Source organism: Hirundo rustica, chromosome 1, assembly GCF_015227805.2.
Source record: "Hirundo rustica isolate bHirRus1 chromosome 1, bHirRus1.pri.v3, whole genome shotgun sequence".
NCBI lineage: Eukaryota > Metazoa > Chordata > Aves > Passeriformes > Hirundinidae > Hirundo > Hirundo rustica.
This window is the reverse complement of record NC_053450.1, coordinates 35,403,032-35,463,979: the sequence shown is the minus strand read 5'-3', so window position 1 is coordinate 35,463,979 and position 60,948 is coordinate 35,403,032. Positions and strand designations below refer to the sequence as shown.

General features: G+C 42.3%; 1 protein-coding gene and 10 non-coding genes across 11 annotated transcripts; 1 reads left to right on the top strand and 10 right to left on the bottom strand.

Annotated features, from left to right (window-relative positions):
- Positions 1 to 13,975: 13,975 nt before the first annotated feature.
- DNAJC5B (DnaJ heat shock protein family (Hsp40) member C5 beta) lies at positions 13,976 to 46,348 on the top strand. Its single transcript, XM_040075753.1, has 4 exons — positions 13,976 to 14,082; positions 36,203 to 36,416; positions 40,577 to 40,751; positions 46,254 to 46,348. Exons 1-4 carry the CDS (start codon positions 13,976 to 13,978, stop codon positions 46,346 to 46,348), a joined length of 591 nt encoding a protein of 196 aa, XP_039931687.1.
- TRNAA-AGC (transfer RNA alanine (anticodon AGC)) lies at positions 16,637 to 16,709 on the bottom strand. The gene has a single exon. It is a non-coding gene; the product is annotated as a tRNA-Ala (tRNA).
- Positions 17,044 to 17,132, bottom strand: TRNAY-GUA (transfer RNA tyrosine (anticodon GUA)). The gene is given in 2 exon segments: positions 17,044 to 17,079; positions 17,096 to 17,132. It is a non-coding gene; the product is annotated as a tRNA-Tyr (tRNA).
- On the bottom strand, positions 18,691 to 18,779 carry TRNAY-GUA (transfer RNA tyrosine (anticodon GUA)). Its single transcript is given in 2 exon segments — positions 18,691 to 18,726; positions 18,743 to 18,779. It is a non-coding gene; the product is annotated as a tRNA-Tyr (tRNA).
- TRNAY-GUA (transfer RNA tyrosine (anticodon GUA)) lies at positions 20,850 to 20,938 on the bottom strand. Its single transcript is given in 2 exon segments — positions 20,850 to 20,885; positions 20,902 to 20,938. It is a non-coding gene; the product is annotated as a tRNA-Tyr (tRNA).
- TRNAY-GUA (transfer RNA tyrosine (anticodon GUA)) lies at positions 27,635 to 27,723 on the bottom strand. The gene is given in 2 exon segments: positions 27,635 to 27,670; positions 27,687 to 27,723. It is a non-coding gene; the product is annotated as a tRNA-Tyr (tRNA).
- On the bottom strand, positions 28,394 to 28,466 carry TRNAA-AGC (transfer RNA alanine (anticodon AGC)). Its single transcript has one exon. It is a non-coding gene; the product is annotated as a tRNA-Ala (tRNA).
- On the bottom strand, positions 28,799 to 28,887 carry TRNAY-GUA (transfer RNA tyrosine (anticodon GUA)). The gene is given in 2 exon segments: positions 28,799 to 28,834; positions 28,851 to 28,887. It is a non-coding gene; the product is annotated as a tRNA-Tyr (tRNA).
- TRNAY-GUA (transfer RNA tyrosine (anticodon GUA)) lies at positions 31,286 to 31,374 on the bottom strand. Its single transcript is given in 2 exon segments — positions 31,286 to 31,321; positions 31,338 to 31,374. It is a non-coding gene; the product is annotated as a tRNA-Tyr (tRNA).
- Positions 32,041 to 32,113, bottom strand: TRNAA-AGC (transfer RNA alanine (anticodon AGC)). The gene has a single exon. It is a non-coding gene; the product is annotated as a tRNA-Ala (tRNA).
- On the bottom strand, positions 32,448 to 32,536 carry TRNAY-GUA (transfer RNA tyrosine (anticodon GUA)). The gene is given in 2 exon segments: positions 32,448 to 32,483; positions 32,500 to 32,536. It is a non-coding gene; the product is annotated as a tRNA-Tyr (tRNA).
- Positions 46,349 to 60,948: the final 14,600 nt, after the last annotated feature.

Genomic DNA, 60,948 nt, shown 5'->3' with positions numbered 1-60,948 from the left:
TGGGAGGGTTAGTTTACAGAAATTCCTTTGTCTTGACCAAAAGAAAGAAAATTGTTCTTGTAAGACAAGGGCATACTAAAAGGATTAGCTCTGATAAACTTTTATGTTCAGATAAAAGACAGTCTGAGTATTAGGAGAACATTTTTTGATCAATTTCTTAAAAGCAGCTTTGCAGTTAATTAGAGACAAGTCTTGTGTTTTAAAAGCTGAATGGGAGAGGGAATCGTGGAGTAGTGCAGTAAAACACAGAGGCAGAGCGCCATTATGGTGTGGAGCACACTGGAAATGTGCTTTTAAAATATATGTTTAATACACGTTGTGCTAAACTAGATCCTGCTCTGCAAAGAGGCCATGCCCCTCCATCTCAGTCCTCCTGGCTGTTTGCTCCTACCAGTACTGATGCTCACCTCTAGGGTAAGCCAAGAGAGTTTTAGAGTTAAAGTGGCAAAAAATTACTCTTAGCCCCACCCCTCTTCCTCTCCCCCAGAAAACGTGGGACCAGCCAAACAGCACAGTTGGTTCAAGGTGCAGGTATGCAACTAGCAATGGGTACAAACAAGCAACTAGCAACTAGTGTCCCTTTTGGAGTCAGTCCACATTAGACCACATCATGTGTATCATAAAAACTCACCTACGTGGTGTAGATCAGCATTGTGTAAGGAATCACTCAGGTAATATATAATTCAAAAAGTGGTTCATTTTAGAAAATCTGGTTTTAAAATCTCATAGAAATATATTCATTGGAATATATGAGTAACATATTGAAAGATATAACAGATAAGAGTAATATGGATGGATGGAATATATGACATATAATTGATATTTATGTAATATATTTATGATACAAGATAGACATAGCAGAAATTGTGGTGAAAATATGGGTTAATTGGCATAAAGTGTTAGTGGTACAAAGCATATACTTAATTTTATGCGTGTTCTTACTTGCTTTGCTGAGCTGGGATTATGGAGAGCACCCTCTAGTCGTGTCAGAACATCAGTTAAATCTACATAAATCAATACCATGTCAGCACTTTCTAGATTAAATTACATGACTAGGAATTTGTAGACTACTTTTATACAAGTATAGGCCTAAGAAAATAAGTAGCTTTTATAATGTTTTATCTTACCTTGGACTTTGAGTGTTTGTTAATATAATTCCTTAGTAAGAAATTTCATACTAAAATGTGTAAAATCTGAACAAATGTACTAGTCTGAAAATTGCTCAAAACCTGCAAGGCAGTGTGTTTTGTAGAATACCTAAAACCAGGAAAAACCATGACGTCTGCTTAGTTCTATGCAGGAGGTTTTACTTACACACCCAACTTCGGACTACACAAAATAAGTAGAAAGCCCTGTCTTAAGATTCAGAATGAGTGCAAAACCCCAATAGAAATGCTGACATTTCTGCAGACTACAAAGAATTGAGAACAGGCCCAAAAAGCTTAACTTGGCAGAAGGTTGCTTATATTGCTGTGATCTTTAAAAAGATGATCTGTGGGCAAATGACATGTCATTGCATCTGTAGCCAAAATAATCAATTCCCAGATAATAGGAGAATTTACTTTAATTTGTTATAAGTCAGAATTAATACTAATACACTGCAAGTCAATACCATTTGCATTACAAGTGCCTGGTTTATTGCAAGATGCAGGAAAAATATACAGTGTGAAGCTATGCTCCCAAACAGCAAATAAATTCAAAGCTTAGATTGCTTTATAATTCAATTTTCAGTTATATTTTTGTTTTCTTGTCACTTTATCATGTCTGTATGCATGAATGTCCATTTGTGGAAACAGTTGATGAAACAGATCTTTCTAAACACTGCTTGGAAAAAAATAAACAAATACTCGTCTTGCAAACTTATTCATAATTGCTGCTTATGAAATGTAGGAAAAAAACATTGTTTTGTGTGCAATTTGTGACAATACACTAATTTAAATTTCATGTGACTTTCAAATAAAATAGGAAAAGGAAAATCAGTGAAATCTGCTATTTCCTGGCACCAGCAAAAGAGACTGTGATGTGAACCAACAGTAGCAGCATACACTGAATGTTACCGAGTAATACCTAATGTGGATCCTGTTCTGCTCGGATTTGACACGCATTCAGCAGCAATCCATTTCTCCTTTCTATGGCACAGACTCTATGCATACCATGTAAGTCTTTATAATTCCTGCTACATTCCAACCAGAGGGTTCTGGTGGACAATTTCTACTTGCTCTAAGAAGGGCTTTTGCCCTGCTTCCCAGGAAAAGCTTCACATCTTCATATTTGTGATTTTGGAATAAAACTAACAGTGGAAATCTGCAGAGTTAACTGTTATTTGATAGTCTGATTTTCAGTTGCTAGAATTGTACAGAGCTTCATGCAGAAGCTGATGCAGGTTTGACCTTGGCTGGAGGCTGATGGTGCAGCAGGGCAGCAGTAGTTCCCATGCCTTCTTAAGAAGCTTAGGTAGCCTGCTGCTAGGATACCAGAGTTTGGGAATCCCTGGCTAATATTTGCAAATTGTTTTGAAATAATATTTTGAAATAACATGTAAGAGTTTGAAGACCTGTTTTTTAAGGAAAGCAAGAAAATGGAGTAACTCACTTCCTCTGAAGTGAATCATCCTCCCCCCTCCACTTTCGGAAAAAAACCAAAATAAAACAAAAACCACACTGTAAAGTTTATTGTGAGTAAAACCCATAAGGTTCCCCAGTCATGTACATTAATGTATGGAAAATTTTATAAATTAGATTTGCAATTATTGGGTTTTCATTTTCTGTCAATCTCAATTGCAAGTTCTGTCACTGATTTATAGAGGATTGAGATCTCACCTTCAGAATCAAAAGGACGTTAAAATTATTTTATAGAGTTTATAGCAATCATAAAAATCTTTATTGAATTCTGGATCATTTCCACAAAGTCCATAGGACTCCCTGATATAATAAATGCCTTGTAATCCACTTGTCTGAACTAAGAAATATGAGTTATGTTAAGACATGTGAATATTTCCCTCTGAAAATTGTTTTCAGGTAAAGCATAATTTCTCATTTTTTGATAGCAATTACCACTTCATTTTGTGGCCTGAATTTTCTATTGCAATCAATAGATAAATCATAAAGTTGAAAGGTTCAAGATGTTCTTCAGCAGAGAATAAATGCCAGCAGTTTCTCCCTTTATGGTTATATTGACCTTATTATGGGCAAATCAGCCGACTTGAAAACAAGCAAGTACTAAGCAGTGGCCATAATTTTAATACTGTTTTCTTGCTCGGAAGGACAGCCCGTGCTCTGTTGTCACAGCTGCCTAATTGAAATTTGATCACACAGCTGGATCGCTGGTCACGCAGCAGTGACCGCTCCACGGCTTTGGCAGCTCTTTGCTGCTACACTAACTTTTTGTTTCCCAATCATAAGCAAATTAAAGCAGGCAGCTGCAAAATCATCAATAGGTTAAATTCATTAGCCATTCTCTCTACAAAATAAACAGGAAAATGAAGCTCTTCTTGGTCTTAATTAGTTCTTATAAAAGTTGGCAGGGAAACAAAGGCATTTGTACACTCCTTTATTTTTATAAGAGACTTGCCCGAAAGAAAAACCTCAGACATGTAATTTCCTTTTTTTTTTTCTTTTCCCCCTCCCGTGCTTAATGTGCTCAGTCAGAAACTAACCCAGCACCCTGCCTCTGAGGGTAGAAAGAAAGGTGGTTTGGCAAGGGGTTACGCTATGTCTCCTTTGTGCGGATCAGGGCATGTTCGGGGGAGCCTGCACAAGCTGTTGCCACAGTGATAGGCCACACTCTGTGTTTGCAGTCTCCTGTACGGGTAAGTCTCCTGCAGGAGAAGCCTTAGCCGAGTGCTGTGGTTCCACAATCATTACCGCTGGCTCTGGGCCATGCCACATCACCCAGCAGTACAAATTTGATCTGGATCAGGTGTGGGCACATGATTACATTTCTGTCAAATTAGCAGAGCGCTTGGTGAGGATTTTCTGCCGCCTGTCTGCTTTTATCCTGGTTGCAGAGGAAATGCACTGTGCCGGAACCACAGAGCTAAGGTTAGGGCCGTGTGGGCAAAGGATACCTGTTGCAGCACTAATCCTGCTGGGGCAAAGGTAACCTGCCAAAGTTTTGTTGGAACATATTGAATCGCAGAGAGCATTTCAACTGGAACAGCACCTTGTGTCACGTATCCATCGCAGTGTTAAGCTGGCAGCAGAGGCCCCCAGTGTGTTTAATATATAGTTAAACATTGGCCTATTCTTTAGCCACAGACTAATCCAGAGGAGTCTTAATTCTCCTTATTCATACTACTTTCCACAGAATTTACTTGTGCTTCATGCTTGTATGGTGTTCTGGCCCCTATATCCTTCTTAAGGTGCAGTTCTGTGGTGAGCTGAAAACAATGTAAGGCTTTAACTGCTGCTGAAAAGGTGTGATGTCACCAATTCCATTGCATCAGCTCTAGTAATGACGCCAGTTATGAAGTGAGTCAGACTAGAAAGCTGATTTTGCTGAAAACTGAGGGAAAAAATAATAGTAAGAAAGAAAATCAGTGAAAGTTTGGACTGCTCCTTTGCTGGCAGCCCTAAGATTAACTTGAGCCAACTATGAGCCCACGAGTTCAGACTTTGAGTTTCAGCTCTGACTATTTTCTAGCTGAAAGGTCTTGTCATAACAAGGTGAGGGAAAATACTTTAAGAACAGCTGTGATAAATGGTTAACAATGAAGCTACTAATTTACTGAAATGTTAGTCTTCTGATCATTGCGAAATATTTTCAGTGGCTATGTGCATAATAGCATTCATGTTTATTGTTTTGCTTATTTACTTTATTGATGAAATAGTTTTGCTAATGAATTTTTCTTTTTTTTTTTTTAATTTTTACTTTCTGGCAGTAACATTCAGGAAAGAAAAAAATCTCAGACTTATGTTTTCTCATCCGTTAATTTGTAATTCCTCTACTGGGATTGCATTTTCCTTTAATTCTTTGACTTGTAACTCAACCACTGAACATGCATTCCTTTCTGGTTCTAGATAAGATAGTTACTCATCAGCACTTCAGAAAGAATTTACCTTTCTCAGCCATCAATTAAGTGAGCATTTCTAAGACAGGGCAATAAATCTGATGTGGGGATTAATGAAGCTTTAGAGAGAAATGGCTGCTGCCTGCTATCTCCCCTGCTGTGCCCCCTCCCTCCTGGGAACTATGTGGGTAAGAAGACAGCTGGCTGGAATTTTGGAGAGAATAGCTGAGTGGTAGGTGCAGGGTAGAACTGAGGACTATGTGAGGATTTCGATAAAGAGCTTGCATAGACAAAGACTACAGGAGATGTCAGAGGGTTAATTATGAAAACGGTGTGAGGGAGGAACAAGTGGAGAAAACTGTTTGGTGCTGAAGAAACTTTGTATTTGGTGAGGAGGACAAAAAGCAAGTCTTGATTCCCAAAGAGCAGGTATTGGGAAGATGTAGTACTGCTGTTTCCTAATCTGTTTCTGGTAAAACAGCCTGAGAAATAGGTCAAAGCACTTATTTATGCTGTTCAAGCTAATCTTCCTGAGTCTTAGCTGTAGCTGATTAGGCCATGCTAAAATGAATAACCTTGCTACCAGAACTGTGGATTTGTAAATTTACTATAAGAAGTAGTAGAATACTGCCTTAAAGCACTACAGCTGCTTGCAAAGTAAATTACCAAGACACTGCCAAAATAAAAAATCAGGGAACTCTCTTACTTCACTTTTTCTCCAAGACCTAGAAAACTCAATTCTGAGTTGTCAAAGCTGAATAAACTTCCTAGCCTGTGCTTTTCCGAAAGTAATTTAATTTAAAGATAGGCAGGTTATTGTGATTTAAATCTTTGTTAAGGCTATCTCCATAACCCACTTTAAATTAGGGAGGATAAACAGAACTTTATCATAAACCACAGATGAAAACAAAATTCCTGATTTTTCCTGAGTAATGTGTTGAAAAAGTTAAGTCTATTACTATTGCTTAAAACATCCTGTTAGGGGTCTCTAGTTTGAATTGCCAGGAAAAAAAAAAAAACAAAACCAACAACTGTTTATATCATGTCACTTAAGTAGTATGCCAAGGCTTTGAATTGAATTTACTGGCATGAATTAGGAAGTTATAGGTCTGGACTGCTTCTTTGTGTCAAACTGACCACATAAAGGCATGAGAAATTTAGATATGAAGCTGACTGTTCATTTAAGGCTCCTGCTTCTTGCATTTGCTACTTTTTTTTCCAGTACTTCAGTTAAAGATATTTAAAGCCCAAGTTATATTTAAATTGAGATATTCTATGTGAATAGTAACAGAAGGTCACAATATGTTCAGAGAATTCAAATATATGAATGTTCTCTTATGAATACTTACTTCTTGTGTAGATAGAGTTGCAGATGGGTTACCAGATGGAATACCTTCCTTCAAATATAGTTCCACGTATTTAAAAACAGATGCAATGCAGTCATATTATTTAAATCAATTCTGTTATTGCTTTTGAAGCCAAAATGACAGTAACTATTCTGTAACAGGGAAATGTGGCAAGAGGAATGTAACTTCTTGCTGTAGAATTGTTGGGCTTGACTGACATCTAAAAAGTCTCTCTCTGAAGAAGGGACCTTAATCCAATGCTCTTTTCTTTGGGAGATTGACTATCTGACAGGATGCAGTAAAGTTCATACAGGGCACTAGATGTCCAGGAGCATGAAAGAGAACTGCATAAAAAGAAATTACAAGAAGAGCATTTGGGGACATAGCAATTCAGAAGTACTCTTCATTCTTAACAAAAATCAATCCCCATGCCTTAGCCAGAGGCCCAGCACATCTTGGCAGAAGCATTGGTTTTTTTTCCCTCTCAGTCTTTTGCCCTTTGACTATCTTGTTTAGCTGGATGTTACAAATATTAGTATCACCACAGCATAATATTAAAATATAAAACAAAAGATAAATCCTGCCGAGAGAGTGAAAAACTAGAACACACTACCCCTGTATACACCCTTTCTGAATTCACATATTATCTCATCAGCCTACCATACCTTACGTATATCCTCATGCTCTACTTGTGCTGGTTCTTCTTTTTCCAGACTGCCACTCATTCATCAGTGAAAAGTCAGCAGCTAACAAGAGCTCTTGTTCCAGTATCCTCACCTGCCTTCTTTCTCTTGACGTCTGGTCAGCCACCAATATAAATTCCAACATCCTTGTGGACCACGTTTTTGTAGAACAAGGCACAGAAACTAGTGATAATAGTAATCACAGCAGGGAGGTTTTGGGGAAAGCAATCAGGGACACCTAGAGCCAGTTGCCTAGAACCATATCCAGATGGCTTGTAAGTAACTCCAAGGATGGACACTCCAAACCTCTCTGGGCAACTTGTGGCAGTGCTCAGTCATCTTCACAGTGAAGAAGTGTGTTCTGATGTTCAGAGGGAACCTCCTGTGTTTGGGAGTTTGGAGTCTGGGCCTATTGCCTCTAGTAGTGGCACTGGCACCACTGAAAAGAGCCTGGCTCTATCCTCATTGTACTCTCCCTTCAGACATTTGTACACATTGATGAGATCCCCCCATGGAGTCTTCTCCATTCTGGACAGTCCCAGCTCTCCCAGCCTTTTCTCACAGGCCAGATGCTCCAGCCTCTTCATCATCCTTGTGGCCTTTTTTGGACTCTCTTCAGTATGTCCATGTCTCTTTTGTACTTGGAGGCCCTTATCTGGACCCAACACTCCAAATGAGACCTTACCAGTGTTGAGTAGATGGTAAGGATTATCTCCCTTAACCTACTGGCTTTACCGAAGCATATCAGCAAGACAATTTATTTCAATCACCAAGTTCCTCCAAGTAAAATCTGAGATTTTCTTTTCCTGTCACAAGTGGAAGAGTCAAAAGCTGTAGGTTTTCCATAAAGGCCACAAGTGCTTTATCTGATCACTTGTATCTCCTACATACTTTGATGTTGTCAGTATTAACCCTACCAGATTCAACAAACTAGGAATACAATTCAGCTTTTAAAAATTGTCTTTCATTGCACTGAAAGTTAAAATTCACACAGCTGTTAAGCAATGACGCTCGTACCTTTATGCATGCATATCTCTCAGCTCCAGGCTTTAAGTTCTTGAACTCACTATGAGCCCAGAAAAGGAGGGAGTGGTAGGAGGAAGGACTGGAGTGACTCAGAGTTTGTCAGTCCTTAGCTTTGATTATGTGTAACTGAGACTTCTGAAGCAACCCCAGACCTCCTGTTCTGTCTGTGCCATGTTTAAAATTTTTTATGTCTGACATTCAGCTTTGAATTTCCAGGCATGTTCTGATTTGCCTGTTTTGAAGTACATGCAATATATACATGAAATATAAAGTATAAGCCAGACTTTTTAGATAGAAGAGCCTTTGGAACTATGACTGTGTTTTAGTTTTGCATTGCCTGCCATAGTGGTCTTGTGGTGCACTACCGGGTGTTACAATACAAAAAGAAAAACAAAAACAAAAACAAAAAAGTTAATGGGAAGAGTGAACAGGTGTTAAGTTATCTGGATGCTTGTCTAAATTAGATGGCTGATCTGACAAAAGAGTTATGGCAATTCATAAATTTTGAGTCTTTTAAAGATTCTTTAGAATGTGTTAAGGATACAGAACCCCAAAAGGGAAAAACTCCCTAGATTTGCTGGGACTGTGTTCTTTTCCTCCAAAGAAGTAAGGAGTGCTTGTAGGAAAAGCAAGGCAGGTTGCAGAGCGGTCCCAGCTCTGCGCGCCAGAGGGAGCTGTGTCCACACAGAATTGCAAGTCCCGGTGGGTGCCAGCAATGCGGAGCAGAGATCTTGTAGTGGGATGAATATAAACACAAGGGATTTGGATAACCTGGAAGTAATTTTATTTTCTGCCTGTTTCTAATTTTTCCCCTAAATTTCTTCTTACCATTAGAAAGAGTACATTTTGTTTTGGTTTGTATAGCAAGAATGATAAAGTCACTTCAAAGACAGAGATCAAGTATGCTGATTGAATAGCCTGGTTTATTATATTCATGCAATGTAATAGAATTAGCTATACCTACTCTGTTGTCATTGTTCTGGGAAAGATACTTTGACTATGCCATTTTGAGTTCTCATAACTATGAAAAACACTCACATTTTAAGATTGAAATGTGCCTTGCCTTGTCCCCATAAAAGCTGAAATTTGAGGGAATGTTTGAAATAAAGAATATACCTAAGAACAAAAATGTTAAAATCATATGCTTCACATTAAAAAGCATCCACTTAACAATTTTTTATCAGCTCTCATGTTGTAATATGATCATAATTATATAATCATAAATATACTTTATATACTTGTGATCATAACATATTTTATTATGTATTTGACCATAACTGTACCATATATGTGATCATAATATCACATATATGTGATCATAAATATAATTATAGATATATACTTCATATGATCATAACTATTCAACTCGCAATTCCTGTCCTCCTGGCTGTACTCTTGGATGGGGTGAGGTAGATGTGAATGAAGGAGAAAATTTGAGCCTGGAAACAGGGTAGTGAGGGGAAGGTGTTTCAAATTTTTTCTTGGTTTCTTACCATCCAAATATCTTTTAATTGGTTATAAATTAAATTCATTTTGCCCAACTTACATCTGTTTTGCCCATGACAGTAATGGGTAAGGGATCACCCCATCTTTATCTTGATCTATGAGCTTTTCAGTTTATTCTCTCTTCCCATTCTGTTGGAGGGGGAATGGTAGACGGTGTGAGGTGGGTAAAGGTCTGGCAAACAGTACATAGTACACAGGATATGGTTTGGAATTGGGTGATCTAGGAAATTTTTGAGTACAAAGGATGAACTGTTTGGTTCCAAGGATGATATATAGTAAGAAAAATTGCATTTTTAAAGTCTCTAGCATTTATAGTCTTCTCTATTTCAAATGGAAAGGAATGGTTCTCTTAGGTTTTCATAGTATAAGAGGATAAACTCCATCAGAATAAAAGACAACATCCTACATGTTCTGTTTTAACAAAAAAAGTTACGAGAACTCAGGACTAAGTCCTAAAGGGACTTCTTCAATTAATTCTGTTTTGGAAGATATTATGTAGTAAACCTAAGCCATGGCTGGTCTTAAAGAAGTGAAATTTAGAGAAAGAGACTGTTTTATATTTAAAACAATTTAATATATTTACACGGAGAAAAAAAAAAAAAAGACAAACTCAATACCCCACCAAGAATAAAGCACAGAAGAACAACTAACTAAATACACAGTTGTCCCAATTTTTTTGGTGCCATTAACTCTTGGATATATCAGCTTTTAGACTCATGAATGTTTTATTTGCTCTTTCATAGATCTTTCTAAGAGATAACCAATTGGATACTGGACAACAAAAGAAGTAATCAGACTCCACTGACCTGTTTAACCCTGATCATGAAGGATGAAAAGCAGCAGCTGCTTTCTGTGGAACAGGGCTTCTGGTGGCACTTGCATCTTTCCTTTGGGATGATACTGGCAAAAAGACATCAAGGTATTGAACTCATAATGTTGTGAGTTTATACATGCCAGACTGTGTTCCATCACTTTTTGAAGCAGGTATGTTCTTTGAATAACTTTGTCTTATTTTTCAGCACTAATCCAAATGTACTATGTGTATTGTAAGAAAAAAAGGCATATTATTACAACCTCTGTATAAGATACTTAATGCTAGGTAGTATAAAATTGGCACAGAAAGAGCTGAAGTTAACTGGGGTACCATCTTCTTAGAAGATGTGGAATTGTTTCCAGAATTTGGATTGTGTTTTAATAATGTTATTGTCATTCAAGGAAGAAAACAATATCTTCTTTTCTTTGTCCTACTGAAACGAAAATGCATAGCTCAAAAATAGGATTCTATTGTAATTTCAGCCATCAGGAATGTATCTAGTACTAAAATTGTGATTGTTACCTCTTCCTTAATAAGGACTGTTTAACATTTTCTGGAACACTATTGTCTCACTGCACTTTTAGTATTTTATGGGACTGCTTTAAATAATTAAGAAATAATTTTAAATAGCTAAAGTTAAAGCTTCAATTTGATATAATCACTAAAAGACTGAATAGGCTATTGAGTCTAAATTTCCATTGCTGACTAGGTTATTAAAATTATTTTATGAGATAGTACAAACTACATGACTTTGTAGTTCTTCAAAATTAAATCCATCGTAACTTTAATTTTGGTTTATGCTTCAGGGCTGCCGTGTAGCTGATCAGCATTATGTCACAGATTTTTTAACTAATGCTGTATATCTGTGACTTCACATGGTTACCATCATTATCTTGTGCATTAACAGGCTTCATGTGCCTTGCATGATTCCAGTGCCAGGATAAATCCCAGGATTATGCTAAATATGCTCTAGGCATGCCATCATGAACAAAAAGCATGGTGACTACTGCAAGTGGTAAAGTAATATCTAGGTACTCACATGCAATTTCATTTTCTAATTGTTAACTTAAAACCAAAAGTTCAGTACATTTAATTGAGCTATTGTTTACAACACTTAAAAGTGTTGTAAAGGTATTTTTTTTTTCAGCAGGTCCAAGGACCCTTAATTGTGAGTTCGTTGATCAGAAAAAGAAAACATCAAAGTAAATACTATGTGCCAGAATTACTACGTGGATTAGGTTTCTCTGTGCGCTTACATGGTATCTGATTTTCTTTTTCATACTGAATAACACTAAAGAACTTTAAAGTGTTACATTGTTACATTGAACCAAAATGTGGCTTAGTAAATAATATATGAATAATGTCATGATAGTGTTTCTAGCTCAGCAATGAGAAGGGTGTAATAAAAGCGAGGGTAGTCTTACCTAACAACGCAGGTTTACAGAAATTTTTCTTATGACTGGCATTACAGCTCACTTTTAGGCTTTTTCTGTTATCGCTTTTCAACATTTGGAGAGGGGTTGAACATTCAAAGAAAGTTGTGGTGAGAGTTTTGTTGCAGCAAGTCTGCCATCAATGAGCTGTAGCTTTCTCTTATGAATCATAGATATCTATATCTTGTGGTTTAAATTATGGTTTATGTTGTATCCTAGGATGGTTTGAGTTGGAAGGGACCTTAAAGGTCACCTAGTTCCAACCCCTTACCCTGGGCAGGGACACCTTTCACTAGATCAGGTTGCTCAGAGCCTCATCCAGCCTGGCCTTGAAAACCTCCAGGAATGGGGCAGCCACAGCTTCTCTGGACAGCCTGTTCCAGTGCTTCACCACCCTCACTGTGAAGAATTTCTTGCTTATATCTAATCTAAATTTAGCCTCTTTCAGCTTAAAGCCATTCCCACTTGTACTATTACTACATGTACTTGTAAAAAGTCCTTCTCCAGGTCTCTTACAGGCCTTCTCAAAGTACTGGAAAGCTGCTAGAAGGAGTTTCTTTGCTGTTTGAGTTTCTTTTTAAACCAGCTAGGTCTGGTTTAAAAATGTTTCATTCTTCAAATACAAAAGGGTGAATGAACTGCACACTGTAAGGAGGTAGTCAAGCCACTCAATGAAGAATCACTGGTTTGTCTAATTCTCTTCTGTGGTAAAGGAAGGAACAAATGTTAGATCTGAAGTGGACTAAATCTGTCAGTCGGTCTTGTACTACACTGTAAGGGTACCATGTTAAATTTATCATTTATTTGGTCCTAAGTCTTGTATCTCAAATAAGATAGGACCCTGATAGATGTTAGTATTTCCCATGAAGAATTTTTTTATTAAGTTAATTTTATAATACGAGGGTCAATTCTTGGTATCTGCTCTCATCACATAGGTCCAGATTCACTCCACTGGTTCTCAGGGTCATGGGTTGGGAGTCATAGAATCATTCAGGTTGGAAAAGTTCTCTGGGCTCATCAGGTCCAATCTATGACTGAACACCACCATGTCAACTCAACCATGGCACACAGTGCCACATCCAGTCTTTCCTTAAACACCTCCAGGGACGGTGACTCCGCCACCTCCCTGGCAGCCCATTGCAATATCTAATCACTCTTTCTGTGAATAAATTTTTCTTATGTCTGACTTAGACCTCCCCTAGTGCATCTTAAGACTGTGTCCTCTTGTCCCATCGCTGGTTGTCCAGGAGATGATACCAACCCCCACCTGGCTACAATCACCTTTCAGGGAGTTGTAGGCAGTGGTAAGGTCACTCTTGAGCCTCCTTTTCTCCAGGCTAGACACCCCCAGCTCCCTCAGCTGCTCCTCATCAGACTTATGCTCCAGACCCTTCACCAGCCCTGTTGTTCTCTTCTGAACTTGCTTCAGCACTTCAATGTTCTTCCTGAATTGAGTGGGCCAGAATTGTACACAATACTCGAGTTGTCCTGAGCACACTGTAGAGATAATAAGGAGAAAGTGCTTGGCCAGTTGTTGTCAGAGTCGATATGCCTGTTGACAATATAAGCAGTCTGATTCAGAGTCAAATTTAATCACAATTTAAACACCTAAAATTCGTTAGGCTGAACCTGAACCCTTGTGTTGAGAAAACAAATTTCTCTACTTCATTGCATCAGGTAATACTCAGAGGTACACAGCTCTTATCCTGCTGTAAGAAATCAGTAACCTCAACAAATAGTGAAATAATTCTCCTATGACTTAGGAAAGACAAATGTAAACAAACACAAATAGATGGAAATATAATGTTTGGGTATTAATGCTATAGCAAATTTATCTATTCATTTCAGTGACATCAACATCAAGCCTTTAATATGAACAGTGCTACCCAACACAAAACCTTCCGTTCTTTGGGTTTTGCTTTTCCATTTTCTCATTTTTTTTCCTAATTGTAAAATATATTAAAGGAAAATAAAGGTAAAATATATTAGAGGATAATATAGAGTTTTTATTCCAGATTCACTTTCATATATTTTTAACCTTTTGCTGCCTGATAAAAATCTATTAAAATGAACGATAAAAAATACTATCTATATATACTTGCAGTCCCTGTATTTTAAATTATGTTCTACATTAGCAGCTTTGGTAATGCACTGCTATCATGGCTGAACAAAGGCAACGTGCCTTGTCAACATCAGGTGAAGCGTTATATGAAATCCTGGCACTAGAGAAGGGAGCAACACATGATGAGATTAAGAAGTCCTACAGGTATGTAAAATGTGCTTTGCAACAGGTCTAAAAATGCTTATTTGTCTGGCATGATTATAATGGTAAAACCTTTTGAATTACCTGCACAGAAGACATTCACTGTCACAGTCCTTTCTTTTTTTTTAATTTGTGAGCCTGAAAAGAATCAGAGATGATGCAATGTGAATCTACTGATTTTGTCCCACAGGCAGTCTGTGATTCATCTGAAATGTTTAAATCTAAGTGAATCAGAGATCAGACTTTTGGGATAAACTAACGTGGGCTATTTGAATACTGCACCCAGTCCTTGTGGTAGGATCATTCCTTAGGTATGTTGAAAAGTAAAGCAAATGCAAGTGCTGTAATGACAATTTGAGAACTAGAGTAAGAGACATAAGGAGTTCAATCAGTTTATCTTGTCAGAAAAGAAAAAGAAGATTATTTAGATGAAATGGTGGTTTCTCTATTGAAAAAGAAGAGAGAACATTAAGAATAGTTTGAGTCAAACACAAGTTATCAAAGTGGTGGCAAATATTTTATTGTTGTTAATGTTGAAATGTAACAAGAACTAGAAGTAAGACCAGAAGATTTTATGGGTAATTTTGCCCTTAAATTTGCCCAGCTGCTGTTGAAAGAGAAATAAATTTCAATGTCATGAGTGAAGTACTTGACACTGAAATATGTCAGACATGTACTTGCAGGTTTAATAAATATTGTAAAACTTTTATTACACCATCATTCTGGGTATTGTTGGTTGCATTGTATTATCAAGCAAACATAATACAGCTTACTTTTCCTATCAAATGTAAGAATATATATGAACTTTAAAAGGTTTATGAAATAGATCTACTTGCATCGTTGTTTAGCTTGAATTTTGGCAAGATTCTGTCCTCCATGTTTTTGAACAAATTTCATTTCTCCTGCTTTCTGTTCCTAAAGGCATATATTCAGGAGGCAAAAGTAGTGAATGTCCAAACTCTTCATGCAATGGAAGGAGAACTGTTGACATCCCATGGTTCTGTTGTCTTGTGTAATTATATCACTGGGAAAAAAGTATACTATGGTATCAAATTCACTTATGACTTGCACCTTCTGTGTCGCTGTAGTACAGCCTCGCTGTAGAAATCATCTTCTCTCTCAAACTTCACGTTTTCCTGTTGCTTTTGCATTTAATTTTCTGGAAATCCCCAAAGGAGAAAGTTGTCATGGAAGAATGTAGAATGCAATTCACTTTATTTAATGCTGAACATGAATATGGATGATTTACACAATGATCTATGGCAAAACTGACAGTGGTGCTTCCTCCATCTTTATTAGTAATTAGAGGGAAAAAAAGGCTGTTTCTGACTAAAGTGGAAATGTCAGAGGGATTCACTTTTAATGGAGTAGCTGTAAATATTTGCAAGATAAAATGATGAGTCAGTCTCATACATTTGCTTTAATTATAATTTAATTTATGGTAATCCGAAAATCTGCTGCTGGAATGGTATTCTTTAGTACAAGGTATAAAACCAGCCATACCTGATTCTGAGTTTCCTGCCATTATTAATTAAGTCACTGTTAATTATACTACCAGAGCCCAGGGCAAAAATTGCTTTTTCATAAACATGACAGGCATAACTCTGTGATTTTATTTCAAGTTTGGCACAATCTAGTTTATCATGGAGTAAAGCTAATGGGCTTTTAATCAGCAGAATTTCTAAGGAGATCTGTTCATCTTCAATATAATACAAAAATAATGCCAGAATCTTTTTTTGGCATAAGAAATTAAACTGTACTTTAACTTATACTTTCTTGCCTGACAGAGAAGTAATATGCAGAGATAGATAATGGATTTGTTTTCTTCAGAAGTTTCAAAAGATCCTGTTTGATAGACTACTTACAAGAAAATCATAGAATCATAGAGGGGTTTGTGTTGGAAGGACCTTAAAGATCTAGTTCCAACCCCCTGTCTGGGGTTATTCAGACCAGACCAAGTTGCTCAAAGACTCATCCAATCTGGCCTTAAATGTTTCCAGGAATAGGTCATCCACAGCTTCTCTGAGCAACCAGTTCTAGTGCATCACCAGCATCACAGTGAAAAATTTCTTTGTAATATCTAATTTAAACTTTGCCTCTTTCAATTTCGAGCCTTGCCCCTTGTCTTATCACTACACACCTATGTCAAAAGCCCTGCTCCAGCTTTCCTGTAGACCCTCCCTAAACACTGTAAGGTTCCAGTTATGTCATACTAAAGATTTTTCTTTTCCAGTCTGAAAAATCCAAGTTCTTCTGGCCTTCCCTCCTAGGAAAGAAGCTCCATCCTGCTAATCATCATGGTGAGCCTCCTCTGGACTTGCTCCAAAAGGTCAACACCTCTGTGAAAGTACATTGGTGATTAAGAATTTTATTAGAAAATGTGTACAGCGCTCTTAATGCCGCTTAATTACTACCAAGCAAAGAGGGATAATGGCTTGCTCATGCCTCTTCCAATGGCCTGTTCTACTTCTGGTAAAGCCTCTGGGTCTACCCAAGGCTCCCTACAGTGACAAGAGGACATTGCACCTGTGGTCAAGGAAAAGGGAATGAAAAGCATTGGAGAATGCGGGCATCGATCCCGCTACCTCTCACATGCTAAGCGAGCGCTCTACCACTTGAGCTAATTCCCCACCCTGCAGTCTCTGCCCGAGGTCCTCTCTTTTCTCCAGCACCCAGACCTGAACCACAATGCCCTGAAACCAAAGACTGTGCCTCCCATTCATATTACTGTCATACCACCAACTCATCCAGGCACAGTCCTGTTGGAGGTGACTGTGGCCAACTTCTGTGCTCAGAATCACCATCCCCTGCCCAAGGGTACACCCAAAAATACTGGGAGAGTAGAATTCCCAAACTCAGACAATCACTCATGACTGAGCAGCTCCTTATGGCGAGTCCCCCCAGGCAGGACCAGAAAAGGGCAGCAGTGCGAGTGCAGGATGTGTGCCAGAGCCAAAAGATGACTCCTTCGAGCCGGAGTTGAACCAGCGACCTAAGGATGGCCATGCAAGGGAGCCTACAGTCCTCCGCTCTACCAGCTGAGCTATCGAAGGAAGCATGGGACATGCCCAGGGGGACCTCGCCCAGCACTTTTCCCAAGCCACACTGCACCATCATGCCTCTATTGCCACATCCTCCTTCAAAGAGCCTCACCTCCAACATCACAGCTCCTTGCTTAACCCTTTTGCCCACCAGTCATGCAAACCACAAACAGAAATGCTCCAGAAGCTCCTTGGACATCATTTTCTACAGATGGATTTCCTCACTGCCATACAGATCTTACCCATGTCCTGTGCATTTTCCTTTGATTTTCTTTCACTGTGCTGTATTTTGCCCTGCTCAAGCATAAGACAAAACAGAATTAAAGCCATTCCTCTGTTTTGTAACTTATGCCTAAGTGCTGCAACAAGTCCTGCAAACATCTCTTTCTCGAAACTGAACACGCCCACTCTCCTCAGCCAATCCTTAAAGAAAAATCCATCAATTCCTTGAGATTCTTGACAGCCCTCCACTGAGGTGCTTTCATTTCACTGATTTCCTTTTTTCTACGGTCCTGATGTATGAGAACTATCAAGCAAAGAGGGAGAGCATAATTTCTTCTGTTAAACTACACATAGTACTTGTCAGACTATCCCTTTTTCTGACTCAGAGATGGGGCTCCTGAGAGGCATTTTAAAGACTTTTCTTCTATTTTCAGTCTCATGTGAAGGGTGAGAGGGTACAGATGTTACAATTCACACCTTCAAAATCAGAAGCTAAAGTGTTTCCTAATTACAGTAAATTGTAAGCGGTTTTGGCCTATCAGCTTTTGCCACACAATGCAGCTAATGCTTTTAAACCAATCATCTAAAAATATTTCTCATGGGGCCTACTACAATACATTTTTCATAATTCTATTTCTCCAGAATATCTAGTCGATTTCCAAAGTCATTATCTAAAACTTGGTTTTAGTTCAATTTCTCTCTCAACAATGTCTGTCTTACTCCATGGCCTTTCTAAGTCAGTATATTTTATACCAGAGTTTGCATACAGATACATACATATGTGAGCCTTCTGTCAGGCTTTGAGAATTCTCTCCAAGTCCATTTCTCACAGTACTCTTGATACAGCCCTAGATGTCTTCCTCCTCTGTAAATTCTGGGCACACCACAAGTCTCCAAAGGGGACAGATGGATGCCCACTAAAGGGTCCTGCATCCAGGCAGTGGAGATGAAAAGCACTGGAGAATGCGGGCATCGATCCCACTACCTCTCACATGCAAAGCGAGCACTCTACCACTTGAGCTAATTCCCCACCCTGCAGCCTCTGCCCAAGGTCCTCTCCTTTCTCCAGCACCCAGACCTGAACTACAATGCCTCCCATTGATATCACTCTCATGCCACCAACTCATCCACTCACATTCCTCCTGTTGGAGGTTACTGCAAACAACCCCCATGGTCAGAATCACCATCCCCTGCCCAAGGGTACACCCAAAAATGCCTTGTCTGTTTATCTCTGACAACTCAGACAATCACTCATGACTGAGCAGCTCATTCTGGGGAGTCCCCCCAGGCAGGACCAGAAAAGGGCAGCAGTGCCAGTGCAGGATGTGTGCCAGAGCCAAAAGATGACTCCTTCGAGCCGGAGTTGAACCAGCGACCTAAGGATGGCCATGCAAGGGAGCCTACAGTCCTCCGCTCTACCAGCTGAGCTATCGAAGGAAGCATGGGATGTGCTCAGGGGGACCTCGCCCAGCACTTTTCCCAAGCCACACTGCATCCTCATGCCTCTATTGCCACATCCTCCTTGAACATCATCTTCTACAGATAGATTTCCTCACTGCCATACAGATCTTACCCATGTCCTGCTGCGTTTTCCTTTGATTTCCTTTCACTGAGTTGTATTTTGCTCTCTGCTCAAGCCCCAGCCTAAACAAAATTAAGGCCATTTCTCAATTCTGTGACCTACATTTAAGTACCACAAGGTAATCCGCAAGTCCTCAGAACCTCTCTTTCTGTAATCTGAATGTGCCCACTCTCCTCAGCCCATCCTTTAAGAGAAAGCCAGAGATTCCTTGAGATTCTTGGTGGCCCACTGCTAAGGTTTTTTCATTTCATTGACATCCTTCTCTGTACTCACCTTGATATTTGAGAACTGCCAAGCTGTCTTGCTTTAAGTTAAGCTAAGGGGGTAGATACTTTAACATTAGTTATCTCCCATTTATTTTTAGGCAATCCCCTTCTACCAATAAGTAGAGATGAACACGAATATATAAAAATGAAAAAATTACCGTTTACCAAAAAAGTGAAATAGCAACAGGCAAGAAAAAAAAACCAATAATAATCACTAGTTACAAAGTTTCTAAATCTCACAGGCTCCCTGGGAACAAGGAGAAATTAAAACGGCAGAGAAAACCATCTGCCTAAGTTGGTGCCCTCCATGAAGGATTACATGTGGAGAGAAAAAGATGGTAGCAGCCCTCCCCCTCTGCATGTGGATAGAGAGAACAAAACGAGAGAAAAAAACACCCAAAACAGCACAGATAGCAAACGTCCATGATTACAAAAACTCCTCCTAAACAACAAGCAACAGAGAACAAGGGCAAAATAAAAAGAAAACCTAGAGTCCAAAACAAGATGAATGCTCTTCCTATCTCTCTGATGGTGGCAGCTCTGCCAAAAAGCAGCTGGAACTAGATCTGGCTGGAACTCATAGAGGGACTTCACCTTTTCATGAAGAGAAACATCAGGCAGCTGGCATGGGTGACTCAGACTTCTGCCTTCCCACTTCCACTGGGCACTGCTGGCAGGTTTGGGGTGACCATGTAGAATGGGGCTGTTGCGCTTTCCTTGGTGCGATGTTGTGACTGTAGACAGGTGAAATTTGCTTTGAAGCAGTCCAGGACCACAAAATGTGCCTCCTTGGAAACTTGAAGCTACCCTCTCAGAAAAGAAGACAAAAGAAAATAAAAGGAAGCCCCGACCCATGCTGCCTCAGCTCTCTCCCTACAAGAGCAAAATGGAAAGAGCAAAAACCAAGAGGCAAGAGAAAGATATGCCTGAGAGATTATGGTTTTTAAAAGACCTGGCAATACCCTAGCCCTGAAGTTCCATTTCCGGCCACAAAGTTTTCAAGAGACAGTAACAATTATGGGCACAGATGGATATGGAATAAGATAACATTTTGGATTACTCAGGATACAAGCAAAGAAGGAGAAAATCAATTAATCTATTAGACCACTCATGGTACTCCTGATGTCACCCTCCTCTGCAAATCCATGGCACACCATAAATCTCCCCACAGCCTCTCCAGAGGTCAGATGGATACCTGGCAAAGGGCCCTGCACCCAGGCAAAGGGAACGAAAAGCATTGGAGAATGCAGGCATCGATCCCACTACCTCTCACATGCTAAGCGAGCGCTCTACCATTTGAGCTAATTCCCCACCCTGCAGCCTCTGCCCAAGGTCCTCTCCCCTCCCCAGCACTCAGCCCTGAACCAGTATGCCCTGAAATCAGAGCCTGGGCCTCTCACTGGAGGAGGGAGGCCTCCCCTTCCATTCACACCACTAACTCATCCACTCACAGTCCTGTTGGAGACAACTGCAGATAACCCCAATGGTCAGAATCACCATCCCTTGCCCAAGGGTTTCACCAAAAAGTGTCTTGGCCAGATACCTTCCACAGCTTAGGCAAGAGCTCATGGCTGGGCAGCTCCTTATGGGGAGTCCCCCTGGGCAGGACCAAAAGGCAGCAGTGCCAGTGCAGGATGTGTGCCAGAGCCAAAAGATGACTCCTTCAAGCAGGAGTTGAACCAGCGACCTAAGGACGGCCATACAAGGGAGCCTACAGTCCTCCGCTCTACCAGCTGAGCTATTGAAGGAAGCATGGGACATGCCCAGGGGGACCTCACCCAGCACTTTTCCCAAGCCACACTGCATCCTCATGCCTCTATTGCCACATCCTTCTTCAAAGAGCCTCACCTCCAACATCACAGCTCCTTGCTTAACCCTTTTGCCCACCAGTCATGCAAACCACAAACAGAAATACTCCAGAAGCTCCTTGGACATCATTTTCTTATGAGAACACGGACTCTCCTTAGGGCCATAAAGATCTTACTTATCTTGCTGCATTTTCCCTTGATTCCCTTTCACTGTGCTGTCTTCAGGCCTCTTCTCAAGTATCAGATAAAGGACAGCATTTCCTCTACTCTGTAATCTCCTAAAAGCATGAAGGTCATGCCTAAGCCCTTTGATTCTCTCCTTCAACAGTCTGAACATTCTCACTTTTCTCGCTCATCCATATAGAGGAGACCCTCCACTCCATGAGGTTCTTGGTGGCCCTCCACTGAGATTCCTCTATTTCACTGATGTCCTTTCCTGTTTATGGGATCACCTGCTCCAAAGCATCCTGACAGCCTTTTTCTGAGGTCACTGCACATGGTCCACATGGGTCTTCTACACAGAGGCACAAAGTTGGGTACCATCATGGCTTTATTTTGCAGGCAGTTATACATCACACAGCTAATCACTCACACCCTTCCCCACAGTGGGAGTAAAATTCACAGGGTGAGAAAAAGATGGTTTAATAGTGCAGAAAAGAAATGGAAAGTGAAATATTAACAACAGTAATAATAATAACTCTAATATTAATAGAACTGAAATATAAAAATCACGTGATGCACAACACAGTTGCTTTACACTCAATGAATAATGCCCAGTGAGCTCTTGAGCAGCAACTCCCAGCCATCTTTTCCCCTAATTCATATACTGAGCATGACACCATATGGTATGGAATATTCCTTTGGCCAGTTGAGGTCAACTGTCCTGGCTGTCTCCTCCCAACTCCTTTTGCCTATCAGCCTCCTTGATGGTGGGGTGGTGTGAGAAGCTGAAAGGTTCTTGACTTAGGATGAGCACTGCTCAACAAGAACTAAACCATCAGAATGTTATCAATATTATTTTCCTACTCGATCTAAAACATAGCATCATAGCTCAACAAGAACTAAACCATCAGAATGTTATCAATATTATTTTCCTACTCGATCTAAAACATAGCATCATACCAGCTACTAGTAAGAAAATTAACTCAATCCCATCTGAAACTAGGTCAATATTTATGCCTTATTCTATACCATTTATGTCATGCCAAGGTCCCACACATTCCAGTCATCTTTTCTGGTCTTTTTATATACATATGCAAATATCATTCCCTTAACCATTAGACCATTCCTCTAAAATGTCAGTTGAGTTTCTTTAGTCCGTGACTTTGGGCTCCTCTTTAATAGTAGCCCTTTGGAGCAGGAGAGATGATGTGTGATGTTGGACTGTTGCATTCTGAAGACAGTTCTGGATCTATCATTGGTCCACTTAGTCTGGTCTAATCAAAATTCATTTTTCATAGATACTTAAATCTAAATATTTATTGTAATAATTTCCTTCTGCATTACTCACCAAGTGCACCCAGGTTCTTGACCAAAAGCAGTATCATGGATGGGTTTGCCTTTGCCTGAAGTAGGAATAAACCAGCCTGTCTTTCACAGCATAATTTCTATGTGTACTACAGGGACTTTTCCCTCTTTTAAAAGTACATCAAAGTTTTGATTGGGTATGGCCAGTTTGATTAGAAGATCCTCTAGTGCTGGCTAACCATGTGACTTTGTGTATTCCAATGTTAAAATGTCCCAGCACCCACTGCTCTCAGTGTAGTCTGTAACAGTTCATTTATCCAATTTTCTGGAGGCTGGTGCATGGTAGGAGGTGTGATATACCCATTCAGTGCCATGCTGTTTGAGCCAAATGTCTAAGAGGTTGCTTCCGAAATAAGTACCATTGTCTGACTCAGTTCTTTCTGGGGTTCATTTTTACCTTGTTTCTCAAGGCCCAGAACAGTATTCCAGCCAGTGGTATGAGGCACAGAATATGTTTCCAGCCATCTGGTTGTAGGTTCCACCATAGATATTAGTAGAAATTTCTTTAAGCAAAGAGTAGTCAAGCACTGGAACAGGCTGCTCAGGAAAGTGATTGAGTCACCATCTCTGGAGGTATTTATTTAAAAGATGAGTAGATATGCATTTAGGGACATGGTTTGGTGGTGGATTTGACAGGGCTGGGTTGATGCTTGAATCTGATGATCTTCAAGGTCTTTTTCAACCTAAATAGTTCTACAGTTCTGTGAGTGTAAGCACCTGGCACTTGCATTGGCACATATATGGGAATGTGATATCATCAATCTACCAGACTTCCCTGTGTTTATATTTCAGCCACCGTCCTCCATTAGAGAGAGGCTTTAACTGTCTGGCTTGCTTTCTTTCAGGTCATGTTTCACATACATGGATAATCATGGATAGTGTCCATGATTAAGCCCACCCCTCAGTCAGGAGGGGAAATATATGTTGTATTTCTTCCTTGATGGCCTGAGATATCATGGGCCCATTGAGTTATAAATAGTTCACACCTATGTTACTAGTCCAGATCCACCTTATCCACTTCAATCTTAGCATCCTGACCCATCAGCTGGAATTTTTGATGTTACTCAGTGACCTGAATCTTGGGTACATGACTACATGATGTACCTTTACAACAAAGTTCTCTACCCAAGCAGAAATATCCTGCCATAATCCAGCAGTCCAGTTTACCTCTGCTCTGCCAGTTGACCTGCTTCAATTTCAATGCTCCCGCCCCACAAAGCATTTGTCATCATCTGAGTCTGTATAGTGAAAATGTACTGGCCATTTCCCCTTTCAGCAATGTCTAAAGCCAGCTGGATAGCTTTCACCAGTGGCTTTCACCTCTGAAAACTGACTAGATTCACCTTGTCATTCATCAGTTTCTGTGGTGTGTATGGGACTCCACACAGCAGCTTTCCACCTTTGATATTTTCCCAAAATATGACAGGACTCACCAGGGCATTTTGGTTTTCATTTTCTGGTATTTCATTTACAATGGAGCTTCTTCAGCCTACATCACCTCCTTTTCAGGCAATATTCCAAAATCTTGGCCTTCTGGCCAATCAAGGATCACTTCTAAAATTCCTGGGCCACTGAGATTTCCTATTCAAGCACATTGTATCATCGCTGCATCTCACTTATTCCACGTAGCATCAGTCGCATGATGTGTGGAATGGACTGTCCCTTTGAATATCCTGTCAAACACTGGCAGTCAGGGCGCCAAGAGGAGCTGTGCTTCAATACTAATCATGTCTGAAGCAGCTCAAACTCCTCCATATGATGCCAATATTTCTTTTTCTGTGGGAGTATAGCCAGCCCTGAATCTCCGTCTCCCTGATGCCAAAACCAAAGAGTCAACTTTGAACTTTCCCTGGATGCTTTTTGCCAACGGCTTCAAGAAGGACAATTCTCCCCAGCTGCAGCACATTTTCAACATCTTGTCCTGCCCAGAGCAGCCTGAGGGCTACTGATTGTACTAGCTCCTTTTCAATTTGTTCAAAGATCTGTCATTGGTCAGGGCCCAAATGAAATAATACTTCTTCCAGGTTAGTTGATAGAATGGGCTTTGTATCAGACTATAATTTGGAATAAATATTCTCCAAAAACCTCAAATGCCTGATAAAGCTTGTGTTTCCCTTCTGCTTAATTGGTGGAGACCTAGCTGTTATTTTGTTGATCACATTCATTGGGATACAATGATATCCATCTTGCCACTTTATTCCTAATAACTGTATCTCCTGTGTAAGTTAGTTACTTTGATTTATGGCAAAACTGACTTTCAGAAGTTTTATACAATTTTCTTCCCCTTCTCAAAAACTTTGTCTGCTGTGCCTCCCCATATGATAATGTCATCAATGTATTGCAGGTGTTCCTGTTCTAGGGCAGTCTGGTTACATCATGGAAAATGGTAGGGCTGGATTTCCACCTCTAGGGCAGGTGTACTGGACATCCCTCCAAGTGAAAGCAAATTGTGACCATACTGTGCTGCCAAAGGGATTGAGAAAAAAGTGCTAGTGATTTGATTGTGGCAGGCCACTTGGCTGCCTTTGATACAAACTACCTCCAGTCTAAATTGAAGTTCTAGCCTGTCTGGCATGACAGCACGTAGCAGCAGCATGGCTTCAAGGCACTATAATCTACTGTTTGTTTCCACTCTCAATGAGATTTTCACAGTGGCCATATGAAACTGTTACAGAGTCAGTGAGTCCTGCTGATCCTTGCTGGGCTTTCCAGCTGACAAATCAGGTTATGCATGGGAATCAGGCAGTCTTGGTTGGTGTGATATAAGGATCAGGCGGTTACCACCTCATTTAGGAGTTCTTCTTCTGCCTCAGTTTGCAGCTGCCTCTCTTCCTCCTCTCGTTCTTGCTTTGGAGCAGTCTGCTTTGGAGCAGTCTGCCTTGTCCACTTACTCCTGCTGCTGACTCTTAGAAGAGGCTCCTTCATCCCTTACTAAAGGAGCTGACTTCTACTTCCACTATCTCTTCATGTGAAGATGATATTGATACAGATGGGTTCTTTGGTTCAGATGCAGTGTCTGTCACTGGCATTGGCATAGCTAAAGTGCTTGATATTTTGTCATCAGATCCAAGACCTTCTTGTCCCCTTGAAGGTACTGAACAGTGTTGAAGAGGACTTGCTAGGCTAGGCCTGGCCCCAGCATGTCGCAGTGATTTGTTTCTCTCTGGAATTACCAGGTTGACAGCATACTTCTTCCTAATATTTTACTAGTTTTTCAGGATTCTGAACTTGTTTGGGGGTGGAATTCCAAAATATTTGAGATGCCCACTGTTGTACATATTTGCCTGTACTATCCCACACATCCTGCCACTCTATATGCTCAGGCTCAGGGCAGTTATCTGGGTGGTATCCTGAAATAGTTGTTCAAGTCTAAACAAGGCCTGAAATATAATCAGGAGACATAGCAATAAGAACATACTAGTTTGAATATCATTACTATATTCAGAATTCTCAAGAGCTGTTGTAATTACCCTGGAGGGAAAGGGGAAGATGTGGGAAGTGTATGCCCCCCATAGATTGGCTCTAGGAGGAAAGATAAGGGATGTAATTAGGAACGGTTTCCAATAGATGGCTCTAGAAGTATGGAGAAGATAACAATACTTGATAACAAATAGATTAGCCTCAAAACCATCAGTTTTATCATAATGTAAGCCAGTGTTAGCATGACAACATCATAACCTTAGCCCAGCCCTCAGAGGTGAAAAACAGCACAACAAGAAACATACAGAGCAAGTAAGATGTTACATAACACAACCCTGAGAACAGAGAACAACTCTGAGAGTAAATAAATCAACATCAGGATTAGCTACTATTAAACTAATTTAATGAATGCTTACAAGAAATTTGTTTTAACATACTCTAGTCAGATTTGTCATTATCTCAACCCTTCAAGCCCCATGCTGGTCACCTAAAAGGGCTGTTGTGGTTAACCCAGCAGGCAGTTAAATTCTACACAACTGCTCACACATTACTCCCAGGAGGGTCTTTGGAGAGAACTGTGAGAAAAAAAACAAAATTTGTGGATTGAGAAAAAGACAGGTCAAAAGGACAGAAAAGGAAGGGTGAAAAATCAACAACAATAAAAATTATAATAACAATATCAGAATTAGATTATACAAAATAAGTGATGTACAACACAATTGCTCAACACCTGCAGAATAATGCCCAGACAGCAAGTTCATAAGCAGTGGCCCCCAGCCATCTTTCTCCCTAGTATATACTGAGCCTGATATCATGTGGTACGGAATATTCCTTTGGCCACCTGGGGTCACCTGTCCCGGCTGTGTCTCCTCTCAGTTTCTTGTGCACCCCGGTCTCCTTGCTGATGGGAATGGTGCAAGAAGCTGAAAAGTCCTTGGCTTTGAATAAACTCTGCTTACCAAGAATGATAACAGCTGTGTGTAACCAACATAATTCACACTCTGAATCCAAAATACAGATATTAGGAAGAAAATTAACTCTATTGTAGCGAAAACCTATATATAACAGGCACACTATTCTAAATGGCATCTATCCAGTGAAGAGGAAAGTCAGATTATGCCTTCCCTCAATCCAAAGGCTTTGATACTCTTAGAGGACTCCTGGATGTTGTCCTCTGCTGCGCATTCCAGGTTTGCTTCGCAGGTTTTGTTACCTTTCAGAGGACAGGAGGACCCTCACCAAAGGGTCCTGCATCCAGGCAGGGGGAATGAAAAGCACTGGAGAATGCGGGCATCAATCCCGCAACCTCTCACATGCTAAGCAAGTGCTCTACCACTTGAGCTAATTCCCCACCCTGCAGCCTCTGCCCAAGGTCCTCTCCCCTCCCAGGCACCCAGCCCTGAATCAGGAGGCCCTGAACCCAAAGGCTGGGCCTCCCATTGATATCACTCTCATGCCACCAACTCATCCACTCACATTCCTCCTGTTGGAGGTGACTGCAGATAACCCCCATGGTCAGAATCACCATCCCCTGCCCAAGGGTACACCCAAAAATGCCTTGTCTGTTTATCTCTGACAACTCAGACAATCACTCATGACTGAGCAGCTCCTTATGGCGAGTCCCCCCAGGCAGGACCAGAAAAGGGCAGCAGTGCCAGTGCAGGATGTGTGCCAGAGCCAAAAGATGACTCCTTCGAGCCGGAGTTGAACCAGCGACCTAAGGATGGCCATGCAAGGGAGCCTACAGTCCTCCGCTCTACCAGCTGAGCTATCGAAGGAAGCATGGGACATGCCCAGGGGGACCTCGCCCAGCACTTTTCCCAAGCCACACTGCACCATCATGCCTCTATTGCCACATCCTCCTTCAAAGAGCCTCACCTCCAACATCACAGCTCCTTGCTTAACCCTTTTGCCCACCAGTCATGCAAACCACAAACAGAAATGCTCCAGAAGCTCCTTGGATATCATTTTCTTAAGAGAAGATGGACTCTTCTCATGGCCACACAGATCTTACCCACATCCTGCTACATCTTCCCTTGATTCCCTTTCACTGTGCTGTCTTTTGCCCTCTGCCCAAGCAGATGAAATTCTATTCTACTCTGAAACCTCCTCTAAGTCAAAAGGTCATGTGTAAGATCTTTGAACCTCTCTTTTTCTAGGCTGAACATATCCAGTCCCCTCAGCCCATCCACACAGAGAAACCTTTCCATTCCTTGAGATTGTTGGTCGTCCTCCAGGGACATCTTTGTTTTTCTGCATAGATCTGAAAACAAGACCCAATACTTCAGATGACATTTGATATCTATCAAGCAAAGATGGAGAATCCTCTGTTAAATTGCCCATGCTGACATGGATGTCATCCTACTCTTTGCATTCTGGGTATACTGAGAGCACCCACAGGCCCTGGCAAAGGGCCCTGTGTCCAAGCAAGGGGAAATGAAAAAGCATTGGAGAATGTGGGCATCGATCCCACTACCTCTCACATGCTAAGCGAGCGCTCTACCACTTGAGCTAATTCCCCACCCTGCAGCATCTGACCGAGGTCCTCTCCCCTCCCAGGCACCCAGACCTGAACCAGAATACCTTGAAACTAAAGCCTGAGGTTCCCAATAATCTCACTGTCATACCACCAACTCATCCACTCACTTTCCTCTTGGAGGTGACTACGGGCATGCCGATGGTCAGAACAAACTTCCCATGGCCTGGGTTCATCAAAGATGCCTCGGCCAGTTATCTTCCCAGCCTCAAGCAAGAGCTCATGACTGAGCAGCTCATTCTGGGGAGTCCCCCTGGGCAGGACCAGAAAAAGGCAGCAGTGCCAGTGCAGGATGTGTGCCAGAGCCAAAAGATGACTCCTTCAAACTGGAGTTGAACCAGCGACCTAAGGATGGCCATGCAAGGGAGCCTACAGTCCTCTGCTCTACCAGCTGAGCTATCACAGGAAGCATATGATTTTGACACCTCAGACATTCATCACACACTCATCCAATCATTCAAAGTCTAACACCTCTTCCTTGTATTTACATGACTCTCCTCTGCAGGAAATAAAAAAGACTGGACTTATTTCACATTGCTTCTCAAGCCTACAACCCATGGCCAGGACAAACACAGCCATGGTGGCTCACTTGAAGCAATCATCCAAAACAGAAGGCACTATCACCATGACAAGGGAGGGACAACTGCAAGCAAGGAAGTCACTGCAGAGGTCGGAGTGATGATCATGTCCAGTGACTGACAGGCAGATCCAGACTGACAAGCCAGGGCTTATGCCAATGCGGGACATTCACCTGCACATCAGGTTTGGATCCAAGGTCTCTGTGCCTTGATAGTGCTATGGCTGTGCCCATTACTGAGCTAGAGACCAGGACTCCTGCTTTTTGAAAAGTGAAGGCGAGATGTGAACACTTGTGATGATGGTTGGAGGTGGAAACCCCACATGAGATTGGTGAGGGCCATTCATGTCTATTCGGGCACTTAATGCCCACACAAGGTATAATGGTCACCACATGAGAGAACCAGCAACCCTATACCAACAGACTATCAGGGTCCTCTCTCTGCTCTGCCTCCGTGATTGTGTTCTCAAAGCAATCAGTTCAAATGAGTCCTCAGGGCATCTCTATGTCTACTTTCTCCTCCAAGCAGCCCTAGATGAGGGATCTCATCATCTTGCTCAAGACTTCAGCCAGTCAGATCATGGCAAGCATGGAGACTGCACAGCACTCCAGGGAGACTGCACATTCTTCTCCCACCTGGCTGACTTGAAGAGGTGTCAGGTCCTGAGAGGCTGGTCCTGGACCATTTGTTCTTGGATAGCCATAAAATGTCAGGTCCCTAGAGTGCAGTCCTGGAGACAACTAACATTCAGGATACCCTTGGGCTAAATTAAGGCAAAACTATGCCAAATCATCAATTATGAAATTTCATTTATGGTAGCAGGAATTTAAACTTTATTATAAGTTGAATAACTTTAAATCTTATAAGCTGAATGGCTCATGGCAGCAATTATCTAAACTTTTCTGAACAGCCCATTCAAGCAGCAATTTAAACTTTAAAGAAGAGGAAGAGAAGAAGAAAAGAAAGAGAAGAAGATAGACATAGAGGAAAATATCTGGATCCCCAGCCAGGGTTCCAGTGCTGCCTCTGGTCTGTTTTCTTCAGATGGTGGTTGCACACCCCACCCATCTCAGTTGTGCTATTTATAGCCTAGCCCTCATGCGTGTGTATTTTGCTATTCTCAAACTTTTCAGAAGGGAACTGGGGGGGCCTCATGGTTTTGATTCCCTTCACAGATGTCAGAGAGACAAGTGCAATGCTGTCTCATACCTGGTTTTGGAGATAGTTACCCCAAGTAAGGAAGCTGGTCCTAGGACAGTGTTATCCTACATTGAAAGATGCTCTTGTTTAACTGCACCTTATCTTGTTGGCATGGAAACAGTCCTTTCCTCTGCTACCAAGTGCTTGAGACATTAACCCTTTTTAGGTTTTCATTCTCTCATAGAAGAGAAAAAACTGGAACCTCTGCTGCTTCCGTTGTGGCCTGTTGTTTTTCTTTCCTCCACTGATCACCACAGTAAAAAGCCTAACTGCTTCATCAATAACCTCCTGATAGGCATTTTGATAAGTGCTTGCTTATCTCCCACATAGCCCTTTCTCTTCAGAATCTGCACGTGGCCACACTCAATGTCCTCTTTTCAAAGGGCAAGTGCACCTGCTTCCAAGTGTCCTGGAGACCGTATTCTGAGCTCTTTGCACTTGGTCAACGTCTATCTTATACATGGAGGCCCAAGTATGGGCACAATATTCTGGATTCTTTCCATCATACTCAGAACAAAGTGAGAGAATCCTTTCCTTCAATTAGCAGCCCATGTTGCCACGGTCATAGTCCTAGCTGCTGTTTTCCTCTTTACAGTGCAGGTCCAGGCAAGAGGAATGAAAAGCACTGGAGAATGTGGGCATCGATCCCGCTACCTCTCACATGCAAAGCGAGCGCTCTACCACTTGAGCTAATTCCCCACCAACATGAGGAACCAAGGACTGAGGCTCTCTACCCTCCCAGGCACCCATCCCTGACCCACGATGCCCTGCACCCAAAGCCTGAGCCCCTAATCACCTTCACTTTAACTACCACCCAGCTGGTCACTTACCTGCTGGAGGTGACTACAGTCAACTCCAGGGCTCAGAACCACAGTCTGACCAAGCAGTCACCCAAAAATTACTTGGCTCATCCAAAGTCACACAATCACTCATGACTGAGCAGCTCATTCTGGGGAGTCCCCCCGGGCAGGACCAGAAAAAGGCAGCAGTGCCAGTGCAGGATGTGTGCCAGAGCCAAAAGATGACTCCTTCGAGCCGGAGTTGAACCAGCGACCTAAGGATGGCCATGCAAGGGAGCCTACAGTCCTCCGCTCTACCAGCTGAGCTATCGAAGGAAGCATGGGACATGCCCAGGGGGACCTCGCCCAGCACTTTTCCCAAGCCACACTGCACCATCATGCCTCTATTGCCACATCCTCCTTCAAAGAGCCTCAGCTCTAACATCACAGCTCCTTGTTCAACCCATCAGTGATGCAAACCACAGAAAGGCTCTATAAGCTCCTTGGATGTCAACTTCTACAGATGGTCTTCCTCATGGCCACACAGAGTTTATCCATATCCTGTTGCATTTTCCCTTGATTCCCTTTCACTGTGCTGTCTTCAACTCTCTGCTCAAGCATAAGAAAAAACCAAAATGACAGTCATTCCTCTGTTCTGTAACAGAGTGCTGTCCTCTGAACATCTCGTTCTCCAAACTGAAAGCACCTACTCTCCTCAGCCTATCTTTAAAGAGAATTCCTTAAGATTCTTGGTGGCCCTCCAGAGGTTGTTCTATCCCATTAACATCCTCTTCTGTACTTTGCTTGATACTTGAGAATTGCCAAGCAAAGAGGGAGAAGATCATTTCTTCTGCCAAACTGCCCATAATAGTCTTGATACAACCCTGGATGTCATCCTCCTCTGTAAATCCAGGGCAAACCATCTATCTTCCCACAGCCTCCAGAGAATAGATGGATCCCTGACAAAGGGCCCTGCATCCACACAAGGGGAACGAAAAACATTGGAGAATGCGGGCATCGATCCCGCTACCTCTCACATGCTAAGCGAGCGCTCTACCACTTGAGCTAATTCCCCACCCTGCAGCATCTGACCGAGGTCCTCTCCCCTCCCAGGCACCCAGACCTGAACCAGGATACCTAAAACCAAAGCCTGAGCCCCCACTAAAGATCTTCACTCTCACACTACCACACACCCACTCACATTCCTGTTGGAGGTGACTGCAGATAACCCCCATGGTCAGAATCACCATCCCCTGCCCAAGGGCTCACAAAAATACCTTGTCTGGTCATCCTCCCAACCTCAGGCAAGGGCTTATGCCTGGAGAGACATTTGAAGGGAAGCCTCCTGGGCAGGACCAGAAAAAGGCAGCAGTGCCAGTGCAGGATGTGTGCCAGAGCCAAAAGGTGACTCCTTCGAGCCGGAGTTGAACCAGCGACCTAAGGATGGCCATGCAAGGGAGCCTACAGTCCTCCGCTCTACCAGCTGAGCTATCGAAGGAAGCATGGGGACATTATGCTGACATTCTCTGATACTTGATAGTGTTGTCATATTTGATCCTATAGAACATACTTTCCTGTCTTTAAATTATTGCTATCTTCATTCAAAGCACCCTCATCAGACCCGCCCCTGTGTCAGAGTCTGGTCTGATCTCACTTTTCAGCCTAAGCCTCCCTCTGACAGAGGTCTTGAGTTTATTTCACTGACTTCATTTCTACAAGTGGCTTATCCATCCAAGGCCCGCTTATCCATCTTTTGCAATAGCTGTTTCTCTGTTGTCACTTTTCTCTCCCAGACTTGCTTGCTGCTGTGGAGGGCTGCAGTGGGCAGTTGTTACCCTGGTTCTTCTGAGTTTCTTTATTAGCCATTTGATTTTCATAAATGGAGTCAGATCTTTTAGTTACTGTAGAATATTAGAGCAGTTTTCTACCTTTCCCACAGATGTAATATAAACAAATCCTTTGTTTTTCATTCTCTGTCCTTTGTTTGCATATTTCTAACCTCAAAATAATTGTAACTGACAATTCGTCTGGCCACTGAGGCTGCGGGGTGGAAACCCCAAAAAGCCAACCTTCTGCTAGACCCAGAAATGTATAAAAAGTAAAAAAATAAACAAAGGGGCTCTTCCTTCTCTCGGCTCTCTCAGCTGTGAGCTGGAATCGGAAGGACCTCTGCCTTGCGAAAATCTCTTGTCTGCATGTGACTGCTTTATGTGTCTCGGTGACAGGCAGTGATCCGAAGGCAATGAAGAAGAATGCCATTCACCATGAGAAAAATATGAACGGACATAAACCCATGGTTGTGACATAGGAAGTAGCCTACAAACTCCTTTTTAAATTTCACTCTCTACTTTATTGTTTTCTTCTTTTTTGTCATAATGAACCCTGTTTATTACATGACTGGGAATATCACTTTTCCAGGGACCCACAGGTACCCTCAGTACCATGTAATACTTTGTGTTGTGTCACATAGTTTTTGTCCTTACTTTTATTGCTTCTTGGCTTGGACCTAAACAGAGTCCTTTGTCTCACTCATATGAATTGCAGTGCTAATATCTAAATCTTTTTCCCATTGCTAAATCATCTCCAATTAGTATATGTAATTTCAGTGTGCAGAGAAATGTTTTGATAATGTACTCTTTTTAGTGAGAACATTTGTCTCAAAATCAAAATAAGAACATAGATTATCTTTTGTTAATCGCTGAAGGTAATCCTGTTAGTAGTCTAAAACAATACTAGGTAAAGTGAGAGTGCAACTAATGTGCTTCATCTTTTTAAAACTACATTCTGTTCAAATTCTTATATTTTTAAGATTGTTTGGGACGTAGGTCAGACGGAAGGTGTCTTTGGATCCCTGGGAAAAGAAAGAAAGGCCAAAATCCGCCTGCAAACATAAATGGTTTTTCTAAAGTAATAGTTCTCCTTTTTTTTTTTTTTTTTTTTTTTTTTTTTTTCCCCTAGTTGTTGGAACTTGTTTTCATGTAAGAAAAGGGATAGATTGCACAATTTACTTAAAGATGTGGATGACACATAATGTCATTAGTCATGCAAGACTTAGCTTGTTTTTTCAGTTCTCATATTTAATTTTTTATTGTGTTTAGGGCAATGTTAAATATGATCAAAACTTTGTGTTTAAGATGCAATATGCACGGTGTATTAAATACGACTGAACGCAAACCTATTCATGCTATTAGACACATGTTTAAGGAGTTGTTTATGACCTATGGTTCTGTGACATGAGTTCAACAGAATTGAAGAGATCGTTCCCAGGCTCATATCAGTCTTGATATCGGCAGAATGTCTTCCTGGCAGGAACTGTCATCAGGAACAACGCAGTTTCTTTTGACTGGAGGAGTAACCTGTACTGGGACTTCATAAGGAAATCAAGTAGAACTCTACTCTGAGGTTGAATTTGTTAGAGGAAGTGTAGGCACACTGTCTTCACACCACAAATACTATTTTTGGTCATAGCAGTTATGGCTAGCTCTCATAATATTCGGGGAGAATATTTACAAAAAGAAACAAAGCTTGGCTGTGATTGAATCAGCTTAAAACACTACTAAATCACTTTTGATGCCACTAGAGGTCAGCACTAGTCATTAAATAGCCTGAAGACTCTGCGAGTTCTTTACTGGGAGTGGTGATTTTTGAAAATATACACTTCTCTCTATGCTTGTTTTGCAAGTGTGTGCAAGTTCACACTACCAGTGCTTCAAGATGGTTGGAAGCAAACCCCTTCTTCTCGACACTGTGCTTCCCTGGTGCTGTGAGCCAGGAGTCACACACTGTGCTTTTCAAATTGTACCTGTCCTCAAATGCCATAGTGCTGAGTACAGTCAAAGGGGAAAAAGCAGTGTTAAACCCTGTCCTAGTTTTGGCTTCCAATGGCATAAGCAGCTCAAACTAGTTGATACTACACCACTCTCAAGCACACAGTGATTACTGCACTTAGCTCTGGGCACCCCAAGATAAGAAGGACATGGACCTGCTGGAGCAAGTCCAGAGAAGGGAAATGAGGATGATCAGAGAGATGGAGATAGGCTGAGAGAGTTGGTGTTTGGCCTGGACAAGAAAAGGCTCCAGGGAGTCCTTAGAGCACCTTCCAGTACTAAAACAGTCCTGCAAGAGAGCTGGAAAGGAGCTTTTTACCAGGGCATGAAGTGATAGGACAAGGGGCTATGGCTTTAAAATAAAAAGATGTTTAGACTAGATATTAGGAAGAAATTCTTTACTGTGAGCGTCATGAGGCACTGAAACACCTTGCTCAGGAAAGTTGTGGATGCCCCATCCCTGGAAGCCTTCAAGGCCAAGCTGGATGGGTCTTTGTACAACCGGGTCTAGTGGAAGTTGTCCATGACCATGGTGCTAGGGGCACACCTAGATGATCTATAAGGGTCCTTCCAACCCTAAACACTCCATGATCCTATGAAAATAACCATTCTATGATGCTTCCTATGACAATCCCCTTTTAATGCTTTAAGGATTGTCTCAGAAGTGCAGCAGCGGGGAATTAGGCCAGATGACAGGCACTTGAAACCGGGATGAACTCATTATGCTTTCCACCTTGTGCTTAAAAAAAATGCTTCCCTTCTATTGCAACCCCTAACTGTGTTCTCCATCATCACTGTCTGTGCTTCTGCAAACACAGACACTGTTTACAACATTTTAATGTAGCTACTATTGATAGGCAATTGAACACAGAATCTCCTTTGCTATAAAGAAAATAATGTTGCCTGGATAAGCAGTGTGATCATCATGTTTTTAAACAACCTTTAAAAAATCTTTATCTTTGCTAAAACCTGCTAAATGATGTAAATGAGTTGGCAGTCATAATGCAACAAATGCCTGTGATTTATTATCATGTTGCAATCTGTGCTTTCATCATATATCACTGTCTACTTTAACACAGTAGCTGACTAGGTATCAATACACAAAGTTCATTCTCAGTGTAATAGGCACACCTCTTTCATCAGAACTTTCATGTTTGGTTGCTTTGTGTCACTTTTCTTCCACTGGGTACATCAGAGCTGGAAAAAAGAAGGCTTATCACACAGTTCAGAATTATTACAACTCTATGAAAATATTTTTGTAACGTTTTGTGTCTATATACATGCACACATACAGATGACTTATTTTCCCTCATTTTTTTCTGTGTCTCGTATTTAAGAAAATTGGCTCTGAAATATCATCCTGACAAGAATCCAGACAATCCAGAGGCTGCAGAAAAATTTAAAGAGATCAACAATGCTCATGCAACCCTGACTGATCTGTCCAAGCGAAACATTTATGACAAATATGGATCATTAGGGCTCTATGTGGCAGAACAGTTCGGTGAGGAAAATGTTAACACCTACTTCATGCTCTCAAGCTGGTGGGCAAAGGTAAGCTGCTATTTTCTTTTGGAAATCAAATGTTACAATGCACACTGACAATTACATACACAAGGAACCCCCTGAAAATAGTACGATTTGACTCTAAAAACTTAATAAAACAATATTATCTGGAAAATCAACAGTGGCAGAATGCAATGTAAACTCAGACTAGAACTCATATAGAAAGTTTTGTCTTTTTTTAAACCTGGTATATAATTATAGTACACGTTTTGTAACACTTTCAGACATTAATTAGTTTTGAATCTAGTGCTCCAGGTTAATTCTGACTTTCTTTTCTGTAATGACTAAATAAAAATGACTCATTATTCAAACACAAGAAGTCCCATTTATGTGACAACCAATTAATAAATTACTACGGTACAAATTTAGCTGTCTCTTTTGCTATATATAGCACACAAAATAAGTAAGCAATAATAACACGTAACACTGTGATTATGGCATTATATATGTGCCCTGGTGACTGAGTGAGAGACAGGAACTTAAAAAAAGGTTAGAAGAGTGGAATGGAGGAAGAGAGTAGGACAGGAAGAGAATGATACATCAAAACCCTGCATATTTCTCAAGAACACATAATGGGCTGTTCTAGTCATGAAGGAGTTGAGTTCATTTGTTCCCTTATCACATTGGTGTCTTCTGATGTTTGTATATATCAAATTCAAGTGTTTCTGCAAATAATTAAATGTTACAGATGCAACAAACAGAATTGAAAATGTGCAAAATCCATGCAGTCTCTGTCTGTTTCCAGCCATAGGAAAGCACTCTGCTGGACTGTGCTGGAACACATAGGAAGGTGATCTGTACTGTTTGAGGCAAGCACACTATGACAGTTTTTATCTGAGAACTGTGGAGCATCGATTTCTTTGTTCAGCAAGGAACAGGCCAGTGCTGCATTGCCCCACATCCCCCGTTTAACCTGGGAAGTCACTCAGCCACTTTGGGAACCTGAGAAGCCATAATCTGACTTCTGAATCGGGATGAGGCGGAAGCTGCTCAAATGCAGAACACTGCATGAAACCAATGAATAAAGCACTGGTGTTTAACTTAAACTTGCAAAGGTGCTGCCCCTCAGAGGCTGGTTGGAGACTGCCTGCTTGCAGTTGCTCTAGCTGCCTCCTGCTGCGGGCAGGGCACCCCACCACAGCTGCTGTCATCTCCTGATGGACCATTCCCCCTTGTCTTTGCTGTCCACCCTCTCCTTCTGCCTCTTTGTCACAGTTAAGTGGCCTTAACACTGAGAGGGCAACAGTGTTTACTCCTTTTACAGATTTTGGCAAAAAAGATTTTCTTCACTTTTTTTTTTTTTTTTTTTTTTTAAAGCTTCTATTTTTCTTTTATTTTGTGATCTTTAATGGAGATTTTATGGAGTATAAAATCCGCTGGGGTCATAAAATCAGGTACAGAAATAACTACTGTGGCTTTGACTCATAAAGAGAGCAGTGGGGAGTACAGGGAGAAGCTAATAAGCCCCTAACAACTAAAGGAGAAATGTGAGGATTGCTTCAAGCAATCCCAGAGGTGAGAAAAGACATGCTGAAGAACAAAGTAATCACTGCTCCCTGGTTTTCAAGAATTTTGTAAAAAAATTCCAAAATATGTATATAGAGTCAATTGAGGATTATCACAGGTGATCTCCCGAACCCCAAAATCCTGCCAACCCCAAAGTATAAAGAGGCCACCAAGTAGTTTTTTGTTTGGTTGTGTGGTGTTGGGGGTTTTTTGTTTGGTTTTGGTTTTTTGGTGGGTGGTTTTTTTGTTTGTTTTTTTTAAGATGAGCTTACTCTTTCTCATTTGTTTTTAACTCATGCACAAATGCTGGATCAATCTGAAATTTTTATATTTGTCATCATAATATTGAGTCTGAGGCATCACCTGCAGATGACCTCTGGACTCCTGACTTCCTGCATTGTGGTAGAGGACAGTAAAGACCACAGCCTTGGCTTGTTATCTTCCTCATTGACTGCAAACATTCCTCTTCCCAGCACACTCATACTGGGAAAATCTGACAATTGTGAGAAGTTTTATCATTTGCAGTAAGGAAACTCAAATGAAAGGAGAAATGAAAAATGAAAATTACTCTTTTAGAGTGCTAGACTTTTTAGCAGGCATATTAAACTGGGAACATACAGACATGGGAATTCAAATTGCTTCTCCAGTGGCAGGGATAGGGGTTGCTTGTTTAACTGTTTTAGCAAAAACCAATTCATCCTCTACCATGAAGACTGTTTATTGATGACATCAATAAACTGATTTTTGATTTAACAACTATGATAATTTAAGCACAAGAAATGTTGAAACATTAAAACTATAATGAATAAACTCAATGTGTTTTCCCCTCTATACACTTTCATTCTGTTTTTTCTTAATTCTGTACATTGTAGTGATATATTTTTCATTACGGCGTAAATGATAAACAGCCGGATAACTTATTTTAGGGGTTATGGCACCATTTCAGGTGTCCCTTAGAAGGAAAGCACTTTAAGACAAAAAGTTAGCATCCTTCTTTACATTTAAAACTACCTTGCTCACTCTAGATACATGCTTATATTAATATTAGGCATATAAATAGTCTTATTACCTCCAAAGATGCTTCAGTTGTCCCGCCACAGACGTTAACTCAGACATGCCTACATAATATTATTTGTATAGCTCTGTTGTCAATAGTTTGACAGTATCCTGACATTTGTGCTTACATTCTTCCTCAGCAGCATGTTGTCTTAGGAATATAATAGATAGTTAGCAAAGGGCAGACTGGATAACTAATAATGCTAAAGCCTAGCTGTACCTCCAATCCATGTATACCTGGTGGCCACAAAGCTGTGCTGCTTTTACCTACATATTCAGAGAATCATAGAATAATGGTTTGGTTTGGAAGGGACCTTAAAGATCATCCAGTTCCAGCCCCCCTGCCATGTGCAGAGAGACCTCCCACTAGACCAGGCTGCTCAGCCTGGTCTTGAACACCTCCAGGGATTGGGCACTCATAACTTCTCAGGATAACCTATTCCAGTGCCTCACCACCCTCACAATGAGGAATTTCTTCCTAATATCTAATCTAAATCTACCCCCTTTCCATTTATTTCTACACATCAGCTTTGATTTGCTTAACAGGAATGTCACTGTTTTTCCTTTGCTCTTATACTACTTATGTCCATGAAGAGATGTTCATGGAGATTTCTTCTGCGTCACAAACATCTCCATGTAGTCGTGGATCTACCTTGGGTCAGGAGCCAAGCTGCTGTCACGTCCTCATGGAGCACAGACTGGCAATGCCATCCTAAAGGCTCCCCTCCTGCAGGTCCCATTGCTGTGATGCAGCACACACTTGAACACCTGGGGAACTGTGCTGTGAACCCAGGCACTGACTTCTGAAGGAAGTCGTTGGCTCTCCTGAAGCCTCTGCATTTTGTGCCATTGGGACAAGAGTGAGCAAAGGTGGGAACTTCTGGCTACCTGAGTCCCCAGATCAAGAAATCATAGTCTGAGGACTATAATGTGGGAGATGTGTGATCCTGCCCAGGCTAATGGGGAGAGGCTAAGACCCCCACAATGGGCAATTCAAATACTCTTATGGCTGAATCTCCCCCTGGAAGGGCTTTCAACTTCTATTTGATTGTGTGGGGAGTCCAAAGCAGCTACAGTCCTAAACTGGATGCCTTAGTTCAGCACCCAAAATTATGTGGGATGTATATGGGTCTTTGCCTCTTTTTCTCTCAGCTGTGTTATTGTGTTATTGACAAGAGCTTGCCAGTAAATAAGTGTTTGCAAAAATTATCTTGGGCAAATGAGTCATTTTAAAGATGGAAATGAGTCATTTTAAGGTGGGTGGGGTTTTACATACTGCCTAGAGGGTTTTTCTGAGGGCCATCAGCAGAACAACTGACTTTCAAATGTTGATCTGTGGGGGCCTGTTGGTTGGTGTCTTCTTTGTGGATGTGATCCTTGGTGACAAGTAGGAGCTTGTGGATGAGGAGGGCTTTGGAAGGTCTGGCCCTTGTCCAGGCACTGGAACAGCAGGTGGACTCCTCTGAGTGCCAAGCACTTAGGAACCAGAGTTCCTCTGACAATTCTGCCTTCAGCTGTAAGAGACAGCCACAAGTTTGAGGAAGGTCACTGCTGACAGGATTTTCATCCCGCTGTGTTTGACCCAGGGCCTGTTTGCACTCTGTGGTTTGCTGACGGGCTGCTACCTCTGCTGCTGCCTCTGCTGCTGCTTCAACTGCTGCTGTGGAAAGTGTAAACCCAAGGCACCCGAGGGGGAACAGCAGGAGTTTTGTGTGTCCCCAGAAGATTTGGAAGAGCAAATTAAGAACGACATGGAAAGAGGTGTGTATTGTAGGGGCTTCCCGTGCAGCAAAGCTGTTCAAAACAATCTTTGAAGCCTATAGTCCAGATGTTCTGTTCACAATGCTGAGGCTGCTTCCAGACTTCAGTGGAGATGTGCCAATTCACTCTAGCTAAGACCACAACCCAGTGAGCTTCCCAAATTATGTATTAATGCAAAACCAAAGTTATGGCACTTACAACTAAATATCTCCTGGATCTATCTCTTAAGAGATGCACAAAAAAAGTCTTAGGGCTTATTTCACAAGACAATGTTCACCCTGTAGCCCCCATGCCCATGCTACTTCATATCCTAGATCCTATACTCATACATTAAGCTCTGCTGGACTGATGCCTGTCACATCTGATTGGCCTGAATAAGCCGTCATTCAGACTTAGTTCTGTGAAATTTATCCCTGCTTGTGGTGGATATTGTGCCCATTCAAGAGAAGGGTTCAAGAAAAGATGCAACATTTCCAAAAGTAAGGTTGTGCAGTAACCCAGGAGAGTGTGCATGGGAGCTACCATGGTCCTGTCCCTCTCCCATCCAGCCCCCAAGCTGCTCACTCTCTTCTGCACTGGCAGTAGCAATTCTACCTTACCCAGGCCTTGGATAAAATCCAGATGTAAACTAATCCTCTCAAAAAGGTGTGTCGCTCCTGGACCATTAATTCTCTGGTGTGCTTCATGGTGGAGTGAGAAAGTGCTAACTTAGGGGCAAGAGGAACAGGGAACTTAGGAGCCAGGAACATGGGCCTGTGGCAGCAGAATGACCTTCACAGCAGGTCAACCTCCTTTTTTTTGGATTTTCTGCATTCCCCCAGCTGCATGTCCAGGTTTTGGCTATGCCAAGGGATGATGGAGGCGATTTCCTAATTTGGCACTAGTGTGGGATACATGCTTTGAACAAAGAGTTCTGTCCTAGTGTGCCAAAGAGGGGCAGTTTCGCCTTCATATTCAGGGGAAGTAGAAACATCTCAGACTGGATAAACATGTGCAGGGTGAGAAATGCAGTGACCCTTGCTCCAGCAGTAAGAACCCAAGGTACCAGGGAAAGACTGAGGACAATTTTCAGTTGCACATTTATATAAACTATGATTAAGATTATCGGGTTTTTTATGAGAAAGGACCTAAGAACTCAGTTCACTCTTTTTCTCTTCCATTGTTATGGAAGATCTTATACTGTTACATTCTCACGTTGATTATGCTTAAAATAGCACTGCCAGATTGCAAATGTCATGTTCCCTTAGCAGTAAGAAACTTTTCCCCCCTAACTTTTCACACAAATTTACCCTTCCATAAATATGTAACAAAACACTTGTAGTAGTTGGAACAAATGCTATTTTTATAACAGTTACGCCAACGTGTGGTGGTGTTTTTAAATTGATTTTGCCTAGAGGCATATCAAGGTAAACACAGTCAGCTTAAAAATTGATCATCCTTGATCAGTCACTGCAAAGGCAATAAAAACTACTAGTGAAAACTTTATAACCACAATACCTTATTTGAGACAAATCTAATAAACTCTATAACATTAGGCACCTGAAAAGTGCTAATCTAAAATGGGTCTTGCTCTTCATGTCTATGACACCAAAGCCAGCTCTGAAGTAGAAGGATGGAACTTTGAAGAATCGGAGTTTTTAATTTCTGCCCCTTTTGTTTATTTTTAATTTGGTTTATTTTTAATTTTAATTCTTCCTCAAAAATCCAGCACAAAATTCCCCAGTGGCAGAAAAATACTTGCTCTCTCCTTTGGGCACAGCTACCAGCAGTTATTGGTATTCTTTAATTTTAGGCCTCGTTGACATCCCTTTATTCCCACTGAGTCCCACTGAGAAAAAATTTAAATATTAATTTTAAATGCTTTGCAAAGTACCAGTCTGAAAAATTAACATAATGTGGAATTTCATGATTCAAGTATTTGAAAGACAAATATATAGGTAGGGTCTGAAGAAAACTAGATCTTTATACCTTTCCTACTCTCCTCTTCAGTCTTGCTACATTTTCCCCCTAATCAAAAACAGCAAATCTCAGTAAAGTAGAATTCACTTTATTTTAAAAGAAAGCAAGGAATAAAACCAAAAGCTTTATGACAAAGGGTAACATGAGCATATTTTCTGCAGCTGAAAAGAAAACTGACAGTGCATTTAGAAAAAGAAAGAAAAAAGAATGACAACCAGATCAAAGTGTGCCTCCTGCCTTCCTTCTTCCCTTGTCACCCCAACTTCAGGCATGCCGACCAGAAAGACAGAGCTGACTTTTAGAATAGCAAAGACTATGCATTTTTGAATGTTGAGCCATGGAAGTTAATACTCATGCCTACCTTTAGGTAAATTATAGAAATGTTCCTGTATGTAATTCAGAAACTGTAATCACTTGTGTAGCAGATTTAATTTTGGAAGAGGAGATTCTATTAGGATCCAAGTTCTTCTCTGACTACAGACTGAGCATTTTAGCCAGGAATTAATTTCTTTGCTTCCTGTTGTCCTCAGCATCTACAGTATTGCTAACCAGAACTTCTTGATGAGGTCAAAATGTAGATTTTCAAGCTAAAGCCACACTAAAAACTATCCAAATATATTTTTAATCAGTCATTGCTTTTCTGAGGAATGCATCACTGATAAAGCATCACAATTCCTGATGCTAAAAACCTCTGAGACTGAGCCCTTAACAGGTGTGCTCAGTGGGAGCTGCCTGGTGCTGGCTGTACTGCTAAAAAGAGTTCAGATTTAGACTTCAGCTATTGAACTAACGCGACTATAATAATTTTTCAGTTCCTCACATTTCTCGTTAACAAAATTAAGGTTTTACACAGTTGATTTCATTCCTCAAACCAACATACCATAAAACATAATTATTAGTGAAAAAGAAAGAGGTATGAGGCCAAAGATTAAGTGACTATTCCCTAAAATGTAAGAGCAAAGTGAGTTGCCACTGAAATCAACACAATCATGCCAAAGGCTTCAATTCTGTTAAAATGCTATTTCTCTAGAAGATGAGAATTTCTAGAGGAATCTATATTCCTCTAGAAGAAGGTTTTAGTCAAATAAATTTGACTAGTTCTAGTGCTCAGCTAGTTCAATGTCTCCCTTGAGAGCCTTGTTTTAGGGCACGTAATTCCAGGGGTAACATGACCATCAGAACTAAAGGAAATTAGGGGTTTGCATGCCCTGGCACATACTTGGCTTACAAGGATTTCTCCTCACAACTATTGCCTTGTAGCACAAGACTGATCTAATATAGAGCAAAAGACCAAAAATTAAATGTTATGTTTGGGTTATTGCATTTTAAACACCACATTTTTTAGTATTTCAGATCAAACATGGCATTAGAAAGGTGCAAAATAAGGTAATCTGTGGTACCATGCCGTGATGTTAGAGGTATCCTGTCAAAATGCACTGGCAGAGGGAAGTATCACTCGCTTGTCTGCAGCACAGACACGTGCAACACTTCATCACTTTCCCACACACACATGGGGCAGGTTGAGAGATTTTGCTTCTACTGAAGTTGATGGCAAATTTTTTGTTACCTTTTGTGTTCCTGGAGGAGGTGGCATTGGAATTTGGATTGCCTTTGTACTTCAGACTGTAGGGATGCACTCAAAGCAGTTTGGCAGGTCTGTTCTCTCCTGTTCAGTTATTGTAAGAACAAAGCAAGGCATTTCTAGACCAACTTTTATTTTACAGAAAATGAATTCTGGGAGAGAAAAAAAAAAAAGAGAAAAAGAATAAAAGAACCTGAGTAGAAAAATACTTTCCCAACTCAGAAGCAATAAGTTTTTATCACTTCATTGTCTCCTCCACACTCCATATGATACAAATGTAGGCGAACCGTGAGCAGGAGCTATCTATAGAAAGCAGTTTAAACTGTGAATTCTGCCTCACCTCCATTCTGCAGCCTGCCATTAGCAGACTATATTTGTACAGTTTATTATGCCATGGGTCCCTGTTCTGCTAAAAAACCCCCTCTTAAATCTTGGAAGGGTGTAAGCAGCAAAATGCTTGGTGAGAGTGTCAGCTAAGAGCTGTCTGCATGTCAGGCGGAGGCAACACGACAGATTTGCAGTGGGTCCTGTTCTCCTGTTGCACACCTGGGTATCACAGCAAAATGAACTGCTAATCTCTGCCCTCCATCAACAATCTTCCAGAAAATGAACAACTTGAAGGCAGAAGTGGGTGGGAAGGAATGCTTTTCAAAACTCTATAAAATACACAGCAACTTAAAAATGGATTGGAACTGCCAAACTAATATGAGCCTGAGCTGAGCTCAAGCATTAATTACTCATATACTTTTAGAAGTTATGAAACATGTCTGTCTTTGACCTTGTGTCTAAATATGGAATTGCCCATACAGAGAAGCTGCTTGGCATTTAATCATTCTTGCCTTTCACCTTGACAGAGTCAAAGTTGTTCTACCCCCACTGAGTGGAAGCCGTATGGCATGCAATTAGATTCCTGCTCTGGGTTAAGTTACTCTTGTACACTACATCTTTTGGCCATGATTCATCCCATCAACTGTCATGTAAACAGAAGGAAATGTCAGATGAGATTTTTTCCTGAACATTTGGTCATTTGGCAAAAAAAAAGTCATAATTTGTATTCAATTACTGTGAAGGCTGTGTTAGTATCAAGATATAGATACTCCAAAGTTTTTCATATGAAATGCTTCACTAAAATGGCTGAACTTGTAAAAGTCAGTCTCTGAGACCGGAGTACTTCCCTCCCTCCAAACGTGGGTTTCTAAGAGGCCCAGAAGAAGGGCAACCAAACCTTGTTCTTTATCAGATGGAACACAGTAGCCATCAAGGAACTCTGTAAAGACTTCACTTCTACTTTCCTCCGTTCTACAACAAATGCATTTTTTATAGATATATTGGAAAAGCAAACACAAAATTGCAGGGAGTGAGAAAGTACACAGTTAGAATTTATATAGTGATAATATGAAGTTTTGGTAGTTCCAAATTCATTAAAATAGTAATTCCCAGTCCAATTGCATAAACATTACATAAGACTTCATATTCAATTTAACATTTTTATTTAACTAGCTGGCTTTCAGGATATATATTATTCTTCTCCTCTCAAGTGTATTACTATTACTGCTCATGCATTTTTTCCTTTTAACTCTCCTCTTTCTTTACTGTTAACTCTGCCTTCCTCAAGACACATTTCTGTCCCATTCTCATAAACATTGTCAAGGTTAGTGCTTTCTGACTCACAACAGCACTCTGCAAAGCACCAGGCACAGCAAATGTCCAGTCTAACAGCAGCAGCAGCAACACCCAGTGGCACAGAAATCTGCCATTTTATGAGAAATAGGAGTATTTGTAGGCATTTGTAGGCTTGGTGTGGGCAGTGCCACCTTGTTGGTACCCACACAGCTGTCTGTGAAACCAAACTGAGCTGTAACCAAAACGGTGAATGAAATGTTGTGGTGCCAACAAGAAATCTGACTTTGGTAGCAAGTGAAGGGTTCTTAAACTAATCTTTGTTGTTCTCTCCAATTTAGATGGAGAAACTCCTATTACGCTTCAGCCGACTAATGTAACTGAGAAGACACAACTGATTGGGGACAGCCATCGGAGCTATCGCACAGAGTCCTAGAGCAGGCGAGCGACCTGTTGGTGCTTCTCACTGAGTGTCACAGAGAGAAAAACATGTGATAATTTCTGTAGCCTGTGTTCATAGCTGTCTTTAAGCTAACCTGAAAGTAATTTACCACCAAGGCAGACTCTCCCTCTATGCTACTTACAAAAAGTTGTTGATACCTGCCCACATTGTGTGTATGGAGATATCTATGGCCTGTACAGAGAATGCTGGTCTCTCACAGCTTCAAATTGTCTTTCCTTTAATAATATTCCCTTTGGTGTTACTGGTCTTCTCCCTGCCCTCATCTGTAGTTTCACCTCCCAAACAGTCTTGAATTCCTTTATGCACACACTGGCTGTGTCTCCCTGCCCCAGGAACTTCCCTTGCATGCAGCAGTATTCCTGGAGGTGAGGGAGTTCCAGAAATGCTCTTTAGCAGGTCTCAGGGAGGAAGTTGGTGGCAAGACAGATGGGGCTCTCCTTCCCAGAGAAGAGGTGCTCTTTGGAGGGCAGCTAGTGCCTTGCTAGGATCCAGCTCTGGCAATTATAAATTATAAATCCTGAGCCAAGACAAAGTGCTAGGAGATTTTCCTGGTGGTTGTTAAAATTAAGGTCACTCCAAATCCAGGAGCCCCATCCAGAAGCACACGTATGCTCTGTGTCCCCCCCTGCAAAAGCTGCAAATCCATGAGACAGTGGGCAAAGACTATGGGGAGCAGAAGGCTGACCCTGGGCTGTCCCAGAGCCTCCCTCCTCCTCCTCCCACAGGCCTGTGGTAAAGCTCCTCCTCTTGGTTCCCAGCCAACAGCTTTCTGCCAGCTGGCTTGTTCCACCATGCCCCTGGCGTGTGGCCCTGCTGCCCTGCTGGCACTGGGCTGGGAGCCATCACACCAGCGCAGGAACTGGGGCTGTGGGAGCAGCAAGGACTTGGCAGGGAAAGCAAGCAGCAAAGGAGTGACCGTCCTCCTCACCAGCTCATTGAGGTAAGACTGAAACCTCCCTTCTGTGCCAGGTACAGAGGCTGTAAGAGCCCATGTCATGATTTTAAATAAAGAGGCAGGAATGAGGTGTATGTTCAGATGTACCACTGCAAAAGTCAGTGGAGATACATGTGGGTATGGCTAAAGGAAGCATGAAGAACTTAGGCCACTAATTTGTATGAGCTAAAGGAATACCTCTTAGATCTTAAGCTTAGCACCTCACTGATTTGGCATAGTAGTTTAAGCCTGAGGCAGCTGAATTTCTCCTTAATGATCATTTTACATCAACCATCATCAGTTCTGTTTATTTGCTATTTTTGCATATTTTTGTGGTCTAAAGGGGGTCAAAATGTTCCACTAAATTATACAGATTGGTGAATATATAACTAGCTAAAAGTGTTCTTCCCATTCTTAAAATTGGATCCCGCAGTTGTGAAACGTTATCTTTTCTTCTATTCTCACCTTTGACATCAAATGTCATTCAGCTAAATATATGGGAAAAGAATGTGTTCTGTAGAACCAGCTGTAACTCCAAAGTCAAGACATTTTACTTTCAATGTTTCTTTAAAAGTCCCATAACACAAGGATATTTTCAAGACCATTAGTTCCTGTTGAGGTTATATATCTCTTCTCTGGATGCAGGCACTGGGGACAGCCAACATGCACATTGCCATCAGAAATGGCCCTGGTTTTTTGCTTCAGAAAAGAGGGAAGGTCCTGGCATGGCCAGAGCTGCACACAGGCACTCGCTTCCCTCTTACCCACAGGCTCCTCTTTGTCCTCAGTTGCAATGATTTTGTAAACCACTCGTATGTACATAGCTCCAGACCGCCATCCTACCTGCCCACTGAGGACGTGCCCATCCAACCCAGTGGTGCCAGCAGCTGGTGACACCATCCTGCCAGTGAGGAGACATGGCCCCAGAGGCATGTCTTTCCAGTGGCAGCCAAGTGCTGCACATCTTCCCGTCAGGGGGATGGATCAGACAGCACCGGGGTGCTGTGCGGTGGGCAGAGCCCAGTGACTGGGTATGTGCTGTGGACACCAGCACACACACTCCACTTTTGGCTTTCTTCGTTTTTCTCCTTTTCAGGGTGTTTGTTCTGGCATAGGATGTTATCCCTAATGAAGGAGTACGGAGAGCACATAGTACATAACAAATCTGCAGGTGAAGTAATTTCCTAAATGTTAGTGTCTGGTAGAGAAATTTAGTGTGAAAATGTCCCGATGTTTCCAGCAGAGAGCTGAAAGAGGAACTGGGAGAAAAATCTGGTGTAAAGCTACATTTTGTGCATGGAATCCTTTCCCATGTGAAATCCATCCTCTTTTTCCCATGGAAGTCACTGGGGATTGCACCCTTGATTTCAACAACAGCTACAGAGCACACCTAAAGCCAGGGAGGAAGAAGTAAATCCCATAATAGCGAAAACAATTGGGGAATTTCTTCACATGCAACGTGTATGATAGGTCTAGAGGGCCAGAGCCAAAGTTCACCAAAATCAAGGAAATTTTCTCCATGGGCTTGAGATGTACCGCAAGTCATGTGGTTCTTATTTACACTTTCCAAATGAAAGCTTTTTCTTGGGAAAGATTTATGACTCGATCTCACCGTATGAAGCAAAGATGGACAAGCTGCTGCATGTTTGCAAATCCCTTTTACAGACACAGGGCTCTGTACAGAGGAGCCACAACGCATTATCTCAGTTAGCAAATGACCTCAAAACAAACCAGCAACCAAGCCTCTTAGGTGGTTGTCGAGGACTTGCAGCTTAAAGATCTGAGTGTCTGAACTCATGGTTTAATTTCAAATGGGAAACTTAGTTTTTAAAGTACCAGAGCATTTATGTCTCTCATTGATGGGAAGATCAGCTATTTTGAGGACATGTGGAGAAAGGATGAATAAGGATTTCAGGACTTAGCTCTTCAATGTGATTTGACTCCTTTGTTTGCTTTTCAGAAAAGTTCCAAACACAAACACATAATAATACTAACATTATCTGGTTTTGTGTACAGTTCAGCTGCAAAAATCTCAAAATGTACAGATTCTCTGGTTTTTTTCTCTGTTTTGCTACATTTATTTATATGTAAACTTCCATGTATTCAAATCTACCTTGGATGTCAATCAGTCTGACTAATAAAGGTTGTATGTATGAATTGTAGCACTCCCTTTACCTTGCCAAACTATCAACAACTTCATTCCGGTAACAGCTAGAGAAGCTGTTGAGACAGCTGTCCAAAGTTATGGCTTTGCACACCTGGCAAGCGTCAAATGGCAACTCAGGGTTTCCCCAAAGAGGAACTAGCTCTTGGATTGCAGCAGATGTGCCTGCTCATGCAAAGCAGCCAGAGCTATGGCCTCACATTTTAAGTCCTTTACTTAATGCAGAATGCTTGTAAAAAAAATCACCAGTGTCATGAAGTGACGTAACACAGTAGTTTCACTGGAATCAATGTCTACATGGAGCAATTTCCTCCAGCAAAAGGTGTGTGCAGAATGGAGCCATGGTGCTGCTGAGGACAACAGCAGACTTCCTGAGACATCTAGCACCTCACTCTGGGGTTTTGCATTTGTTCAAGAGCCAGCACAGAGTGCCAGATAATGTGGGTGTGCTATAAGACAGGAATGTTTCTCACTAGGTTGGTATCCAGTCTCCGTGACCACAAAAGCCCAAGCATTTGAAAAATGGACAAGGGGCAATTGTTTTGGCTAGATGTATTCTCAAAAATCTGTTCCTTGGTGTGCTTAGATATTAACACATACCCAGATTCACTCAAAACACCAAACAGAAGAGGCAGCATAGACAATTCAGGTGTACCACCATGTAACTAGTTATTTATGTAGTTTGTGCACTTCTACTCCCCACAAGAAGTTTGTGGGATAAGCCACAATGCTTAATACAAAGAACTTCAAACACAATTGAATGTCACCTAATTTGATTGCCTAGCTTGTAAAAATATGAATACTGGTATTATTTCAGTCAAAAAGAATTACATCTCTGCCTCTTTGTATAATAAAATCATTAAAAGGAATTGAAGAAGCATGCTAAACTGAGCACAATTAAAATTACTGATTTATTATGTTATCATTTCCTGTAGAAAAGATGTTGCTGTTACAAAACAGGGAGAAAGAGCACAGATGACCATAACCCCCTTCCTTCCCTCCACAAACTGAAGTCAGCTCAGTCATTGAGAAAGATAAAGATTTTAACAAAGGGTCCAGGCCATTAGTTATTAGCAGTTAGTAGTTAGTTGTGGGTATCCTCTGTTCTATGTATCAATGTTATCTGTTAGTTATCTGTTTAATGTACTGTTGTACCCTAAAACCCAATCGTAAATGCACTGATTCTGTGGTTCGAATGTTACATTCATCCCGTCCCGTACTTTCCCTGCACCCCTACCTTAGTCTGTAAGCCCTGCTGCTCTCCGAGACACCGCCCACATACCAGCCTGCCCATCAACTTGGGGGCCTCGCCCACTCCTCGCCTGCTCTGGGCCTGTCACCGCCTTTATGCAAATCGAGTATAGCCGGAAGTGAGTTTAGAACCAAAGAACCGCTCAGAACAGCGAGCCCGATCAAGACCCGGAGAGACGGAATGCAGCACTGAGTGGGGAAAGAGCCAAGGTAGCTGCCAGTATCATCTATAAACATCGAAGAGGGGTCGCCATAACCTCTGAAGTCCCTGCTAAGAGTCACCCCCCCTAGACATTCGAGCCATCAGCGAGCCTAGGGACTCCCGTGAGGCGTGGCTTCCGGCTCTGCGACGACAGCGACGCAGATCCGACGAGACCTCCTCCTCGGCGGTGTCCGGCTGGTGCAGCGTGGGCAAGGGCATCCCTACCCCGAGCCGTCCCTCTGCTGAAATCACTAATAAAGGCATTAAAAGGAGATAACATCGACTCCTGCCTATTTATAACAATTTTGGGGGCTCGTCCGGGATCGCCACGCCCAGAAGAGGACGAAGAAGGGAAGGCGCCGCCCATCTTCGAACTCCTGGGACAGCTGGCGAACATCGGACCCCAGCAACAAGGGACGCAGCATCGAGGAAGACAGCGCCGAGGAGCGCCGGCTGGTAAGTATAGCCGGTGGCGGGAGTGGAGGCGAGCGAGTGTGGTGTGAATGAGACGGGGGCCGGCAGCTCGGACCTCCGAAGCGAGTGTGGACCCCTTAGTACCGCGGTTCCGGGACTCCCGCGAGGGGGCCGGCCGGGAACAGGGGGAAGCGAGTGGAGCTTGAGCGAGTGAGGCGCCTCCAGGGGCATAGTGGGCCCCCCTCCGAACGGGCGGAGGAAACCTAGGGTGTGAGTGGCCCGTGTGAGGTTGATAGGCAACTGGTAGGAGGCCCCACTAGGGATCCCCCCCCACAAGGGTAGTGGCTGGGCCCTGAGGGCGGGTCAACAGGCTACCCGGGGTAGTGGCTGAGGCCCTGAGGGCGGGCCGGCAGGCTACCCAGCGAGCAAAGGCGGTAAGCCCGTAGCGCGGCGGCTGGGGTCCTAAGGGCGGACCTACAGGCCGGCAACGAGGGGGTGCGCCGCTGATTTGGCGTAGGGTAGTGGGACCAAGAGTGCGAGCCTTACACTGGGCGGGGGTAGCTCAAAGGGGAGTTATGCTACCGGGTGTAAGGGACCTGCCCTGGCGGGGGTAGACGTGCAAACCGGACGGGAGTGTTGGGCGGGGGTACCACTAGGGTACGCTACCGGACACGTTGGGACCGTTGGGCGGAGGCGTCTACGCTATCCGGGGGCAGCCCACCGGCGGGCGGACAGGACGCTGTCCCGGGTGGGGGTGTGTGTGGTTAGGGAATTACTGAGGTGCGAGTAGTTCAAAGCTAGGGACAGAGTGAGTGTCGCACCGCGACGCACTAATCCTGGCTGCAGGCGGTGCCTGATACCTTGGGCCCCGGTCCACCGGCCGTCTGCGGGGATTAGTTTAGTGTGGCGTCGTGAGTAAGAGAGGGACAGTGGCTGGGCCCTGAGGGCGGGCCAACAGGCTGTCTGAGAGAGTGAAAGAGGGATAGTGGCCAGGACCTAAGGGCGTGCCAGTAAGCTATCCAGAGTGAATGAAATTTTAGATTTTAGTTGCCCGTCTTTAAAATTTCCGTTTGAGTAGGGGCACCTTATAAGATTTTAGTTCAAGAAAGGTCGCTTTTCTAGTTTGCGTTGTCCTGTCGTACAGTAGAGTATTTTCATTTGACTAAGTAAGAATGGGTGTGTGTGGAAGTAAGATCAGGAAGGAGAGAAAAGCGGGAAAAGGGAAGGTAGCTAACATCCCTTTTGATAGCCCACTAGGGAGAATGTTAGACCAGTGGGAGAACAATGAGAAAACTAAGAATTTAAACAAAGTGAAAATGATTCACTATTGCGTGGAAGTATGGCCAACCCTTAATCTACCCGGGGAATGGCCATGGTACGGTACCACCGACTCTTGGATGAGCTCACAGTTAAACCAATATTTGAGAGCCCAAGAGGAAGTAGACACAGAGCAGCTAAGGTATGCTGCTTGCTGGATGCATGTAAGATCAGGTACCGAGACAGTAAAAATTTGCAAGATGCAGGAAAAGGAAGGGAAAAATAAAGATAAGAAAGAAGAGAAGGGTCCTGTATGGGACCCCCTTGAGCACTTACCCCCTCCTCCTATTTACCCTGATCTACCCCAAGTCAGTCCTCAGACCCCTTCCTCACCAGTTTCCTCCCCTGTACCTAATTCCCCTTCCCCTAATTTTTCGGTAGATACGTCCCCGATGGGGACTAATTTTTCTATGAATGCCCCTCTAGTAGGTGCTGTGAATTTTTCTGGGAATACACCCCTAACAGTAACATCTCATAGCTTTAGTAAAAACCCCTTTTATAGCTTTGTAGCTTCTCCTACTCCCCCTTCAGTCTCGCAGCCAGTCTCTCCAAACTCCATACATTCTCCATCGCCATCTAAACTTCCTGTTCCACCTCGTAGCTGGGAGCTAGACCTTAACACCCCGAATACGGACCCCTCTCACAGTACCAACCTCATAGGGGCAACTGAAGTCCCAGAGGGACATAACTATAACACCCGGTCCAGAACTAAACTTTTCCCCTTAAGGGAAGTCCCGATGGGTGGAGTTGCAGGAGGGGTCGGTTTTGTAAATGCTCCACTAACAGCTTCAGAGGTGAGGAATTTCAAGAAAGAACTGGGAAACCTGGTAGAGGACCCTGTAGGCATATCGAATCAAGTTGATCAATTTCTGGGCCCCAATACCTACACGTGGGGAGAGATGAATTCAATTCTGAAGATTTTATTTAGCCCAGAAGAGATTAGAATGATTAGGACCGCTGGGATGAAAATTTGGGAGAAAGAAAACAGAACGGGTCCGCCAGGAGATTACAAATTACCAGTCGTAGATCCGAGGTGGGATCCGAACAGGGAGGAAGACCGGAGAAGTATGGACGACTATCGGAGTCTAATAGTTAAAGGTATAAAGGAATCAGTACCCCGAAGCAATAATACCAGATTAGCATTTGATAATATGCAGGGGAAAGACGAGACTCCCGCAACCTGGTTAAACAGGTTAAAGAGGAATTTTCAACTTTATTCAAGTATAGACCCCGATAGTCCCGAGGGTCAGGTGTTGTTAAAGACACAGTTCGTCACCAAGTCCTGGCCCGATATTAGGAGGAAATTAGAAAAAATAGAAGACTGGCAAGAAAAAGATGTAAATGAGTTGTTAAGAGAGGCTTTAAAGGTCTATCTAAGAAGGGAGGAGGAGAAAACCAAGACGAAAGCAAAGATAATGGTGGCTGTAGCAAGAGAAGCGATACAAGATCAAAACCCTCCCAATCGGAGAAGTACCAAGTCAGGGGGAGGAAGGGCCTTACCACCTTGGAAGACTCCTGGGAGGCCAGGAGAGGACAGAAAATGCTTCTATTGTGGGGAGGTTGGACACATAAGAAGAGAGTGTCAGAAATTATCCTTTGATGAAGCCATCACAAAAGAACAGGATGCCTTAGAGAAGCTATTAAAGGGCGAAAACAACGAGGATTAGGGGTGTCATGGGCTCTATGCACTAGGGGACCCGATGTACCACCGAGGTGAGCCCATAGTAAATTTTGAAGTGGGTCCCCAACACGAGGAATATGAATTTTTAGTAGACACTGGAGCAGACCGATCCAGTATTAGGAAGCTTCCAGTGGGAGTTAAGGTCGGAACTAGAACATGTGAGGTCGTAGGGGCGGAGGGGAAACCATTCACAGCCTCAATTATAGAAGGAATAGAGGTCAAAGGGAATTCCAAACAAATAAGAGCGGATTTTATTTATTTACCGGACCTAGAGAGCAACCTATTGGGACGCGATTTGCAAGTACTATTAGGAATAGGAGTTATCCCCGAAGGCGGCCAAATGAAAGTAAAGATTATGAAATTAACTGCCGGAGACATAGAGGAAATAAACCCAGAGGTATGGGCAGAAGGAGGGAAGAGCGGCCTCCTGAATATACCACCTATAGAAGTTAAAATGCAACCAGGAACTCCTCCCATCAGGATAAAACAGTATCCAATGTCTTTGGAAGGAAAGAAAGGGTTGATCCCCATTATTGAACAACTGTTAAAAGAAGGCATCCTGGAACCATGCATGTCCCCACATAACACACCCATCTTAGCTGTGAAGAAAGCGGAAGGGAAATATCGATTGGTTCAGGATTTACGGGAGATTAATAAGAGGACTATCACCAAACACCCTGTAGTCCCTAATCCATACAATCTCCTGAGCCAGATTCCCCAAGAGCATGCCTGGTTCACCACCATAGATTTGAAAGATGCATTTTGGGCATGTCCACTAGCAGAGGAGAGCAGAGACTGGTTTGCGTTCGAATGGGACCATCCTGAAACAAAGAGGAGACAGCAGCTAAGATGGACACGCCTACCCCAAGGGTTCACTGAGTCACCAAATTTATTTGGGCAAGCTTTGGAAAGGCTGCTAGAGCAATTCACCCCAGAAGGACAGGTGCAAATCCTCCAGTATGTAGATGATTTACTGATTTCAGGAGAAAACCAACTTGAAGTGAGAACCACCAGCATTAAACTCCTGAATTTTCTGGGGGAAAAAGGGCTGAAAGTATCAAAAAGGAAATTACAATTCGTGAAACCAGAAGTGACCTATTTGGGGCATTTGATTGGCAAAGGATACAAGAAATTAAGCCCTGAAAGGATTGCTGGAATAATAGCAATACCTGCTCCAAAAACCAAAAGAGACATAAGAAAATTATTAGGCCTTTTGGGTATTGCAGACATTGGATTGATGAGTACACCCAAAATGTGAGATTCCTTTATGATAAATTGGTAAGTCCAGAGCCCATAGAGTGGACACAAGAGGATGAAAAACAATTGGAAAAACTAAAAAACAAGTTGTCCACCGCACCTGTCCTGAGCCTGCCCGATCTGAAGAAAGAATTCGATCTATTTGTGAACACCGAAGGAGGAGTGGCCTATGGTGTGTTAGCTCAGGAGTGGGGAGGGTGCAAAAAGCCAATTGCTTTCCTTTCCAAAATATTAGATCCTGTAGCCCGAGGGTGGCCAGCCTGTCTGCAAGCTGTAGCCGCCACCGCAGTGTTGGTTGAGGAGTCCCAAAAGCTCACATTAAATGGAAAAATTCAAATTCATACACCTCATGATATCAAAACAGTTTTGAGCCAAAAAGCCCCGGGGTGGGTAACCGATTCCCGGATCCTGAAATATGAGATCACTTTAATAAACTCGGAGAACTTGAGGTTAACAGTTTCCAAAAACCTGAACCCTGCACAGTTCCTCTCTGGGGAACCACCTCCAGACTTGGAGCATGATTGTCTGGAACTTATGAGTCTCCAGACGAAGGTAAGGGAAGATTTGGAAAGTACTCCCTTACCTTATGGAAAAAGGTTATTCACTGATGGATCATCACGAGTTCTAGAGGGGAAAAGGGTTTCAGGGTATGCAGTGGTAGAAGGATCCACCATAGAAGACATTCAAGTTCGAGAAACGGGAAAGTTACCCTCGAGTTGGTCTGCCCAACTCTGCGAAATTTATGCTGTAAAAAGGGGACTAGACCTATTAGGAGGAGACCGGGGAACTATTTACACCGATTCGAAGTACGCTTTTGGGATAGTCCATACCTTCGGAAAGATCTGGGAGGAACGGGGATATCTCAATTCAAAAGGGAAAGACCTAGTGCATAAGGAAATGATAAGATCAGTTTTAACGTCCTTGTTAAAACCCATTGAGATTGCTGTGGTACATGTAAAAGGACATCAAAAAGAAACCACATTTGAAGGGAAAGGGAACCAACTAGCAGACAAAGAAGCAAAAAGAGCAGCTCAAGACCCCAAAGGATCAATTAGAATATTAGCCTTAAATGAAACATCAGAGGAAGAGGGAGGGGAAGAGAAACCGAAGTATGATAGAACAGAATTAAAAGCGATCAAGGACCTAGGAATGAGGGAGGGAGAGCATGGGGAATGGTTAACTCCGGATGGCAGGAAGTTTTTGAATAAACCCCTAGCCAGAAGGATTTTAACCGAAATTCACGAACTAACCCACTGGGGAACCCAGGGATTATGTGATCATTTCTTAAAAGAAAACTTTTGCATAGGAATATACAGCATAGCAAAAGCCATAACGCAAGGGTGTACGATCTGCCAAAAAGTCAACCAACGGATAGCGAGGAAAGCCATACCTGGAGGGAGGGAACTAGCTCTGAGACCATTCCAGAGTATTCAGATTGACTTCACTGAGATGCCTCAAATCCAAGGGTACAAACATCTATTGGTCATAGTCGACCACCTTACTCATTGGATAGAGGCGTTCCCGACCAAAAAGGAAACAGCGGAAGTAGTGGCAAAAATACTCCTAGAGCACATAATCCCTCGGTATGGGTTAGTAAATAATATTGATTCAGACAGGGGAACTCATTTTACTGCTAAAATTCTGCGCCAAACTGTTAAAGAATTAGGCATAAATTGGAGATTGCACACCCCCTGGCACCCCCAGAGCTCAGGGAGGGTGGAAAGAATGAACCAGACCCTTAAAAACGTATTAACAAAATTAATCGAAGAAACACAGTTAAATTGGTTAAAGTGTCTACCCCTAGCTCTCCTGAGAATCAGAACTAGGCCAAGATCGGATATAGGGGCTTCCCCCTATGAGATGATGTTCGGGCTCCCCTTTCTTTTAACAACCCACAGCACCGGGGAATATATAGAAGGTGATACAGCCGCCCGAAAGTATCTACAGACCATCGGTAAAACACTAGAAAACCTCAGAATAAAAGGGTATATTCCTCAGACTTCCCCACTCGACGCTAACATACATCAAATAAATCCTGGGGATTGGGTTTTAATTAAATCTTGGAGCACTACCCCATTGACCCCAAAATTTGAAGGTCCTTTCCAGGTACTCCTAACCACTCATACCGCGGTACGCACTAAAGAAAGAGGCTGGACCCACATCACTAGAGTAAAAGGACCTGTGTCACCCCCAAGTGAACCCCCAGACCTAAACCAACCAGCTGACTCTTCCGATTGGACGGTAACCCCGCAACTGGACCCACTAAAACTGACGTTTAAAAGGAAAACAAAAACTCAGTAGAAGACTGGAGCAACTCAGTTGAGCCCCAGAGACTGTTAAAGAACTGTGATTAAGAAATTAATTCAAGCGAAAGAAAGTTATTATAAATCACTTGCTGTTGTATTAAGTTTGAAAATTGTTAACATTGTTGTAATAAAGTTCAGTTAATGTTAAAAGCAGTTAAGCAAATAGATAAGTAAATTAGAACATATATTCAAATTTCTCTCCTAGAGCAATCTTTAGAAGGGCGAAGTAACCAAATTAACCTCCGAGTGGAAGGAAAGATAACTACAGAACCCTAAGGACAGAACGCGGAGAGCCCCTAAGTCCCAAGAGGCAAGCCCAGGTGAGACCAAAACAATCATGGTTCATACTGGACTCTTGGGGAAGCTGATAGGACTGATACTAGTCCTGGCGATGAATAAACATACAGAAGGGGCCGCTTGCACAAAGTGCTATTCACCCATCTATGATGGGGAGGATGTACAGCAGTTGATAAGGGTTCATACGAATGTAAACCCCACTTGTTTTGAGGCTGGACAACTTACCTCCTGCCAAGAGGAAGGTAAGAAATATTGGGTTGCTAAAAATATAGCCAATTATAGGCAGCGTCTGACTGGAGAATGCCCTATGAGAGAATGGTTCTGCTTAGAAAAGATAGACAATCAGGAAGGGGCCTCAGACCTAGTGAAAGAAAAACCCTTAACCATCAGAAAAGATGAATTAAGTGAACTCCCCAACGAAAATTTATTCATTGATCTAATTGAGAGGATTAGCCACGAATTGAACTTAACTAACTGCTGGATATGTGGGAGTACTCAAGTAGCAGACGTATGGCCTTGGGAAGGGATCAGTTTATCACCATTAGACATACTAAAATGGAAAATGATGAATCCAGAACCACCATACATAGGGGAAAGAGAAATAGAGCAATGGGATTTGAAAACTAAAGTAGTCGGAGAAGAATGCATTAAAAGAACAGGCAAACGATACAAGACCCCAGTGGGGAGAATGGCCTGTAAAAGAACCCTCATTATCAGGGACTTCATCCAAAAGTGGATTCCCAGAGAACCGTACACCTACTGGGCAACTAGGAAAACGGAAACAGGATGTATCTATAATGAGGTGTATGACTTGTACCAATGCACTGACCGGGGAATTAACCCCTTTTGGGGAATTAAAGAAATCTCGAAATACTGGGAATCTCCATTTATTACCCAAAATACGTTCTGGAACGCCCCCGAACATCTCTTTTGGATTTGTGGGGACAAAGCGTATACACATCTTCCCAGGGATTGGGCAGGGAGCTGCACTATAGGAATTATAAAGCCAGCTTTCTTTCTGTTGCCACGCCAATCTGGAAACACCCTGGGAGTACCATTATATGACAACCTAAAGAGGCAAAAACGAACCGTAATCAATATGGGCAGCTCCCAAGATTGGAAAGGAGAAGTTTGGACTCCTGAAAAAATTATACAAACATATGGACCAGCAACCTGGGCGCAAGACGGGTCGTGGGGGTATCGAACTCCCGTTTATATGTTAAACCGAATTATTAGGCTGCAGGCAGTCTTAGAAGTAATATCAAATAACACTGCCCTAGCATTAGACCATATCAGCCAGCAGTTATCCCAAACTAGGACAGTGGTATATCAAATAAGACTAGCGGTGGATTACCTGTTAGCCGATGAGGGTGGCATATGCGGGAAGTTTAATACCTCTGAGTGCTGCCTTGAGATTGACGATAAGAGTGAGGTCATTAGAAACATCTCGAAAGAAATCAGGAGAGTCGCCCACGTGGGAAACCAGGAGTGGACCCCATTACTAAACATTGACTGGTGGGACAGATTTTGGTCATCCAAGGGGGCGTGGTGGAAGAAAGTAAGTTTTATAGCTCTGAGTGCATTAGTAAGCCTCATACTCATCCCATGCTTACTACCCTGCCTAATCCGAATTATTACATCAGCAGTGCAAGCAAGCCTCCAAATATCCCAAGGTAATACACAAAAGCTCCCACATATGTTGAGTTTAACATCAGAAATAAAGGAACTAAGTACAGCAGAAGAAATTTACAATCAATACCAAGAACTCAAAAGAATTGATGCGAGTTAAACTCGATCAAAGAAAAAGAGGGGGGATTGAGAAAGATAAAGATTTTAACAAAGGGTCCAGGCCATTAGTTATTAGCAGTTAGTAGTTAGTTGTGGGTATCCTCTGTTCTATGTATCAATGTTATCTGTTAGTTATCTGTTTAATGTACTGTTGTACCCTAAAACCCAATCGTAAATGCACTGATTCTGTGGTTCGAATGTTACATTCATCCCGTCCCGTACTTTCCCTGCACCCCTACCTTAGTCTGTAAGCCCTGCTGCTCTCCGAGACACCGCCCACATACCAGCCTGCCCATCAACTTGGGGGCCTCGCCCACTCCTCGCCTGCTCTGGGCCTGTCACCGCCTTTATGCAAATCGAGTATAGCCGGAAGTGAGTTTAGAACCAAAGAACCGCTCAGAACAGCGAGCCCGATCAAGACCCGGAGAGACGGAATGCAGCACTGAGTGGGGAAAGAGCCAAGGTAGCTGCCAGTATCATCTATAAACATCGAAGAGGGGTCGCCATAACCTCTGAAGTCCCTGCTAAGAGTCACCCCCCCTAGACATTCGAGCCATCAGCGAGCCTAGGGACTCCCGTGAGGCGTGGCTTCCGGCTCTGCGACGACAGCGACGCAGATCCGACGAGACCTCCTCCTCGGCGGTGTCCGGCTGGTGCAGCGTGGGCAAGGGCATCCCTACCCCGAGCCGTCCCTCTGCTGAAATCACTAATAAAGGCATTAAAAGGAGATAACATCGACTCCTGCCTATTTATAACAGTCATCACATCCAGCTTTTCCTTTCACTTTGAAAGATGAATGGGTACAGAGTTTCATACAAGAGGACTCAGGCCTTCATGCCAGTTTCACCCATGTTAGGGTTGGGACGGCAGTAAGACGGGACAACTGTGTGGTAGGTGACATCTATAATAGATAGATGCTGGTAAAGACACAATTTTCAATAAGGGAGAGAGTCAATACATGC

Coding starts and splice junctions, on each gene's coding strand:
- DNAJC5B (XM_040075753.1), top strand. CDS start 13,976: ATGGCTGAACAAAGGCAACGTGCCTTGTCAACATCAGGTGAAGCGTTA. Junction 14,083..36,202: donor GAGATTAAGAAGTCCTACAG/GTATGTAAAATG, acceptor CTCGTATTTAAG/AAAATTGGCTCTGAAATATC. Junction 40,752..46,253: donor TAAGAACGACATGGAAAGAG/GTGTGTATTGTA, acceptor TCTCCAATTTAG/ATGGAGAAACTCCTATTACG.